The following is a 60,948-nucleotide window of genomic DNA, read 5'->3' as shown; positions in this document are numbered from 1 at the left end:
ATAAAGACAAACTCCAGCACCTCCCTTCTTGAAGTAATTACTGTCCATTTAGATGATTACCTATAATTACTTGTTAGCTGTCAGCATTAGACAGAAACCCTGCTTCTGAGAAATGAGGAGGAGGCCCCAAAGTTGGAGGAAAGTAGAACTGGAGGAAAAGTTGGAAGGGGGCAGAGGTGGTAGGAGTGAAGATGACAGAAGTAGGAGGACAAAGAGGAGTGAGTGATGGAAAAGGAGGAGTATTGTGGTGGGGGATGGATGTGAGGTGATCGAGGAGAAGCAGAGGAGGTGCTTGAGAAGGAGTTGAGGACAGAGATCAAAGTGTTGACATGTGTTTCTGTCAGTCAGGGTCAAACGGTTTGTGTCTCTCCTTTCAGCTGCTGTCCATCAGAGAGTGCAAGTGAATTAATCTCCCATTCATTTGTAGAGATGAAGCAGACCTCTGACAGCAGCAGTAATTGCAGGGCTACTGATCTGCTCTCTGATGTGGCACACTGTCAGGTCCTGTTCTTTTTACTCTTTTCTGTTACTACACACTCTCATTGCTGTGATGTCCTTGATGCCTGTTGAGCATCTAAAATTCTGAATTAGTATCAGTAATTCTTAGATGAACGCCTGCATTCAAATGATGATGCCTAAAATAATAAGTGGGAGGTCTGACTAGTGTGGGAGGTGTGACTACCCTGAACAAATACCAGCCTGCTCCTAAAACACCTAGTAAAAACAATGAAGCTAAATAGAATCATGTCTAGATTTAGGATTTCCACATTATTAATTCCATTGCTCAAGAACTGTCATGTTGGTAGAGTTGCTATTTTTAGCAGAAATTCTGCCTGTTTAATTAATTTTACTTACATCTATTCTGCCTTTAGTTATGTTCAATCTGCTGTCAATGGATGTTAACACTTCCTGAGTATATTTAAAATTAAAACCTTCAAATGCAAGTCATATAATATACTAAAACTTGAAATTAAAATTGTCAATGTAATAATTGTCATAGATGTTTTGTGTTTAATGATTTTTGTGTTGAGTTTTGATTTCATGTATTACCTCCAATATTGTAATGACAGTACAATAGTAGAGACTAGTAATAAAAGGGTGATATGGTCAGTGTTCCTACTGGGCTGTGTGGATCTTAGTGTCATATTGTCAATTCTCTGCAAACAAACAAATGTGCAAACTTGTAACATTTTTGTTGACTGTCACAAATTCAGGCAGTTTCTGTGGTGGGGGATTTGTTAAGTAATGACAAAGTCCCAGTATTATTAATATTTTATTAATAAAAATACAGAAATATGATTGCCTGGCTCTTCATAACTCAAAGTTGTAGAGAATATGAAGTTTAGTTTTTCTCAGTCTGTATTACAATGAAAATTCTTCTCTATTTTCTCTTCATTCTTCTCTATTTTTATTAAATGCTGCTTGTACTTTCTAAATAGACTTTAGTACTTTACACTATTTACCCATTCACCCATTCATGCACACATACTCATGCACCAATGGAACAGCCATTGGGTTGGAACAGACTTGGGTTGCACTGACCTGTGGAGTAAAGAAGCTGGGGATCAAAGCATCAAGCCGTTGGTTCATGGACAACCTGCTGTACCTCCTAGCCACAGCTGATAATTCCAAACTACATATGTGACCTTGTGACAGCACTTAGTTATTAAACTAAACCTAGTGACCTTACTCTACCACTGGAGTCTAACTGAATTGACATTGTTTCAATCTTCTTTTCCTTTATCCTCTCAGTCAGTCGCCTACATCCAGTTCAGTTTTCAGATGCATAGCGTTAGCAAATTATCATCAGCTATCCCTATGTGATGTAAAACAATATACATTTGCAAGAAAACATAAGGTTTTCTTTATGAATAGGTCGTGAAATGTGGGTCACAAACGTCACAAATAAACAATATTTCTAAATGGATAAAACAGTAATGATCTTTTGTGTGTTTATTCGATATACCCAATAAACATACAACACAAGGATTCTGATGTCAGTAAATTTCAGCAACCTTGGAGTCCAATCAATAAAACAAAAATGCAGGTGTCGTCTAGAGCTACCTTGACTTATAAAAACACTCAAACAGTGTCAGTGTGTTATTCACAAACATGATCAGCTGATGTGAGCAAAGAGTTGGTCATTTGCATGTAGCTGGAAAGGGTATAGAGTAATCACAAAGACTTTAGGTATTAATCAGATCACAGTTGTCTCTAAATGTAGATGATCTGGTAGCAAGACACACTAGAGGAAGCTATTGGGACTAAGCTGGCAGCCTCTCTGTTTTGGAGGATGGCTCCTTAGGCAAACAGTAATGAGGACAGCCCCTCAGATGACCAGGAACCCAAGGCCATTCAGGAGGGTGGCTTTTCAGGTAAACAGGAATCAGGGGCTGTTCCAGAGAATTGCCCCCTCATGCGGGCAGGATCGTACATGGCGTCTTGGTCAGTGATGGCGGCCGAACCACTGGGGAGACCAGGAACAGGAGGTGGTAGAGGTGGCCAAACCATGGGCAGGAACAGCAGTAGTCTTAAGTGGGGCAATCAAATCACTGACCTGGACTGGGTCAGACAGGGCAGTGGCATCGGCTGGGGGGTTGACCCACTTGGTGAATCAGGAACATGCGGGATGGCGTTGGCAATGTCAGCCAATTGACTAGAAGGACCAGGAACAGATGGAGAGGTGTTGGCAAAGTTGGCCAACACGCTGTGAAGACCAGGATCATGAAATGCTGTGGCGTCGGTGGTGTCAGTCAACCCATAATCGAGCCCATGAAGAGGAGATGCCATGACGGTAGTGGTGGCTGACCCACTGGGTAAACCAGAAGCAGGAGATGCAGTGGCGTCCGTGGTGGCAGCCGACCCACTGGGGGGACCAGGAACAGGAGGTGGTAGAGGTGGCCAAACCATGGGCAGGAACAGCAGTAGTCTTAAGTGGGGCAATCAAATCACTGACCTGGACTGGGTCAGACAGGGCAGTGGCATCGGCTGGGGGGTTGACCCACTTGGTGAATCAGGAACATGCGGGATGGCGTTGGCAATGTCAGCCAATTGACTAGAAGGACCAGGAACAGATGGAGAGGTGTTGGCAAAGTTGGCCAACACGCTGTGAAGACCAGGATCATGAAATGCTGTGGCGTCGGTGGTGTCAGTCAACCCATAATCGAGCCCATGAAGAGGAGATGCCATGACGGTAGTGGTGGCTGACCCACTGGGTAAACCAGAAGCAGGAGATGCAGTGGCGTCCGTGGTGGCAGCCGACCCACTGGGGGGACCAGGAACAGGAAGTGGAGTGGCACCAGGGTTGTCAATAGGGCTGACAGGAAAGGAGACTCAGGCGGGACTGAGAGGGATGGAGACTGGTGGGACTGACAGGAACGGATAATCGGGCAGACACTCTGGGAGACTTTGGCAGGCGCTCTTGAGAGTTGCACTGGGGAACTGGAGACTCAGAGTGAGGAGCTGAAGACTCAGGCAGGGGAACTGGAAGATGAACAGGGATGATTAACCAGGAACTCTTCCTGGAGAGCAGGAGAACTTTGTTGAGATGTGGCTGATTACTCCCTATGGTGTTCTCAAGCCACAGCAGAGCTGGTTTTGATACTGGCAGTGTCCCACGGGGAGAAAGGCAAAGGCAAAGGCAAAGGTAAAGGCAAATTTATTTGTATAGCACCTTTCATACACTACGCAATTCAAAGTGCTTTACAAGGCATACAATTACATTAAAAGCATTAAAAGCATTGAAAAGAGCATTTAAAAATAAAGACATTTAACATAAAATAAATTTAAATCAAGTAAAGTAAATTAAAATAAAACATAAAAGCACATTAAGAAAACAAAGATAACAATTATTCGAAGGCAGCAGTAAACAACAGTGTTTTCAGTCCTGATTTGAATGAGCTGACAGTTGGAGCAGACCTCAGGTGTTCAGGAAGTTTGTTCCACAACTGAGAAGCGTAGTGACTAAATGCTGCTTCACTTTGTTTGGTTCTGGTTCTGGGAACACACAATAGACCTGTCCCAGATGACCCCTCAGGTCATCTGGGACAGGTCATAAGGAACCAATATATCTTGGATATATCTTGGAAACCTCATAGGGAACCAATATATCTTGGCTATATTTTGGTCCACAACCATTTAGTGCTTTATAAACTAGCAATAAAATTTTAAAATCTATCCTTTGACTAACGGGAAGCCAGTGTAGTGATCTGAGAACTGGTGTGATATGGTCCAGTTTCTTGGTGTTTGTAAGGACTCTGGCAGCAGCATTCTGGATTAGCTGCAGCTGCCTGATTGACTTTTTGCTAAGACCTGTGAACAAGCCATTACAATAATCTAACCTACTGAAGATAAATGCGTGAACAAGTTTTTCTGCATCTTGTGTAGACAGAAAACCTTTTATTCTAGCAATGTTTTTCAGGTGGTAATAGGAAGATTTAGTGATGGATTTTACTAGTACTAGTGGTATTGAATCTTTAGTTCTTGCCAAATGGCACGAGCCTCTGTTGGCATCAGTGACTGAGCTAATTGGACGGCAGACTGGAGTGTCTGGAAGGCAGGTTTCGGAATCTGGGAGACAGGCTGCCTGAATTAGTGAACCTGGCTGAATTGACTGAACCAAGGCACCAGGCTGTGGCATGAATGCTGTCATGTTGTCATCCTGTTTTTCCAGTGGGGCGGGGGGAGAAACACAAAGAGGGATCAAGGATAATGAGAACATAAACCCAAAGGAAACAAACTCCGGGGAACACAGGAAATATTATAAAATAAGAATCCCCAAACCAGCACAGTGGCTTAGTGGTTAACAGTGTTGCCTCACAGCAAGAAGGACCTGGCTTTGCAATGCGTCAGGGACCTTTCTGTGTGGAGTTGCATGTTCTCCTCATGCTTGCGTGGGTTTACTCTGTGGGTACTCTGGTTTCCTCCCACAGTCCATAAACATGTATGTCAGGTTGATTGGTGACTCTAAATTGCCCATAGAAGTGAGTGTGAGTCTGTGTGGTTGTTTGCCTTTGTGTGGCCCTGTGATGGACTGGTGACCTGTCCAGGGTGTACCCCTGCCTTTAACCCAAAAGAGAACTGGGATAGGCTCCATCAGATCCCTGTGACTCTGGTTAGGAATAAGCAGATATAGATAATTAATGGATGGATGGATGATCTCTTATACCGAACTTTTGTGTGGAAGGTTCATCACAAACATGAAAAAAACTTAGAATCTGCCTGATAAAGGAGATTTAAATTAATTTTGTGCTGTTCTTTTAATCCCAATCCAGTCTCTCTCTCTCTCTCTTTCTGGTGACTATCTGGTATCTATGCTGGTGAATTTTAATGGTGCTGCTTCTGTAGTGTGATGTGGTCCAAATCCTGATTAAAGATCTTTAAATACTTCATTCCTGTGTAAGTGGTCACATAGCTGCTTTTAGAAATAATAATGTGATAATAAAGAGTAGGTTGGATATCGGTCTACAATTACCCAGGAGTGATCAAGACTCAAGTCCACTAAAGACGAGTTGATTAATGGCAAGATTTTTTTTGAGATGTCTAGTTGGGATGCAGTCTAAAAGGCATGTTGATGGTTTAGATGAAAGCTTTTGACATTAGTTCAGAAAGATTTATGGGAAATAAGAATGCTAAGCATAACAGGTCTTACAGATGATTCAAGAACTACGATAGTAGTAGCTTCATCTGTGGCAGCTGCAGGAAGGATCAGACAAATTTTATCTCTAATAGTTATGATTTTATTTGTGAAGAAACTCATAATGTCATCACTACTGAGCACTAAGAATAATGGGCTCAACAGAGCTGTGACTTTTTGTCATCAGGGCTATAGTGCTGAAAAGAAACCTGGGATTGTTCTTATTTTCTTCTATTAGTGATAAATAATTTGCAGCTCTGGCTTCTGTCACTGCCAGCTCGTTCCTGACCGTAACATAAAGAGGATCAAAGCAAATATATTAAAGCAAATATATGTCATGAGGCGGCAGTACGGGCTCCTCTGTACCTCTTGTTTCTCTCCCTTTTTCCCCAGTGTGTGTTGTCTTGTCCTGTTGATTGTCTGCAGGTGCGTCACCTGAGGCCATGAGGCGCTGATGAGCTCCACCTGTCACTCACCTTCACCTGCTTCCATAAAAGCCCTGGATCTTCACAACCTCGGCGCCAGTTCGTCCGTTTACCCACGCGGTAGTGGAAGAGCCGTCTGTTTTGAGATATCCGCCTTGGTCACTAATTACTTACCTGGTCTTTTGTTCTCCCTCTTCCAGATCCCATGCCTTCCGTGATCTACGGCTGGAATTCGGTACAAGCTGAATCCCTGCTTGTTCCTGGAGGTCCTTCGCTCTCCTAAGTTCTCCAGTGATCTTGTGTTGAATAAACCTTCGTTTTTTGAATCCGCACTTGGGTCCCGCCTTGATTCCTGACAGAACAAACTGGCCAAAAGCATGGACCCAGCGGATTCGCGAGCCGGAGGAGGCTTCTCGGTTCAGGAAGCTCTGTCCCGACAGGGAGCTCTGCTCGGAGAACACGAGCAGGCTCTTAGAGCCTTGATGAAAATGAACCAGGATCTCATGACCCAGGTAAACCAGATGCAGGAGCAACTAATTACCATGACTCACCAAATCTCTTCGCTCTCCTAAGTTCTCCAGTGATCTTGTGTTGAATAAACCTTCGTTTTTTGAATCCGCACTTGGGTCCCGCCTTGATTCCTGACAATATATTAAAAATATAGTAATTTAATGGGGTAGAGAATGTTGACAAAGGAAATACGACAAAAAGAGCTGGAGCAAAAGACTTCGCTGTAGAAACACATTCCACTAGATGAAGTTTTGGTAAACAGACCAGAAACACCTTTTATACTCTCCACCCATAACGTCTTTAATTAGACGTGATAACACGCGTTGATGTTACACTGCCACCAACAAGCAGAAAAGGGAGACAGTCATCACACCTCCCTCCTCAAAAAGATTCTTCAAAGAATCAAAATAAAACGAGAGGGAGGGGGACATGAGAAACGTATTAGACACGTATTATTACACAGACATCATGAATTTACATCCTGGACAGAATGTCAGCGATGACATTATCTTTTCCCCACACATGTTTAATTTCCAAATGGAAGGGCTGTAAAATTAAACTCCACTGTATGAGTCGCTGATTTCAATTTCTCATCCGATTTAGGAAAACTAAAGGGTTGTGATGATTGGAGCAGCAATCAATCCTAAATACAAATGTTGTACAACCAACACAAGGGTGAGGGCTTCTTTTTCAACAGTTGAATGAACTTGATGCCAATTGAACTTGTGAAGTAACTAACGGAATGTTAAATTCTGTTCAGATCTTCTTGCAAGAGAACAGCACCTGCACTACAAGCACAAGCATCAATTACAGGCTTAAAAGACAAAGTGGGAGCACTAGCCAACAAAGCTTTACAATTCTCAAAGGGCTGTTGACAAACCTCAGACCAGTGAAACGCAATTTTCTGACTTAATAAATCAGTCAGAGGCAAAACCACACTAGCAAAGTTCTGACAAAAACTTTGGTAATGTCCTTTCATTCCCCAAAATCCACACAAATCACGTCGATTAGTGGGGGCAGGGAAACTGGATATGGCTTTGATTTTAGCACTAATAGGTTTTACACACCTATTTCCTACTACCTTACCTAAATAGGTGACAGTCACTTTTCCAAATTCAGATTTAGCGAGGTTAATAATTAAATTGGCCTCAGCTAAACGGGAAAATAGATCTTTTATCTGGTTAAGATGTTTGGATCAGGAAGAACTGTATAAAACGACATCATCAAGGTAGGCCTTGCATCTCGGCATTCCCAACATTAGATTCACCAAACACTGGAATGTAGCAGGGGTGTTGTGAACTGTATACTGTAGGAAGGAGTCAGGGGAAACAAAGGCAGATAATTTTTGCCCGAGCACCTGCCAATACCCCTTTAGAAGATCAAACTTACATGTGGGCAGAGATAACATTACCAACACAGTCATCAACACGAGGCAAAGGAAAGCAATCAGGTTTTGTCAGAGAATTAAACTTTCGAAAGTCAGTGCAGAATCGATATGAGCCATTGGGTTTGTTTACCAACAAACAGGGAGAGCTCCATGAACTGAAACTAGGTTCAGCCAAACTGTGAGTAAGCAGATTATTTACTTCCTGTTTAAACAATTCTTGTTTTACTTGTCACGATTCCCCTTTGGGACTTCCTTATTTTGTAAAGACTTTCTTTTTCCCCTGCACTGGTCCCCTGGCAACTTCACACACTAATTAACCTTAACCAATTTCACCTGGGTGCAATTACCTTTTTGTTCTTTCCCCATATATGTACCATACATCCCGTTATGTGGTGTGGAAACATTGCCAAATGTTTAGTGTGTGCCTTGTGTTGTGCTAAGATACTGTTACATTCAGTTACACTTTGTTTACCATTACATTCAGTTACTATCTGTATTGTTCCTGAGCCCTGCTTATTCCAGGAGAATTAAAAACCTTGTTTTCTTGTCCTGCATTTGGGCCCAACGCCCCTCCTTCTCTCCAACACACCACCAACACATAACAGTACTTGACTAAGAGAAGCTTTTTTGTTCAAGTTGGAGACTATATCCTCTTCAGCACCTGTGGAGTGCCTCAAGGGTCAGTCCTTGGGCCTCTTCTTTTTTCTTTATATCTGCTCCCCCTTGGATCAGTTCTTAGGAATTAAACGTCTCTTTTCACCTCTATGCAGATGACTCTCAGACGTATGTGCCTCTCAATCGCTGTCCGTTATTATTTGAGTGCTTACATGAAGTGAAGGCATAGATGGCGCTGAACTTTTCGCACTTTGATGACGAATAAACTGAAGTCGTGTTGTTCACACAAAGTGACATTACTACCAAGGCCCCTATTAACCTGGACTTCTAAACCCATTCTCAAAGGTCTATGGTCACAAACCTGGAAGTAAAAATGGATTGCGATTTTAAATTTGATGCACAGGTCAATTCAGTGGTGAAGACTAGCTTCTTCAAACTGAGGCAATTAGCCAAAATTAAACCTATTTTATCTCAGAAGGACTTCAGAATTTTAAGCCATGCTTTTATTACTACTCGTTTGGACTATTGCAATTCACTCTGTGCTGGGCTTAGTCAGACATCTATTGCTCGGCTGCAATTAGTCCAAAATGCTGCAGCCCGTCTCTTAACTGGTACACGTAAATATGATCGGATCTCCCCAGTTCTCTGTCTTTACATTGGCTTCTGGTGCGCTTCTGTATTGATTTTAAACTTCTTTTACTGGTTTTCAAATGTATCCACGGTCTCGCCCCACAGTACCTGTCTGACCTCATTCGGCATTATTCTCCTTCACGTTCTCTCAGGTCAGCCGATCAGTCTCTCCTTGTTATCCCAAAGACTTAGGGGTCCCTAAACTTTGGAATGTGCTGCCACTTCATATTAAACAGATTGTCACTTCCTGTTTTTAAATTTACTCCTAAAACCCATCTCTTCTATTTGGCATTTAACTCAGCTTGAGATGTTGACTTTTATTTTATTCATTTTTTTATTTATTTATAAATGAATTTTACCATATATTTTGTGTTTGTTCTTTTGTGATGTGTTTTTCTTTGGGTATACATTGTGTTTCTATGTGTAATGTAGTTGTACAGCATTTTGGGCAACTGTGTTGCGTTTTAAAGCGCTTTATAAAAATTAGATTGCATTGGTTTGGATCATACACCAGGAAACGCTGTGCGGTAAAGTTCTAAAAATGGAACATGTAATAAGCACTGTAATGCAAACTGGAAACTTCATCAGAGCCAAAGGTTTAAATCACCGCCAATTTCAGTCTTCTATGCAGGAAATAGATTCAGACTTTAGCAACATGCCTTCGCACTGAGTTCGCACAACTTTGAAGACTTTGAAGCACAGAAAAGTCATTTCGAGCTGCTTTGCAATCCATTTGCTGTTGATGTGGAATCTGCACCTGTACAGATTCAGATGGAGCTGATAGAGCTGCAGTGTAATGGGACACTAAAGGCAAAGTGCAACATTATGTGGCCCGCACAGTTCACTCACTTCATTCCTGAAGCAATGCCCCAGCTCCGTCTACATGTCGCTCGAACCTTGTGTATGTTTGGTTGCACATATCTCTGTGAGAAGCTGTTCTCTGTGATGAAGATCAACAAAATATCTCACAGGAGTCGTCTCACTGATGAACACCTGCAGTATGAGAATCTCCACAACAAAGACCCTTACCCCAAACATAAACGAACTTGTTGCCAAGAGAAGATGCCAAGAAACCAGCTGTGATAAAATGGCATAAGAGCAAAGAAAATGGAATGTTTTGATTTGCTATTATTTTAACTTACTTAAAGGCACAATTTTTATTTATATTTTCTTTTTTTTTTTTTGCAGTATGTTAATATTTTGAATTTGTATAATTTTGACAGGAGATATTTTTATGGAAAGCAAATATTTTAAGTTTGGAGACTTGGAGCTATGCCATTTACCAGCTGAGACGGCAGCAGGTCCTCGTACTGCATGCCCAAACACTGATTCATTTGGACTAAAACCCAGGCTTTCTTGGGTCACCTCACATATAGCCAGTAGCATCCATGGCAGACCCTCTTCCCAATTTACATCAAGTTCCACGCAATATGACCTTAAAAGAGACTTCAAGGTTTGATATGACCAGCTCCAGACCATGGCAGAGGACCAACACAGAATAGGCTGTAATGGAGAAGCTGGCACTTTCTGATTTGGCTTACTAGTAATCTGACATGTATGACAAGACTGTATATATTTGGCCATATCCTGTTTTACTTTAGGCCAATAAAACTAATGTGGTCATAAGTTTTCCGGACTCCGGTATGGCCAGCGAGTCCTTGGTGAGCCAATTTTAATATAGAATCTCTAAACGTCAGAGGGACTACAATTTGAGCTTTAGGTTCCAACTCATCTTTATGCATGATCCCCTTCCTACCAATGCCATCCTCAAAAAAAATATGATGAAGGCAGATCATCAGAACCCTTTTCAAACCCTGCTGCAGAATATAAAGGTTAAAGTGTATCATCACTCTGTTGTGCTCTTATCAGCTCCCCTCAAGAGATCTGTAAAAGAGAAGTCAAAGAGCAATCACCAACATCATTAAAATCAGTACTACTTGCTTCAGGAGTGGACAACACAGATGGATCAGCAGTTTCAGTTTGAAGGTTTGTAGATTCTTCCTGATCAGAAAGAAATGAAGAACAGACCTTTTAAGTCTTTTTGTTCAAGACATTGGGAGATGTCAGATTCTGGATCACCTGCATTAATGGCAGAAAAGAAGGTGTCATTAAGTGAAAGCTCTCTAGTTTGGTTTTCCGGCAGTTGCTTAGTCATCGATCAAGTAACTGCACAAGCGGAGAACAAATCAGAGAATTTTGTGTTACGTTTTTCAATGTCAGATTTTCTGGGTAAAGAGGGCCAGATTACTCTGTCCCCAAATATTCCCCCCAGCTAAATTTCCCAGGATGAACATAATTTCAGGAACAGGAAGTGCAGAACGGACACCAACCACAACCTCACCAGATGCTATGGCAGAGGAAAGATGGATTCTGTGCAAAGGCACTTCAACAAATCCCATCTCAAAGCCTCTCACCAATACATGGGTTCCAGTAATTGTTTCAGAGGATAAAGGCAAAAATCCTTCCAAATGAAATGACTGTGCAGCTCCTGTGCCGCAGAGAATATGCACTGGAATCTTTTCCTCTGAACCTGGCAAAGACACAGCTCCTTCAGTGATAAAGGGCGTATAATCAAACAAAGCCACTTGGATCAACAGATTTACCGTAGAGATGAGACAAAGGACTATCTCTTTCTTCAAGAGTGTCACCTACAAATGTTGAAGTAGCCACTAAAGCAACAGGTTTTGAAAACCTTTCTTTCTTCTAAAGAACCGGGCAGTCAGAGATTTTATGGCCAGACTTTTTACAAAAAAAACTAACCAGGTCTCTTGAAAGTGCTGTCTTACTAGGACTACTAACAACAGCTGTCTTAGCACTTAGTCCCAATACTGCAGACTTTGTCTTAACTTGAGAGACAAACTTAGACTTACTCATGTCACTTTTGAAGCTGACTGAACTGAATAACCCCCGATGGAAGGAATAAGGTATAGATAATGGATGGATGTTACCACCTGGCCCAGGTCAGCAACAAAAAAGAGCAGTCCCACACCAAACAAGTCAGTTTAGCCAATTCATTTATTTAGTTATTCTTTAAGTTTTAATGAGATATGGAGTGTAGGTCATCAGTAGTGTAGAGAGTATATGTAGGAATGTAACTGTATGGCCCACCGTTGACTCAGCAAGCCCATTTGAAGTTACAGCCAGATGGTAGGGTCGTCACAGATGGATAATATGAATGATAACCAAAGAGCCCAGAACAACTTCCAGAGAGATTAGAGATGAACTCTAACGTCAAGGTACATCAGTGTCAGATCGCACCACCCGTCTCTGTTCTGAGGACTCCACTGTTGAAAGCAAATCATAAAAAAGCAAGACTGGAATTTGCAAAATACATACTGTCAAGCCACAAAGCTTCTGGGAGAATGTCCTTTGGACAGATAAGACAAAAGTGGAGCTTTTTGGTGAGTCACATCAGCTCTATGTTCACAGATACAAAAATGAAGCATATAAAGCACTGCACCTACAGTGAAACATAGGGGAGGATCAGTTATGTTCTGGGGTAGGCAAAAGGTGTCTTGAATCTGTACAGGGTATAATTACATCTCAAGATTATCAAGGCATTCTGGAGTGCTCCATTAAATGTGCTCCTCAGTGTCAGAAAGCTTGGTCTCAGTTGCAGGTCATGGGTCCTCCAACTGGATAATGAGCCAAAACACACAGCTACAAACACCCAAAAATGGCAAAAGAACAAAACATTGGACATTTCTGAAGTGGCCTTCAATGGGCCCTGAATTCAGTTGAATCTCATAGTGAATTAAATGCAGTGTTGAGACTATTATTTAGTTGTATTTTTATTTAATTAATTTATGCGGACATATTTACCCTGTTGCAGCCAAGTTTCAGTAAGACAGAGTAAGCCAATTTGCTGATCACTTATCAAATATTTTACTAACAGAGATTTAGAAGAAAGAGACCTGATGTTTAATAATCCACTGTTTAACTGTTCTGTTCTTCTGTTTAGTAAGAGGAGTAATCTTAATTTTTGTTAGGTTTTTATGAATAGCCCCCGTATATGTTAACTTCTGATTTATATAATTTATATCGAGGAGCAGACAGGCATTTAAGACTGAAACCTGATACATACTCTATGAGAACAGAGTAATTTGTTCGTTTTCTCAAGGTGGCGAGAACAAGGACAAAGTTAGTTCTTGCCTGCATATTTCATACTCCACAAAAAACTCAAATGCAGAACTCCTGGGAAGTCCCTCCCACTGCAGCACATGTCACATGGGAATATGCCAGAAACTACAATACAGTGGATAAGATATCCAAAATCGCCATTTTTACAACAGACACTCTCCTCTGTACACAACGTTTGGGCTACCTCTTTCCACGAATTATTAGCCATTTGTGTGTCTTTATATGTGTTATAAAGATTTTCATATTTCTTCACCGTGTCTGCAAGCTGTTCCTCAAATCTAGCAGAAAAATCAGGAATGACAACATTTCTGCTTTCCACATTAGCCACGCCCACTTCAAATTTCTGACCAATCACACAATGGTTGGCGGACACCACACAAGAAAAAGGTTCTGCCCAGATGATGTGTCGAGAACAAGTTGTGAGAACTCCCAAACCAGGGCTGTGAGAAAAAATGACATTCTTTTCTCGCAGCCCTGAGAGAGAACAAATTTCTAGGCCACATTTCTAGAAACAAGAGCTGTTGAAAGTAGGATGGATGGCGTCCCTCGCTATCAGACCAGGGTTTTCCCCAGAAAGTTGCCCAATTGTCTGTGAAGCCCACATCATTTGCTGGACACCACGTAGACAGCCAGCGAAGGAACGACAACATGTGGCTAGACATGTGATCCCTAGCCAGATAGGGGAGGAGTCCAGAGAAAACTACAGAGTATGACATTGTTTTGGCAAAGTTACACACCAACTCAAGATTGATTTTAGTGACATCCAATTGGTGTCATTGCTGCCTAAGTGAATAACAGTCTTACCATGTTTACGATTATCCTTAGCCAGTAGCTTCAAATAGTATTGTGTTACTTGCTCTGTCCCCAGGAATACGTGACTATGGTGTTGCAAAAAAAAAACAAAAAAAAAAACAGTACTTGTCTAGTACAGGAATATGCAACTATTTAAGAGTTAAGTTATTGTGTTCTTGTACAGAAAATCTAGTTAATGAGTTGAGTTAGACTAGAGCTAATCTGTAAACAATAGCACAACACAGTAGGAACAAAATATTGTTAAAGTGCTTACAGCAGTTGTCACTAGCAGACATGCCAGAGATTGAATCTTTTATACAGGAGTACTGAATCCAGGGGTTCAAAATCTGCTCAGGCCACAGTTAGAAATACTCCCAGACCTCTCCCAGACTTCTAAATGCATCACTTCATTTGCATAGAAGACAAAATGTACTTACAAATAAAAACACACTCAAAACTATCAGTTACAGTAGTGCTGCTGTTGTAATTGACTTAATCACAGGACCAAGAAGAATGACAATCAATTGTTTCAATAAGTGCCCTAAAATGGCAATGTTTATGTTCAAGTGACAAAGTCCTCTAGCAACTATAGTAATTATGATGGAAACAAGAAAATGAGTCAGATGACATTATTAGAGCGCAACAAAATCTGGATATAGACAAAGTTGGAGAAAGATAAAACACTAGACATAAGAGTTCCCACAAATCCACACCTTAAAACCAGCATCACAAAAGTTGTAAAAAAAAGTGTTCCACAAATTTAGAAATATTTTACCTAATCTTTACATCTTAACAGTTTAATAACATGTAAAAAAAAACCTTAGTAATGCCAGAGCTACACACTATTCATCGTTAATAGAGGAAACAAGACCAGGTTTCTGTTCAGCACTATAGCCAGGCTAACATCAACATGGAGTGGACAACACAGATGGATCAGCAGTTTCAGTCACAGCTCTGTTGAGCCTAGTTTTTTCTTAGCTCTCCATAGTAATGACTTCATGAATTTACTGGCTGTATCAAGCCATGGGCTGGACAAGCAAGGGATCAAACCACCTACCCTACCTTCAGTTAGTGGATGACCTGCTCTAAAGCCACCCATATATGACAGGGGCTTTTTAACTTTTTATGACTGGGTGGCTTTTTAACTTTTAACTAATCTGGGGAAATACTTGTACATGATGAAGTCCATTCCACAAAGGAATTACATCCATACTGGATGGCTGTGCACAATTTATGTTCATTGTACATAATACCGTCCAATAAAATCTAGTTATTTTAAAGCGACAAGGGGTCTCATGGTATTTGGCCAAAATATGAAAATAGTACAATATGTATGTTTGTTTGTGTGTTGTAATAATTGGATATTTGCACTGTATCAATACTTCCTTATATTTCATGCCAGTAATGCACAGTAAACTGAACTGTAGGACAGAGGAATGAAGTTTAGGAAACACAGGAGTTACACATGTGCATTCAACAATAATCATAACCTAAACCTCACTTTAAACTTAAACCAAGTTGTCACTATAGAATTTAATGATTTACATTTTGCTGAGCTGAATTTTCTTCCTTTTGTCCTCAAGAGGAAATGAAGTCCCTTCAGTGTGTGGAAATAGATTTACTGTATGACCCTCCAACATGAGTAATACTGGCCCATCTTCCATCTTACACACACTAATGAACAAACCCAGCTCTCGCAGTTCAACCTTCTATCCTTCCCCTCCACTCTTTCGCTGTCCCCGTCCTTTCTCTCTTGCTCCATTTCCCCTCCCACTCGCTCTCCTTCCCTCCCTCTCTCCTCCCTCTCTCCTCCCTCCTCCTACCTCCTCCTCAGCGGACCTGCTCTGTCTCTCTGCACTTGTCTCTTCAGTCAAGGAGAAACTAATTGGACGAAAGAATAGAAGAAAGGAACTGTTGGAAAACTAAACAAACCAAAACTTTAATTTTCTACAGCATGCCACAGAAAGGTAAGCTCGCTCCCTCTTTCACTCTCTCTCTCTCCTCGCTCTCATCTCTCTCTTCTCTCGCTTCATCACTCACTCAGAATGGAGCTAACAAGTTACAGTTTATTTAGCAAATAAGGACGAAGTGGACACTAGCTGGTAATGTGGACCCGGGTTGGAAAAATTATATAAAAAACATATAGTTTAAGGTTTAGAAAGGGAAAGAAAGAAAAGGTGAAGAACTAAAAAAAAAAGAACCGTTTGCAAATTAAAAATCAGTAGCAATAATTAAACAGCAGTTTGAGAACAGAGAAACAAAAGAGGAATGAACGAGGGATGAACTGACGAAAAGGGAAACGATGAGGGAGAGTTCAAAAACTCAGAAAGTAAAAAAAAAACTTCTGATTTTTTAAAAATGTATTTAAATGTACTTTCAATAAATCACTCCAGTATAACCAACTAATGTCTAATATATGTGTCATTTTCCCAGTCATCTTAAATCCGGCAGGATTTCATATCAATATGCAAAATCAACAGGTGCGTATGTTTAGTTTCAGAAGTTAGCCTGAGAGGCCCACACTAAGAAAAAAGTAATAATAAAAGAATATGCCCATATTCATGCAAGATAACCTAAATAAACTGCTGAAAAATGTCGCAAACATTTCATTATTGACAGCCAAACATAGAAAACTGGAAATCTGTGTAGCCTGTGTCATTGTTACAGCAATTGTACTGAATTGGACCCAAAACATGTAGGCCTATAGTTGTACAGTCTAAAAATGTATTTTCTAAGAACAGCTTTATTGTAACAACTCAACGATGGAAAGAATTATTTGTTGAAGGGCAACACTTTCGCATTTCTCCTTACTCGAAGCCGGATTACAGAGCTGGATTTTCATTTGGAGAGTGTGTTGATTACCAAACACCGCAAATTAAAAACAAATCAGTTCAAAAATAGAATAAGATAAATAACAATAAAATAATTAACTAGCGCTGCCGGCAGCTTTAACTCTAGTGTTGACAGCGTGTTGTGACGCCGCGCTTTCATTAGTTAATGTGTGGATGAATCATGAACTCAGCTCATTTTTCCTGCTGGAATAAAACGACTGGGAGGGAAGAAAGGGACAGTGTTTTATCAAGATTTCTGAGATTCCACGGCGTTTCCAATATGCGGAGCGAAAGACGGAAAAAACCTATGCTATTGCGAGAGTCCAAATCTATTGTAAGTTTTCACATATCGTAAATATCAAAATACAGGTCTAATTTTTCTCGCTTCAAGTTTTTTTTTTTTGACTCCAAAAATTATTTTGAGCAATCTGCAGTCAAAGTTGTTGGATTATTTCAGGTTTTTATTTAATCCAAACGCTCTCAGACTACCCCACGTAGTCGCCGGATGTGATTATTTTGTCTTTCGTTTCTAGCCTATTCTCTACATCTTGTCTTTATCATTTACACGAGAGTGTTTCTCATCAGAGCCCATTTGTTGTATTAGAGAACACATTTACAATAGGAAATCGAGATTTTATAATGTTCTACAAGTACAGAACGAGCCCTATTGATGACAAACTTATGTGATCAATAGGTGACCTTTTTTTTTTTCAAATGTTCTGCACCAGTCAGTATTTTGCCCGGTAAAGTAAAATGTGCCAAAGTAAAATGTAGCCAAAGTCAGTATTTGTAGTCTTCATATTTTCAATATTTTAGGCAGCAATACGTTTTTTAGTTGACATGAAAGTCCTCGCCCTAGGCTAAATCTAGTCAATTAACCTCATCAGTTCATTAACCCTATGAATGATCTGAACTGTCTAGGTGGGACTAATGAATATTTATTTGAGATGTGTTCTATGGAGACTTAAAACAAGTGAGCGCTTGAAAGGCCTAAAATGTGTTGAAATATCAGTGAAAGGAAAGAAAAGCCAGACAATGTGTCATTTTAATATTCCGCTTGTGTAGGAATCACATTAAAATCCGTCATCACAGACGATATGATTATGCATAAAATACATCTCTCCTCTCAGTGTAATATAACACATATTGTTTGGAGTAGGGTGCTTTTTATAAGCCAAAGGCAGCACATACAAAATGATAAAGTTCGTCTTAATTGATTATCTAATTAACCCAGCTGTTAATTAACGTCTTAATTAAATCGGAGCCAATTAACCGCATGATTAATCAGGCTGGAATGAATTAATTCAACATGCGAATTTGGAACATTTTATTATTTGTGTGTCAGAGTCAAGGGAACGGACTGAAGCGGGCTACCCCCAAATGTTTTGATGGAGACTCGAGATTATCCGTGCACAAATGGCGCGCACCTGAGCCATACAGTTTTTGTTGCTGACGGTAGCGTAAAGCAGAAATAGTTGGGTAGCCTATGAAAGCATTTTAGTAGGACATGTAAGGTACTATTATTTTCCAGAAACTAGAAGGGTATGACTTTCTTAGGTTTAAATTTTTGTTTTATAGTGTCATTAGTAGAAGAAGAAGAAGAAGAAGAAGAAGAAGAAGAGTACTTTATTAATCCCCAAGGGGAAATTCAATAATATATAATTATAGTCTACAGTTACTAAATACCTCCTGATTTTCGTCTTTCTTATATAACATTTCTTTGTAATAAAACCTAAGAACAGTATAGGCCCTATGCAACATCAATATCACTTTGCGTCACATCGATACTTACGTCCATTAAAAAGCTTAAAACAACCTCTTCATCTCGAGAAATCTGGTGAATAACGAGCTGAGGAGAGTAAGCAGCATTTACAGCGTAACTTCCCGTCGCTGATTGCAGCTTGTCTTATTTTGTGTGTTTTTTTTGTTTTTTTTGCTATTGCAAATCAAAAGTTGTTTGCTTTGGTGAGGCCAGTGCTTACAGTGCCGCAGGTGAACCTTTCAAGAGCCAAACACCCTGAGGGAATGTCATCTGCTTCTTTAGAAGCTTTAGAATGATTCAAAAACTGTGATCTGCACTCTGTTATATTTATATGTTATATTTCTGTTTGCTGTTAAATGTTGACTCTGAATCTCAAACATCCTGTTGGCTCCTGATCTCAGCAGGAAATCTATTGCTTTCAACTGCAACAGTGACCTCAGTTAAGATTATCACAAATTGTCATGTTATATTAATTATTGCAATGTCTCAATACATCATCATTATTATTACTATCACTGCTACTACTACTATTACTACTGCTACTACTACCATGCAGTGGGACAACCTCAGTGCTTTGAAAGTAGGCTAAATCAGCAGCAGTGTTCAGTAGCGGCTCTGTGTCCGTCACAGGTCTTTTCTTCTCATATCAGCACGCTGAATGCGGTTGAATGAAACTTTTATATTGTCATCACTGTGTTCAAGAGAACTCCTTTATGTCACTTGCACTGGTCAAATTGGGCTCCCCGCCGCGGTTTTGTGTCACGGGATTTTTAACGAGCCGCAACTAACGAGGCAACGACACCAAAATCTTGTCGCCACACAAAAGCCTGCCACGTATTTACCGAGCAGAGCTGCGGCTCCACTCCTCCAGCTCTTTGTCTGCGTTCACAAGGACAAGGGCGCTGAGTTATAGGAAGAAGGTGTCTATAGCCGGCCTGTATGTGTTTATTCCTCTGTAGAGCTGCTTCATGTTCATTATGCAGGTTGTTATTGACAAGAGCTTCAGAGAAGGAGCTGCTTTGAAGGCTTTATTAGTTAGCTTTTTTTTTAATGTCGCCAAAAGGGTTTTGATTGTGAAAAGTGTGATGAAGTGTACTGTCATTCAATTTCTACATGCATTGATGACGACAGAGTTAAACCTTCCTTTCATAACAGTGCACCTTTTGGACTATAGTTATATAGATAGAATATGTAGGCTATGTTTTATCAATAATTATCTAATGTGTAATATTTTAGCAAAATAGTCTTTATAAGGGAATTAAAAACAAGAAACAAGCATCCTGGCAGGAAGTGAGCCTAGGACTTTTGCACCACACCACAAGACACCAACAGTTGCTTAATTATTAGCAGGCTAAATGTAAAAGTATTTGAAAAATATTTACAAAGAAAGCTCTAGCAGTTCTTCATCCTTAGGATTTTTTGTACAATACTAGTTTATGTCTGATAATTTAGATGAAAGCAAAGGCTAATCACAGGACTAGCTCTGCTCTGTCTAAATGATAGAAACTTTGTGTTCAGTGGGATTATTGTTAGGGTACAGCCAGAAATTAATACAGACTTTACAACAGCAATATTATGAAATAAAATAATTGTCTGCATTTGTCCATATGTTTAGGTAGCCTGTTTAACATTGTCTTATTTTCATTCATTCCATGATTTCTGAGGGTTCATGGGCAAGTGTGAGCGAATCTTCCTGTCGCTGGATCTGAAGCACTTAGAGTTTGGTATGGCATGGCTGTGTTCTATATGACTCAGTAGGTTGTCATGTCTGAAGACCAATATGAAATGTTTTATACAGTGTTGAAAATACAGTATTATCAGCAGCTGTGCAAAAGCTGTTCAGTTATATGTGTATAAAGAAAATCCAACCAGCAGTGAAACACATAAAATGCCTGAGAGTGGATTTTATCTTAAGGCACATCTCTTTGGTTTTGACATATAAACAAAATTGTGTGGTTTATTGTGTAATATATTCCAGAGAAACTAGAGAAAATATCTGTTTTCAGTTTAATTTATTTGAATTTACCATTAGAAAATGCAAAGACAAATCTCTGTTTATCAAGCACTTGGCAACAGTGGCAGGGAAAAATTGCCTTTAATAGAAGAAACTTTTGATTGAACAAGGATCAGGGTGGGCAGCTATCTGCCCTAAAACTAAATACATTTTAAAAAATCACATCTGAAATAGCTGTATGTAAAATAAATCCTAATGTTTTGGATATGAAGTTGCTGTGCATGAGTGAGAGCTGAAGTTCAAGTCTGTGTGCATATCTTTTTGGATATCAGTATGCATAAGCATATGAACCAATCAAACCATGACAAGCCATTCATTCTGACCAGGCAGTATAAAGGTTTCTTCACGTCACTGTTTTCTGCAAAGACCTGCAAACACAATTTAAAAAATACAAGAAATTTTATTTACCTCACTTTCTTCTCTCTGATTCAGTGTCCAGGGACACACAAAGATGCGTGCTGTGTTGTCCATGCTGTGTTGTCTATACTGTACATTAAAACACAGTAAAAGATACATTTTCTGTTTGTACAGATTACAGAAGTCAAACAAGCTGGGAGAGTGGCGTGGCCTCCATGATGCAAAACAGTGAGTTGCATTTCAAAATTGTTGTTAATATGAGTTATGCATTTGATGTGTATGAATAATTACTAATCAAAAATTTGGTAAAGAAACAGATGAGTGAGGACATGAGTTGAAGTCATTTTGGACATTCTAACTGAAGGATTGTGCTATGGGCCCATGTCAAATAAAATCAACCCACAACAAAAGCTACTTCCTTAAGCTGATACACAAGGACAAAAATAAACACAAACAATAACATTGTTTCACTAATAACAAGATAAAAAAGGAGCTACTGTACTTTCATTCGCCAGGTGAATGCATCATTCAAAATGAACTATGAGTTGCTCTGTAACTGCAGGATTTCTAAAAAGGGAACTGTTTATTAACAAATTTTCAAAAAAATAACAAATAAAAAAAGTTTGTCATTGACCATGCCTTATTTTATGAATTATTGGAATCGTAAGCACTGGCTGAAGTCACTGTAACAGTAAAAGCTCTCAAGTAAATGCAAATGAAAGAGTCTCTTTTCACTCCTATAAAACACAGGGTACTTTTACACCTACAAGCTCTAGTCTATTTAAATTGAACTGTAAATGATTTTCCTCTTGATGCAAATGTTTTTTGGTGTGAACACAATAATCAGATCATCTGGTGGAGGTATGGTCCTCCTGGTGAATAAGTGTAACAAACCAAAACCGGTCCATAAGCTATGTATCATGTGATTTGAGGGCTTTGAAGAAACAGCCAACCCACATAGGTCATTGTGAAATTGTCTCTTCTATGTCACAGAAACATGAAGTAGTCCAGCACACAGGATTTTCTACCTGTATTTACTTTTTTGTTCCGATGGCAGACACATCTGACCAATGAGTGGAGAGAATGCTCTTGCATGGTTTGAATTCAATTCAATTATTCATTTCAGTTTATTTGTATGGTGCCAAATCACAATAAAAATCATCCCAAGACATTTTACATAGAAACTCAACAAATCCCTTATGAGCAAGCACTTGGTGACTGAGGGAATCAAAAACTCCCTTTAACGGAAGAAACCTCCAGCAGTCCTGGGCTCAGTTTGGGCGGCCATCTGCCTCAACCGGTTCGGGTGAGTGGATAGAGGAGAGAGAAAAGAACAGCAACAATAAACAAGAAATAAATACTGTGCAGGTTGGTGGGGCCAGTAACTGCACCTCATCTCCAGGACCAGGGATACCTGCAGAGGGTACAGAGAAAGAGAGGACAGAGAGAGGGAGAGCACAAACAACAGGAGATGCATATTGGTACCCGTGAATTTTTCTCTGTGGAAAATACAAATTTACAAAGTCTTCAAAGCACCGATAGAGTGGCTATGCAAAGAAATATAACAACCCAAATTTTCTGCATTTTCAAATCAAATTCTGGGTTTTGTAACACGTGCAATGCATGATAGTTTTAGTCTTGTCTTTTATTCACTGACATCAAAATAATAATAATTGACCTCTGTGAAAGCAGTACATCACTAAAAAAAGGTCTGATAAGGAAATATCTTAGATTTTGTCACTGTCATGTCAATTTTGCAGCAAGCCATTGGTGAACAATGTGGCATATCACAATAATGGAGATCAAGTTGTAATATAATGGAATTATTATTTTGTGCAAACAGACTTATAGGGTACTTTTAATTCTGATCTCTTGATACAAATATAAAATGCAGATCTTCCTTCAAAAACCCAACTTTAGCTTTAGTAACTCTTCTATTATGTATTTAAATTTACATGAAATGAATCAGTCATTAAAGTTGTGGATTGGACTTAAATATCACAACAAATTATATTTAGTATAAAGTGAAAATGCTTAGATGTATAAATTTTTTGGTTGGGACTGACTAACCTAATTTCTTCAATTTCACTGCGGGACAAGAGGCCTGCTGTCTCCAATTACTTCTCTGTCTGTATGTTTTTTTTCTGTCTTGCATCTCTCCTTTGAACAGTATCGATCCTACATTACACTACTAATGTGCCTTGTGCCTTGCATTCATCTCTGGATTAGTTAAACAATGATGTTGTGCAACACACAATTTTAGGCAGGTTTTTATCTGGCAGTCAATGTCAGACTGGGTGCTATTATCATATCACTTCCAGTTTAATCAGTTCCCCATGGTGAAAATGGAGCAGCTTGAGGTTGTTGAGGAAAAACTAAATGTGAATACCAATATTTATTTGCTAAAACCATTATTTAGGTTATTAATTATTTGTTATTTACAGTTAATATATATTAATAATAAAATATAAGTTACTAATAAGTTAAGGTTAGGAATTAACTGTAATGAAAGTGGGTGCAGACAGTCTGAAGTGCACTGAGAGCTAACCTGTTTGTGTGTGTATGTGTGCTAAGCTTAGCTGTTATGAATATAAAATAGTTGTATAATAGTTGTGTAACAAGATCAGCAGAGTGGTATATGTTTTGCATAAACAAGAAATTCGACATCATGTTGCTGCTGTAGAGTCTTTAGGGTGTATCAGTACAGACATCAAACAGTTGCTGACATATTTATAAAGTGGTTCATTTTATAGTGTATTTGTTCTGTTATCTGACATCAGATACAAAAAATGGCACTGAGAAAACATGGAGTATGTGTGTATTTAAACACACTATGTGGTGACGGAGCAGAAGCACATATTACGGTGTGGGTGAGACTCATCTCATTGTGACAGGTTGTAGGTTCTAGAAAGTTACAGCAAGTATAATAATTATCACCATCATTATTATTATTCATTATCTATAGCTGCTTATTCTTAATAAGGGTCACGGCGCTCTCCCAGCTCTCTTTGGGCAAAAGGCAGTTCATCGCCAGCTCATCGCCGAATACACATTGTATGACTGAAATAGTAAAACACAATGGGCTAAAATATGTTCTGTTAATGAGGCTGCACCCCCAAGACAACTACTTGTTTCAGCAAATGCCTAAAACAACATATATTTACACTGAAGTGTATGTGTATATTCAAGTCCTCTAGCAGTTGTGTAATTGTGACAGAAGTAAGAAGTGGAATTCAGGATATTAGAGTGAGAAAACATAGGAAGAAACAAAACAGTTAACTTTAACACAGACTACAGGTGAATCAAAGTTTTTTTTATTACTTTTACAAATGGCCGTTGACCTGAACCAAGTTTAGTTATGTAACCATGATAATAACATTTCATTAACCTTTACTCATTTTAACGCAAACCATTATGTTTAGCCTAACTTAAAAAAGACATTATTGTGCTTAAACCTAACCAAATGTTAACTAAAGTATTGTCATATAAAAAAACATGAAAAACATGGAGCTGGTCTCAGGGTGTGTGTGTGTGTGTGTGTGTGTGTGTGTGTGTGTGCGTGTGCGTGCATGCGTGCGTGCGTGCCTTTGTGTGTGTGTGTGTGTGTGTTCGTGCGTTTGCATGTGTGTGTCTGTGTGTGTGTGTGTGTGTGTGTGAGAAAAAGAGAGAGAGAGAGAGAGACAGAGGGATCACAGCCAAATTGACTCCATATGTCCGTCGATTAATTGTGTGTCAGCAGAGGAAAGCTGGCTCCATTCCTCTGGGAAATGACGCTGTGATTAACATCTCTATGGCAAAACGATCAACCCCAAAACAAAAAGTGGATATGATGTGAGGCAGCATAAGGGAGACTTCGAGGTTGAAATAAGTCACCCTCACACCGACTGATGACAGCAGCTTCTACAGGGGCCATGACTCTTGCAATAATTTAATTAAGCAGAAGAGGAGCTCAAAGCCATGACACTGTGAGGTGCATTAGAAGGTAAACCCTTCTTTAGCAGGTTATTCATCTGTTTTTTTAGATGGAGTAGTTCAGTCTACTTCAGGAGGGTGGGGGTGGGGTTGGCGGGGTCTCTGTCCTCTATATGCATTTAAATGAATAAACAAGCAGACCCAGAGTAGGTTCATTTTCTTATTTAAATGAGCCAATCATTGCATCAATCACTAATTAAAAATGGTTAGCAATTATAAAGACATACATGAAATAAATGAACTTTTATATCCTATATCCACATCACATTTGATTTCACCAAACATAAACATAGGTCATATTTAATTACCTGAACAAATTATTGATGCTGTCAATTGTTTTGCAAGGACAGTCTAAAAACATGTGGGAATACAAAAGTAATGATCATGCTCAAACAAAATGAGTTAACCATGTTTCTTCTAGTTTTGAGATGACTATTAAAATATGATTAAAGTGTCATCTTTAATTATTTTTTAGTGTCAGGCAGTAAATTTCTGTTGTGTTGCAAGTAAGCTCTATTTTTAGACTAGTGAAGGTGGCTTTTAATATGCTTGCTTTTAATATGTTTTATTTTTTATTTATTTTTTTAAATTGCTGCTTATGTCGTAAAAGGTGTTTGTTGTGAAGTACACTGAGAGCTAACCTTCTGTTCTGCATCTAACTCTTCTGATACTGAGAAGATAGTATTTGTTGGCCTCAATTTTCAGTTTTCTTAAGTTGAACTGGGAGTAAAGTTGACGGAGGCTATATAACTGACTACATTGTGAGTGTTTCATAGCTTTGAAGCTTTTTTTAAGCTTAATGTCGGTGGCTGTGAGGGAACACGCCAGTCAAATTGCATGCTTTAACAATAAAAATACACATTTTCCTCTGTCATGTATCAGAATTATTGTCTGAGCGTTTGGACAGACCTTTTCTGACTCTTCATTCAAGTAGAGTGGGTTACCTTGAAGTTACTGAAAACTGTTTAAATAAAGTGAGGACATAAACTATTAAATGTAACATAAACTTTAAAAATAAACTATTGTTCAACTTTATGTTCAGTAACATAATTACCAGAAATGGCTTGATAAAATGTGAATTCTTGCAGTGTGTTTTCCAACATGCTAATATTATTATACACTTGTAGTCTGCAAAACCCACATCATTATATTCTGTGTGTGCAATTGTTGGCTGGCTGTATGATTTATTAATGTCACTTTGAGAGGTTTATAAATCTGCAATATGCTTTCCCCCTAGAGCCATCAATAGACAATATACAATTGATTCGGTGTTAATCCCTACTTAACCTGCACAGTGTCACAGCACAGACTATGGTCTGCTGCTGCATAGAGAAACAGGCCCAACCTGTTGATCAGCATGCAGAGCAATTCAATTCAATTCATTCAATTTAATTCAATTCAATTCAATCCAATTTTATGTGTACAGCACCAAGTCAAAATAAAAATCATCAAGACTCTTTACATAGAAGTCCAACAAATCCCTTATGAGGAGGTGGTGATTGTAAAGATCAAAAACTCCCTTTAACAGAATAAACCTCCAGGAGAACTGGGCTCAGTTTGGATCGTCTGCCTCGACCTGATTAAGAGAAAAGAATAGCAACAGTAAACAACAAACAATGTGCAGGTTGGTGGGACCAGTGTACCTGCGGAAGGTACAGAGGGAGGGAGGACATGAGACAGGGGATCCAACCAAAAAAACAAAGAGATGCCTAACTGCAGCGCTGATCATTTCCACACCTAGTGTTTAATCTTGCTCCCTCCTTAAACTGGAATTTGGCAGAAATGCTTAAATTGAACAGTTTGTTTTCAATGCCTAGTGTAAATGATAGTGTAGACATGATCCGTTCTTAAAATGGCATTGGCCCATCAGTAATCATTTTGTTATCCAGTCAAATTCATGTATTTGCAAATTTTTACATCTAAAGAAGCCAGATCATGACATTGATGTTAAAATCTACCAAGCACTATAAAGAAAGAAAGATTTTCCATATACTTCTATGTAAAAAACGACATGCTTTTGACCTAAGATAGTGTTTAATATACTTATCTCTAATCCTGTGTACTCTGTGTCCCTGCTCATTGAAACAGGCACATGCATATATGTGCCTGTTTCAATGTGGCTATCTCAAAAGCTGTTTTTACTTTTTTCTTTTTATTGTGTATGTTTGGCGTTTGTGTGCAGGCCACAGTGGAGTAAATCAGCTAGGAGGGGTCTTTGTCAATGGGAGACCGTTGCCTGATTCCACCAGGCAGAAAATAGTAGAGCTGGCACACAGTGGCGCTCGACCGTGTGACATATCCAGAATATTACAGGTAAACTTTTTTTTTTTTTTTAAAGTGGTTAATGTAAAAATGAATGGGTCACACGGAAAAATGCACAGGCAAAATGTTATGATGTATTATGTCCATATGATAGGATTAGCTTTGGGGGTTAAAACTGTACTGGTTATGTCTTTATTTATATTTAACTGTAGTGGCTCTGTGAATAAAATGACACTTCTAATCAGACATTGAGAAGTTAATTTGGTTGAGAACCTTTTAACCATTGCCACAATTACTCCCTCATCATCTAGCAAACAATTTTGGAAGTTTATATTGTTTTGCCCCAGGTATAATAATGTGTGTTATGTGCGCTGTTTTTCGTTCCAGGTGTCTAACGGCTGCGTAAGTAAGATCTTGGGTCGATATTATGAGACAGGTTCAATCCGTCCACGGGCCATAGGAGGGAGTAAACCCAGGGTGGCCACTCCAGAGGTGGTAGGAAAGATTGCTCAGTACAAGAGAGAGTGTCCATCCATTTTTGCTTGGGAGATCAGAGACCGGCTGCTGGCAGAAGGAGTCTGCACCAATGACAATATACCTAGTGTAAGACCTTAAAGATTTGTAAATACAATACAATCATTTGTGCAATGGAAGCTAGCCAAAAGCCTAGATTCATCATGAAAACGTTGCATATAATAGCTGATTTTGTTAGGCAGATGCAATGTTAACACATTGAACTTTAACATTTAGCTTGTTTTAACTGCACATGTATCAAACAGCCATTACACTTATATTAATCCTCTGGAGCATATGGACCTTGTTGTGGCCTATTTTAATTTTATATTTTTAAAATATTATCAAAAATGTGCCCCTGGTTTGGGCTGATTTTACACTAAACTATGAATTAACTTTTACATCACAAATGGCATATGACAAACACATGAATAGTAGTCTATGGTAGGCTCAGAAAGGTCTGCACACATTTCTCTATGGGGAATAGTAAGACTAAATTTGTATAGCTCAATTCATGAATGGATATAGAGCAATGCACTATTTGTTTCCAAATACTAATGGCTGGCACAAACGTACAGATTGTAATTTACATATTTATAATGTCAACAAGATGCTTTCACTTTTACATAATTATATCACTTTTACATGTACCAGAATCAACAGGCTAGAGCCTCTTTTTCCCTCTTCACAGTTGCAAGTGCTTGTTCATTGGACGTTGTTGAGAATATTTTTGGGTTTATATGTAAAGTGCCTTGAGATGATTTGGATGTTTCTCCAGTTAATATTATTCTGATGTAGTGACCTGTCATTTCAGAGACAACTCATTTGCATTCACCAATGTCTAGCTGGCTAAATATTAACAGATACACTGAAACAGTAAACAGCTGCTTCCCAACATTATGTATTATATTTGTAAGGGTACCTAATGGTACACTAGCTACAGTGGGTCATAAAAGCTTTGCTTTGGTTTTGACAGTGTTTGCGTTCTTAGATTGTATCCACCTACCTACACCTACTTTCCCTACAAATGAATTGCTGTTATATAATTATGTTGTTGTGTTTATCACCAGGTTTCATCAATAAATCGAGTGCTCAGGAACCTTGCCAGTGATAAGCAGCAGACAGGCACAGTAGGAGCTGAAGGGATGTTTGACAAACTCAAGATGCTCAATGGACAAACCACATGGGGAGGACGCTCAGGGTGGTACACTGGAACTACACTAACTACCAACGGTAAGACATTAACTCATATTACTACTACCACATTATTTCTTTAATTCTAATAATCAGTTATCAATGCTGAGACTATCCAGGACTTATCTTTCCAAAACCAAACATGCAAACACTAGTACTGTTTCCATGCTGAGTACATGTGGGTGAGAAAGACTAATTGTTGTAATTTGGGTGACAGTAATGCAAATAAACACAGACCAGTATAGATAAACACACACCTCTGTAAAGTCCGACAAATATATAGCATATATAACACCATAAATCTTTAGATACTACATCACACTAAATACTTGTAACTTTTATGAGTTGTGAGGTGAATTGTCATTTTATTTTTTTTATGAGTTTTATAATTTTTTAAAAATAATCCAGCGCTTGTGTAAATTATAAAACTTTCTCAAAATCCATGTTATACAGGACAGAGAATTCTGAATTGACAAAACCTTTTCTTTACCGTTTTTTGTTTTCAATGTGTTCCTCCCTGGGATTACAATAGTGAAGCAAAGTCTTGCTATACTACCACAGTTGCTGCCTCCCCATCGGTCTATAACGTGTGTGTGTGTGTGTGTGTGTGTGTGTGTGTGTGTGTGTGTAGAGATGGGAGAGGGGGCATCTGCTCCCATTTGTGTTTCTTTCTGCCTGACTGACTGTGACACTGAGCAATGGCTTCATTCTGTTTTGCAGTCACTGTCTGCTGGGGATAATGAATAATTAGGCTAGCACCACAAATAACATGAGTTCCACAGGGAGCTGGAGTCAAGCTCCTGTCTGCTCAAAGATCACGTGTTGAAGATCTCTACTTTGCAGCACCTTGTACCTTCACTTAATATTTAAGTACTGCATAATGCAGCCATTCTTTTTATTATCGTTAATGTGCCTGAGACAAAGCTTCTCCAAATATGCAAAAACTACTAATTTGATGAAATAAAGTATGATGTATTAAAAAGAAAAATAATAGTGTAACCGCATAGTCAAGATAAAAAATGCAGTAAAAAAGATATTAAACGAATTAATGGGTGTGTAACACTGTGACTAAAACATAAGTAGATATATGATGTTAAAATTGTAAAACCTCAAATCAATCTCATAATATAAATCCAAAATTTAGTCTAAAACCAAAGCAGCAACATACGTTACTTATATTAATTTAACAATGGTAACTGACCAATAATGCTGCCCAGCTGTATGGCATTTGAGGCAATAACATCTGAACAGAAATGAGGACACTGAAAGTAAATAGGTATTTTTTCAGTTTCAATTTAAAATTTTTCAGTTTTATTTATGTATTTTTCAGTTTCAGTTCTGGCACAAAAGTCTCATGGGGGCGGGTGTTACAGCAACGGCTAAACTATGGACAAGTTTTACATGAATAATGTGGTTAAACATTTGGCTTGTGAAACATGTAGCTACAGTAGAAAGAAATCAACATGTCACAGACAAATATTGCAGATAATCACAGACTGCTTGTGACCCCCATCCAGGAACTGTGACTGAAGAATGCACAACGTGAACGTTACCTTTCCTACCTTCATTTCCTCAAAATGCAAGTTTTACAAACCTACCTTTCTAAAACTACAGGCACTAATTCAGTGTCTATTTTCTTTAACTGTAACTGAAAAATGAGAACTGAAAAAAAAACAGAAAATTGAAACAGAAAAATGTAAAATTGTAAAAATGTATAATTGAAATAGAGAAATAGAAAATTGAAACAGAAAATTTTTAAATTGAAACTGAAAAAAATGAGACTTGAAACTGAAAAAATACTTTTTTTTTTCAGTGTCCTCATTTCATGTTTGTTTTTAATATTTTCAAATCTCATTCCATACAGTTGGTCCATGCATAAAGTAAAGAATAGGGCCCAGAATGCTTCCATTAGAAACACAATGAATATCAAGTGTCTGACATAAAATCACCTAATCACCTAAAAAGTATGAAGAAAACCAGTCCAGTAGAGAGGTATCCATTTGCCAAATGTAAATTAATTTACATGCATTATTGTTACTGTAGACTCTTTAGTTGTCATGGGGTGAGTCTTGATTTCCGGTTTTGTGTGTTTAGCGCCGCGTGGCAGAGTTGTTGTTGCCTGTCCTGCCGCCAAGAGACGGAGTTTTGTGTTCGCCTGCCCGCTGTGTAGCGGAGTTGTTGTTGCCTGTAGCTGAGCCTGGTGTGTCCAGGATAATAATAAAGAACTGTGTCCTGCACTGGGGTCCTCTCCTCTCCTCCTTCATCACACACCATCCACCATAACAGAATGCTCCAACCATACATGGTTCCAACAGACACTGAGGGGAGGACCCTGAAGGGGAGACTTATTGTGGGGCTCCTCCGACTGTTTGCCGCTCGCCTGCACACCCCTGAGGATTATGAGGAGGCAATTGACCTGTGCTCCTGGTTGGTGCAGGAGTTTCGGCACCCTCCTCAGTACGTGTTGGAGGGAAGAGCAGCCATGTTTTCTTCTCCACCCTTCACGCCACATTGAGGATGTGCCTGACAGCGTGTCTCCCCATCCACGAGGCTAGGCAGTGGTGCCTGGCCTCACTTCAACCCCTGGCTAGCCTGCTACCAGAGGCCCTGGCTAGCTCTCCAGGCCAGCAGTCTCGGCAATGACACCGCCGCCCAAAGAAACACCCTGAGCCGCAAGTCTCGCTGCCTGATCTGCCAGTCTCTCTGCCGGATTCCCTCAGCGCTGCCCAGCCAGAGTCAGCGCAGGCCTGGTGACTCTCCGCTGCCTGAAGAGGCAACATCTAGAACCTCAGTGCGCCAATGACAGCATCCCCGTTGAAGTTCCTCCCCAGCTGCATGAGCCTCAGTGTGCCGACGACAGTGTCCCCGCTGAGGTTCCTCTCCAGCATCGAGAACTTCGGTGTGCCAATGACAGCGTCCCTGCTGAGGTTCCTGCGCTGTTGAGCCAGAGTCCAGCACTGTCGAGCCAGAGTCCAACGCTGTGCCTAGCGCTGCTCCACCAGAAAGACCCTAGATCTTAACTTGCCTGGAGGGTCGTCCGCCAGAGAGACGCCAAACCTATGCCTGCCTGAAGGGTCGTCCACCAGAGAGACCCCAGACCTATGCCTGCCTGAAGGGTCGTCCACCAGAGAGACCCCAGACCTATGCCTGCCTGAGGGGTCGTCCGCCAGAGAGACCCCAGACCTATGCCTGCTGGAGGGGTCGCCCACCGGACCGATCCTGGACTCTTGCCTGCCCAAGGGGTCATCCTTCAGAATCGCCCCCCCACCTACATTTGCTTTAGGGGTTGACCTCCAGAGTGACCCTGGACTCTGCCATGACAGTGACTCATTTTGCCTGGTGGGGTGTCCTGGCAGAGGACTCTCGAAATTGAACTTGCTCCCCGTCCACCCACCCTTGTCTCTGTTATTTGGTTTTGATGTTTATTTTGGTATTTGAGTTCCAGTCGGTTGCCTATGGTAGGTAGCTTTATGTTTGTTAGTATCACCTGTGTTCTAGTGGTCCTTTGTTGCTTGTCTGTTTATACACCTTGAGTTTCTTTGTTCATTGTTGGAACATTGGTTGATGTTACTGATGTTTAACGCTAACGTTAGTTCATTCGTTTGGATAGGAGAGTTTTATGTATTTATTGCAGAGTGGCAGAGTTGTTGTTGCCTGTCCTGCCACCAAGAGACGGAGTTTTGTGTTCGCCTGCCCGCTGTGTACCAGAGTTGTTGTTGCTTGTAACTGAGCCTGGTGTGTCCAGGCTAATAATAAAGAACTGTGTCCTGCACTTGCGTCCTCTCCTCTCCTCCTTCATCACACACCATCCGCCATAATATCAGTACATTTTGCTAGGCTATAATATAGTAAAAATATGTTTAATGAAATGATAATGAAGTATTTTTTCTTAATGTCATTATTTATTATATTGTTAGTGACATGTATTTTTACATGATTATGTAATGTTTTGTATTCTAATGTATTTTCTTCACTATGCAGTAAAATGCAAAAAACGTCAGAAGACTATATCTGAGCAAAGCTGCTCTAACACCACCAATATTTGACTTGTTTGTTGCTTTGTTCCTTTTTTATACCTCTATTTTTTCTTGATGCCTTCTGCTCTTCCATCCCTGGTACAGAGTGTCCACAGGCAGAGCAAGGGGAGAACATCATATCAGTTAGTTCCAATGGTGAAGATTCAGAGGAGACTCAGATAAGACTTCAGCTAAAGAGGAAACTGCAGAGAAACAGAACATCTTTCACACAGGACCAGATAGAAGCACTAGAGAAAGGTAAGTGTTGTTAAACAGCAAATCAAATCAGCTGCGTAGATATCATGACATTAGAATATACACCCACATAGTAGTTGTAGAAAATGTTAAACAGTGAACTATGCAGTGTTTTCTTCATAAACTGTATAGTTTATGATGTTTTCTGTAGTTGAAATGTGACTAAAGTGTGGAAAACATCAGATTCACATTGTACTAATGAGGCAACTATAGGGAATGTTTGGTCTTCAACCTTCTAACCTTGTCAACAATGATTTCAACTATAAGTAAAATGTCTCCCATCATAGCATAGCATAATGCATAGGCTTCCACATTAAGACCTATGACAGTTTAGCCAGTTTTGAATTGATCCAATTGAAAATGCTTCACTTTCCAATCAAATTTAATTCAATTCAATTCAGTTCAAATCAATTCAATTCGATTCAATGTCAAACATGTCTACTGTTTCCTAGGACATTTGTATTGTAACTTTTATCTTATGTTATAGTGTGTTACTGTGTTCATGTTTAGACTGTTGTCATATTTATTTTGTACTGAAATGCATTTACTGGAAAACAAGCGTGTTTTTTTACTAAATCATCTGTTAGCAGTGGTTTCAAATTAGGAGAGCAGTGTGTCACATGATGCATACATGCTGACTGATCTGGGCTGACAGACTGAATTGATGCGCAGCAGATGTTTTTTCAGACTTCAACCTTGTCAATAAAGGACTAATAACACGATTGAGAGTGAAGATGTTTATCTAATTCTTTCTATAAAAGTGAATAAGTGGATCCCAATCTATTATTCTAAATTCTATTATTCTAAATACTAATACCCATAAACATCTAACGCCTTCTCTTCTCTTAAACAGTTATTTTCCAAAATCTCTGTAATTATGGGTAATGTTTTGACCTCTTAAATTCTGCTAGCATTAGATCCACCAACACTCCCTTTATTGTCTTGTTATATCACAGTCATGTGGACATATAGTATTTCTGTTATGGCTGTTATAGATAAATCCTATAGTACATATAGTATTTCTGTTGATTTGGTTCATGATTTGGTTTTTTAATGGCTTTGTTATGGTCAATTAGGATGTCCCTGTCAATGCAGCAATAGCAGAAGAACTAAGAACCCTCCTTCACATCAGGCAACATGGGTTCAATTTGGCGAATTATCACTCAATTTTGGCATATGCCTCCCCCAAAAATCTAATTTTGAAAATACAGACTGCACACATTAGTGAAACAATCTTAATACGATCTGTACACTCAGTAGTAAATAGTACAGTTCTAAATACAGCTATAAAAACTACAGAATGTTTTATTGGTGCTTCAGATTCATAATTGTCAGCCTATATAAAGGAATAGCGTGGATAGTTTACTCCATTGTAAGGCTTGTAGAATCACTACAGAGCCTCCAGGCAACTCATCTTCATTTCAAGGGCATTTATTCATCCATTATCCATACCCACTTATTCCTATTTAGGGTCACAGGGATCTGCTGGAGCCTATCCCAGCTCTCTTTGGATGAAAGACACCCTGGACAGGTCACCAGTCCATCACAGGGCCACACATAGAGACACACAACCACACACACTCACTCCTATGGGCAATTTGGAATCAACAATCAACCTAACGTACATATGTCCGACTATGGGAGGAAACCTGACATGGCACTTTATCATGTTTGCTCTAATGTGAGGGCATCTTTGTGTTCATGTATTTTTGCTCTACTTTACAATCTCTTTCTCATCTCATAAGGGATCATTTGGAGTGTTTTTTTTTTTTTTTAAAGGATCTCGTTCCGATGCCTCGTTCCTTAAACGTATCTCTTTTTTACGTGGCAACAAATTACAATTTGGAGGTTAAAAGCTTGGCAATTGAGTGGTTGGTGAAGATACATCTGGTAAAGTCCATATCAAAGCCCCTCACACCATTTCAAGCTGCATCATTATTATCATTACTTTATTTTTACAGATGGGATGTATATCAGTTAGATGCAGCACAATTATTTTTACTATTACAACATAACACAGTATGTTTTTGTTCCAGAATTTGAAAGGACTCACTATCCAGATGTGTTTGCCCGAGAACGTCTTGCCAACAAAATAGACCTTCCAGAGGCAAGAATACAGGTAGGTTCCAATATTTGTTATCTTAGGCTTAATAAGTCATTGTCTGTCTGTATAATTGTGTGTTATAATGTAGGTTTTTGTGAAATAACATCTTTATTAAAACATTGTTAGTAATGATCAGTTAATATAACTTGGTTGAAGTTATACCATAAAACACTTCAGTTATTATAAGTCTATGTTAAAGCAATACCTGACCTGTCAACATGTTACTTACTGCTGTGATTGTTCCTTCTGCAAAAAATACAAAGGTTTCAGCAGTCTGATTTAGAAATACAATTAGGAATCATCATTTTAAGTTGTGTTGTTAATGTGTTGTACTGTTATAGAGAACAAAGACTTAAAATGAACTCTCTTTCAGCCAGTTTGGATAGGAAGAAGAATTACACCAAGCAATAAGCCTCTCGGGTTTTAAAATGGACATGTCAATATTTTTTAAGCTAAATATGAACCTGTCCTTTAACCTTAAAAAACAATATTTTCTTTCTTTCCTATTCTTGGATGTGTAGGTTTGGTTTTCCAACAGACGAGCAAAGTGGAGAAGAGAGGAGAAGATGAGAAACCAACGGCGTCATGTGTCTAGTTCCTCCAACCATATTCCGATCAGCAGCAGCTTCAACACCAGTGTTTACCAGCCTCTACCACAGCCTACTACACCAGGTACCATTCAGGACATTAATTTATTAGTATACATACTACACATTTTACTGGCCCTTGTAAGTATAACTTATCAATATGGTTTTACTATGGAAGCCTAGTATGGCTGTGTTTGCAGTTATTTTTAAAGCCTTTACACCCAGTTATTTTGTTATCTCAAAAGAACTGGAGAATAATCAAGGGATAGTTTTTTGCTGCATTTATATATCATTAGAGCAGACAGTATCATTTTAGACTAATTAAAGATGAGAGGCTGACCAATTCCCATTTGTCTGCTTCAGCCTCAAATAGTCTGTAAAATAGCCGAGAGAGAGACATGACAGAAATCAGGTGTGATCACATGAATCAGCCACTCATTTCCAAGTTCTTTGTAATTATTCTGTGATCCTGAGAAAACAAAGCATGACAAATTACAAAAAGAAGCTGTGTGTTAGCAGTATAAAAAATAATTAGGCTACAAGAAGATTGTTCTCAGCTTCCACAGTTTAATAGTGCACCAAAGCATTATACTTTTAGGACGTGTCAGGCACATTTATCACAGTAGAAAAAGCACAGGTAGTACCGATAACACAATGGCAAGCTCGGTTTTAGTCAAGTGTCCCAGTAAAATTTAAAAGACAAAAGTTTAAGCCAGTACATGCAACACTAGGAACCTGAAAATTAAGCAGCTATGAATAAATCTAATTTCTTACTGTGACATGTCAAAATGGCTTTTATTAAAATGCCAGTTTACATTGTCTATAGTCACAGCATTCATATAATGACCCTGATTAGTATCTGGATATCAAACATTTTGTTTCATAATATTTTATACTTTTATATTATATATATACCTGTACTATTAGTAGTACCAACAAAAACATGTCTATAGAGAATATATAAATTTGTAGAAGCTGTGAGCTACCAAAAGTGGGTATTAAGATACATTTGTACTCATGCTCTGCTTAGATGTTAAATGGTTTTTGAGTAGAATCTTAAAATGATAAATAGAAAGAATTTTTGTTTTTGCATGGGTATTTAAACAACATGTACAATATAATTTTGTTATTGGGTCTTGCACTGTAGTAGAAATTGTATCAAAATAGTTAGATATAGTTTCACAGGGGAAAACATCAAAAGCAAAATTCTATAGAAAGTCTTCAGACTACTCGTGTGCACCTCGGACACTGGACAAATCTCTGTTTCCTCAATTTCCTTTTCTCTGTTTTTCTGTTGTCCTTCTCAATAGGAGCAATGTTGGGAAGGTCAGATCCAGTTATGTCCAACAGTTACAGTCTCCCAGCCATGCCAAGCTTCAGTATGGCTGCCAGCCTGCCTATGCAAGTAAGATTGTTTTACAAGATAGAAAAACAGAACCTAGCCAGTGTACAAGCACTGGAACACTGAGAATAAGACATTGCATCTTCATGTGTGCTATTATCTGGCTTCAGGCTGGGCTGGATGATTTAAATATGAACACCTTTGTGGGAATGAGTGATCTTGACTAACTAACTCTGGAAGTATTAGTTACTGGTCCCTTAAACTACGCAGAGTCTTGAACCACTCCCCCTCATATTATGGATGAATCAGGTGGACCTGGCACAAAGGCTTCACAACAACTACAACAATGACAACAAAAGAAGCAAACGAACAAACAGAGGCTTGTCCACCGAAGGAACTGAGCCTGCCTCCAACACTATTGGAACAAGAATTGCTTTTTGTGGGAATGCTCTGCGTCAGTAAAATTAATCAAATACGCCCAACATACAACACAAGAACTGCAAATTCAAGCTCTTGTGCACTGACTGCACTAAGTCATGGTGATTGCCCCTTGATTAAATTGTTACAAAATGTTAGGCAGTCTCTTGACCCTAATATGGCTCATTGACCATAACCTTTGCTGTATGAAAATAAGGCTATTAAATAAATTAAAATTCTGCTATATTAATGTCAATTTATGTTTCCAGGCACCGAGCCAAACCTCTTATTCCTGCATGCTGCCCACAAGCTCCACTGTAAATGGAAGAAATTATGAGACATATACCTCAACACACATGCAGCCACACATCAACAGCCAGTCAATGACGCCCTGTGCAACATCATCAACAGGTAGGAAGTTACTCATTGGCTACTGTTTGATACGCTACATTCCCTCCACCTTACCTTTTCCTGTATATATATATTTAGATGAGACAGGGCAGAAATTCATACTGATTTTTCAATTTTGTGTCAAATTTCTTACACACAAACAAAATTATGATTAATGATGTATTGTACCAGTAAAACATGGCGTCTTGTATTGTGTGAATATTTCCCTGAAAAATTCTCAGAACAAGCATATAAAAGAGTTATAATATTAATATATTATAGAATATTATAATGTAATGTATGCACATTTTACAAACATTTTGTTTTTTTCATGGTTGCTGTCCATTTACAAAATTAATAGGTATCCAACATAAAGCTAAGTAAGTAAGATATAAAGAGAAAATCTGAGAATATTAAACTTTGATAGGTTACACTACTTGAACACTTACACCCTCCTAAAACCCCTAATCCCTGAAAAGCTGTTAATTCTGATTTGTCACATTTATTGAGAACAAATCTTCACTTGGTGATCAAATCCAAAGGCTCAATAATAATTCTTTACTGACTCATGGTGCAGACCTATTTTACATCCTCACGAACCTGTCCTGTACTTTGTTTAAGGTGTTTTAAAGACGTTGAGTTTCGTTAATTCACAATGTCCCATGGAGACTTTCTTCAGTTCTAAAGACTTGCACCTGCTTCTATGCCAGTTAAAAAATTTGGCCACACTTCCTCATTCAATTAAGAAAGTCTGTCCAAACCTTTACTGGTAGTACATATTTGGAGCTGGGCTGCCTCTAAAATTTGTTTTGCATTCAGTGAAAAAATACCTTCAAAACTTCTACAGTTATATATGTCTTATAAATGTCCTCCTTTTACCAGGCCTGATTTCCCCTGGTGTCTCAGTTCCAGTCCAAGTTCCAGGAAATGAAGCGGACATGTCACAGTACTGGCCACGTCTGCAGTGATGTCCTTTCTCACAGAAACTGTTCATGCCTGCAGCATTTAAAAGAAGTGATGCAGCAACAGGATTCTTTGGGACATCGAAGCATGTTTGTCCCTGCTTGAATGTCAAGACAATGACTGAAACAGACTACACAGCAGTTAAATAATATTAAGATATGGCTCTCATCAATGCTTGTCAGAAAAAGATGAGCAGGAGTCTAAGTACTCTTCCTACTATGGATTTAATATTAAAGTAAACCAGGACAATTTCAGCAACAAATGAATGAAAGGTCTTAAGGAGTCCCGTCTGCACATTATTTCTATCTACTTCCATTAACTTTGGCTGGTGAGGATACTGTGGCAGCAGCCCAGAATGAAAATCTATAGCCTGAGGTGTAGTCCAGAAGCTCAGAAGGGTGAGCCATATTTAGAACAATAACCTTCACTTTCCGTTTCTATTGATGTATTTGTGGCGAGAACAAAGATGGTGACTGAAATATAAAGGGACAAACTTCATGAAACTTGAAATTAGCTGAATTTATTTCAGCAGCAGATTACAAAAGCTCTGACTAGAATGGTTGTAGAATTTCTGAACGTGGATTCTGGTGATATGTGTTTTTAAGTGCAAAACTATATTTGTGAGAAAAAAAACTCATCTTGCTGTGGAAATTCAACAGTTAAACAACTATTAAAAGACTGGAATCAACACTTTTGCTAGCTTATCAAAAAGGAAAAGATTGTCTGGGATGTAAATCTGTTTCTGATTTCCAAGTATAAAGTATTCTTCCTAGATTACTCAAGGAGTGATCTGGAAGTGTTTCCATAATAAAGTTATTGTATATTACTTGTTATAATCTATGTCGTTATGAATTTATTAATTGCATATATTTGATTTACTGAAGCATCTTCACCCACACCAGATGGTTTGTTAACATGTGGCAGAGCACTGTTTGCAAAGGGAAGGTGCTTTTAAATGATTTCTTGACAGGTGAATGGGTAAACTTAAATTACTGGCTAACACGAAGTAATTTCAACCAATCAGAGCAATGAGTCAAATAACGTAGTAACTGAGGAAGGGCAGCATGGTGGCTTGGTGGGTAGCACTTTCTCACAGCAAGAAGGTTTCTGGTTCGAAACCCGGCAGGGGCCTTTCTTTGTGGAGTTTGCATGTTCTCCCTGTGCTTGCATGGGTTTTCTCCAGATATTCCGGTTTCTTTCCTCAGTCCAAAAACATGTATGTCAGGTTGATTGGTGACTCTAAATTGCCCATAGGAGTGAGTGTGAGCGTGTGTGGTTGTTTGTCTACATGTGGCCCTGTGATGGACTGGTGACCTGTGTTAATTTCGTTGACGAAATATTTTCATTACAATTTTCTTCAACGACAAGTTTTCACTAACGAAAACGAGACGATAGCTAAATAAAAGTGATAATGACGAAAACTATAATTTAAATATACTGACCTTTTCGTTAACTAATAACGAGATGAAAATGTGAGTGAGGGACATTTTTGGAAAAGATTAAAAGATCTTGCACATTTGAAAAGTAACTGATCCACCTGGCGACGTGGGATGCGTGAGTACACGGCATCATCTTGCATAGCCTGCAATGAGTTTCTGTTTGACTTCAACTATAATGAAATGGCAACAGCTGAGAGAAAACAAAGAATATATATATATGGGTCAGTTTCACGTTTGATGCTGTGGCATTTCTGCCAAATACAGTTTTTCTTTGACATATTTTGGAGTTGCAATTTTGCTTTATAGAATGAAGAATGTCATATGCAAGTTAGAAACGATGCATATCTAACTATTGGTCTTTTATGGAAAGGCCATATTCCATATATTTAATGAAACTTGTTTTTATTTCATTTTAATTTAGAATATTTTGTATATTACAATAGTTTAACTAAATTACACTTAAATTAAACCCAATATATTTTAGTCGACTAAAACCAGACTAAAACAAAGCAGATGACTAAAATATGACTAGAACTGCAATTGCCTTTCAGTCAAAAGACTATGACTAAAACTAAATTAAAATCTGCTGTCAAACTTAACACTGCTGGTGAAGCAGACTGTAACACTTGCCTTTCACCTGAAGAGACTGGGATAAGCTCCATCAGATTCCCATAACGCAAAATAGGAATAAGTGGGTATAGATAATAGATGGATGGACATGTCGGTTTAGACATCATTTTTGTAAATCAAATATGTGCATAAAAGGCACATTACAAGACACCGCTGTTGCCACCATTGCTGTTTGAAACTGTTGCTTCTCACTGTTGTCAACCTGGGCTGTCGTCATGATTCTGTGTCCCCACAGTACGCTGATTCGTCCGGATCACTGGTGGTTTAGTGAAATTATATACTGCTGTGTCTTGCAAGATGGATTCTCGGGAGTGAACTAGAATAAAATACCCTAACAGTACTATACATCAAAGAATAGTAAAACAAATACAACATAACAAAAAAAAACTAAATTGCATAATAAAAAATCAACAACAACAAAAAAAAAAAGAAACAGTTGGCAATAGCAGGTTTGTAAATAATGCTGCTTGGTAATGGCAGTCAAATGGGCATCTGATTCATGCTGTTAGAAAATAAAGACAAATATTTAAAAAATATTTAAAACGAAAAAGATAAATTAGGAACCTCTGATCTCAGGTCCACTATGTCTCTCTGCATCGCACTACAAAACAATGTAGAATTACACTGTTACCCCGAATTAGGTGACTTTACTAGAAATTTGTGTGGAAACCTGTTTCCTTTAACCACTTAACTTTTTACACATGCTGAAACTAAACAGCCGACGTTGCATTGACATACATTATCATTAGTTCACTCAACTAATTTTCTTTGCACCCCCAAGTTGTTTGAAATAACTACCTTAAGAAAAACATACATAAACATATTTATCACTACTTAAATTCATTTGTTAATATAAATAATGTGGTTTCTTTAAATGTAATGACACCATTTTGTTTTTGTAATAAGTACATTAAAGAAAATTGCATTGAAGGGAAGAAATTAAACACATTTAAATGTTTAGAAAAACATTTATTTAAAAAAAAATAGTGCAAGATAATATTCTGCAGTCTTGCAGTATTGCACAAACCCTGTCAATCAAAAGACAGGTAAAAATCATTCCTTAAATTTGCATGGCAACAAACAAGCCTCTCATACTTGTATGCAGGTCACATGAATGTTCACAAGAACCTGTAAAACAGAAAGTGAGGAAAGTTTTAGCTCAAGAGCTCAGCTGCAGTAACGTTAACCTGACTGACATACCTCTGCTAATGAAAGGGTCTAAAATAACACAAAACAACAGCAGACAAGTAATGTAGTCGGCGAATTGCGAATTATCGTGTAATACTAATATTACTAATATTAGTAGTCCTGCTGACAGTATTGATATAAATGGAGGAGCCACCTCTGTTTCATATTGAACATGGGTTAACCACATTAGCCCACTAGCTTGTGGTTAGCATTAGCCCCAAGCACATGCAAACAAAAGCGTTATTTTAAACACTGAACTGACAGATAACCTTCTTCTTAACTCATACTTGGCGTTAGCGTTTCGCTAAGTCATTATCTGGACTAGTGTTATAGGTCAGTCCAGTAAGATATCAACTTGTGTCATCCATGTACTGTGACTGATGGTTGCTCCATTTCATAGTTGGTATCTGAAGCTCCTTGGTAGATGCTGCACTTGATGGAGACTTGTGCAATCAGCTTGAGATTGGCGACTAGGGTTGTTTTCCACAGTCCCAATAAGTTCCTTATGAAGGTTCTTAGAGTCCTGTTGATGTTGTATAGCCCGAAGCATTCCAGGATCCATCTGTGAGGCATTGAGCCATAGGCTTTCTCGTAGTCAATCCAGGTAATGCTCAGGTTGGTCTCTGGTGACTGCTTTATCTACGAGTAGTTGATGTTTTTCTCCCCTGGTGCACTTACCCATTCCTTTCTGGGCCCCGCTCATGTATTGAGCCATGTGCTTACTCATCTTAGCCGCTATGATGCCTGACAGGAGCTTCCATGCTGTGCAGAGGCAGGTTATCGGGCGTTAGTTGGATTGGATTGCACCCTTTTGAGGGTCCTTCAGTATCAGGATTGTCCTGCCTTCAGTCAGCCATTCAGGGTGAGTCACAAGACAAGACATCTTGTTATCATGGTAGTGAGAACAGATGTCTGTGCTCATTACAGAAACACAGCAACATCACTTAGTTTAGTTGTTTATCCTCATGGAATCTGCTGAAGTGAGTGGGCAAAAATGGTGGACAGCAAAGTTTGGCTAAAGTTTTTTTTTGGGCAGTGTTTCGTAAGAACCAGAGGGATTATGTAAATGATTCTGTTGTGTTTTGCTTTTTGCGTTGGACGCGGTTGGACATAGCACTCATGACTCATTCAGTGACATACTATCCCCTAATGAAAAACCAAAAAAACCAAGTTGAGTCGAGTGAAGTAGAGCAGAGTTGTGCTCGCGGAAAAGCCCCAGTTTTGAGAGAAACCAATTGAATCTAATAGTGAATTAAATGCAGTGCTGAGATTATTATTTTCAATATCTACATGAATGTTTAAATTTACTCACTATAATGACTTTATCTGAACACCGACACTGAGCAAAGGAAAATGGGAGGTATATATAGACATCAAACAAAGGATAACTAAACACAGGTGAAAGTAATCTTACTAATGAACATAAAGCTACCTATGATCAACATAGGCGACAGGAAATCAAACAGCAAACAGGAAGTCAGGGATCCTCAGTCAGCAGTAGGATCAGGCTACACCGCTGTGTTACACAATGCTAACAGCTGATTCCTAGTGTAAATAATAGGGATCTGTGCATGATCTCCCAACACAGTCATAAAAAGAGAAAGATGTAATCCAAAGACCAGCGCAAACTCGACAAGTTTAGTGTCCATAGTGCAAGCAGAAGAAAACAAGGCATTGCAGTAGTCCAATCTAGATGATGGAAAAGCATGGATTAAGTGCTCAGGATCATCTCTTCACAGAAGTGATAATATTTTTGATGTTACATAGGCAAAAAAACAAAACAACTCCCCCCCAAAAAAACAGTTGTATGAGTTGTATCGTTCATAACTGCCTCAGATGCCCCATCAAACATAAGACCAAGATTCCTGGCAGTCTTCAAGCGATCACACAATTATCAACATCATCTGTTAGCTGACTAAATTGATGTCTCAATCTTGTTACACATGTGACCAGTTTGATCTCAATGTCAAAGGAGGAAATTATGTGACATAGGCAGAAAGTTACAGCTTACTGATTTCAGCATGTCATCTTACATACATTATAAGAATGTATAACTGCAACTGCTACTGCTGTACAGCATAAATGTAATGTCTATAAACAATGGAAACTAATTCCATGATTGCATTACCTTGAACTATAGCAGAGATGTATAAATAATAGTAAAGAGCACCAAGCACAGAGCCCTGGGGAACCCAATGTTTCAAATATAAAGTGAAAAAAGTAGTAAAAAACACCATGTGCTCTGTCAGGTATAATTTTATCCAATTAAGGACCATCCCAAAAAGTCCAAATTAAGCAGGAAAGGCTGACTTGAAAGGCAACAGACTAGAAAGTCTCCAGTAAATTACTTTTAGATACATACATAGGCCATTGTGTAGAGATTAGAAATGGGCAGGTAAGTTTTTTGGATCTAGGTGTGTCTTTGTTTTAGTAGTTTTACTACGGTTGATTTATGGGAAATAGGTAAGTGTAGCTCAAAAATACATGTAGTCATTTTAATCGAAATCACAAACTTTATTTAGGGTTACAGTATCAAACTGTCTTTAACACTGAGATACTTTAATTTCCAACATAATGACCAAACTCACTAGTAGAAGTGAATAGCTAGGAAAAAATGTTGTATATGTCATTGTTCTTATCACAAAAGAATTTTTGAAAATCTTGAAATGTGGAGCATTGGAGGAACAAGGAAAGGATTCTGTCTACTAATCAGACAAAGTAAGATGCTTATGGATCGTGCTCTCGTCCTATGGAGTGCTTTGTGCTCTCTTTCCCCTAGTTTGTGCTCTCTCCCTCTCTCTCCTGGAGCTGTATATTGCTGATGTGCAGTTACTGGCCCCACCAACCTGCAGTGTCTATTTGTTGTTTATTGTTGCTGTTCTTTTCTCTCTCCTCTATCCACTCACCCCAACAGGTCGAGGCAGATGGCTGCCCAAACTGAGCCTGGTTCTGCTGGAGGTTTTTTACGTTAAAGGGAGTTTTTCCTCTCCACAGTCGCGAAGTGCTTGCTCATAAGGGATTTGTTGTTTTTTTTTTCTTTTCTGTAAAATGCCTTGAGATGATTGAATTGTAATTTGACACTATACAAATAAAACTGAATTGAATTGACTTGAATCATGGATTGTGCCACTTAAGGTAAAGTCACTTTTTGATTTCTGAAAAATCCTAAATAACCATGATCAGAGATCACTTAAACACTTGGTGAAGGTCGATAATAGGAAATTCACAGTAGAAATCACATGTTTAATAGTTAATGGTTAAAATATGCCTATATATATTTGCCTCTTTCTTGCTCTTTGGGGAGATGAAATGAGAGCTTAGATGAGATAAACTTTATTTATCCCTGAAGAGAAATTCAGGTAGTGAAAGTAATAAGTAGTCAGTAATAAGTGTCCAGTTCATGTTAGTTATCCATTGGCTACGATGTTGTATAGTTTCATGGTAGCGGGGGATGAAGGATCTCCAGTATTATTCAGTCCTGCAGCACAGTGAGGTGATTCATCCACTGCAGCTGCTTCTCTGCTCCATCAGGATGTTGTGAAGGGGACGGTCAGTGTATTCCAGGATGACCTTTACCTTTTTCTGATTGCATCTCTCCACCAGTTCATTTACGTAGCACCAAGTCACAATAAAATAATCTCAAGGCACTTTGCATAGAAACCTAACAAATCCCTAGGAGCAAGCACTTCGCGACTGTGGAAAGGTAAAACAGTCATTTCCTACACTATGTATAGACAGTGACATTTACTTCAACTACACCAGAAAATACCTGATTTCTAAAATTACATTTTCTTCATTAATTTTCAGTTTTTCATTTTTTAGTTCAATGTTTCATGATGATGCACTGATTACAACAATAATATTGTAAAGGAAATGATGTGGAGGTCATAATAATACTTGTGTTGTTGATTTGTATTGTTGACTCCTGGGAAAATAATTGGTGTGACATGCACACAATTGATAGGAGAGAAAACCAAAATAAAGTGTCTTAGTAAGGTGTTGAGGTACCATATGCAACAAGAACAGTTTGAATATGCTTTTACTTTGATTCTAAAAGTGTGTCTAACTCTACTGGAAGGATAAACATTATTTTTTCTGAAGGGTATTCCCCCATTTGGTGTTTTGATTATGCTAATGTAATTCCCTTATGAGCAAGCACTTGGCGACAGTGGAGAGAAAAAACTCCCTTTAACGGAAGAAAAAAACCTCCAGCAGAAGCTTCTCCAGTACAATTGCAATAAGAAGAGACCACAGTGTGTTGTGTGTCTGAAAATACTAACATTAGCTTCTGAGAGTTTGAAACATGGTGGCTGCTGGACAGATATATGAAGAGCCAAGGCACATTCAAACTGTTCTTGTTGCATATGTGTGAAGTTAGGTTTGATCTCTATGAAGCCAGCAATGAAAACTAGCAACATACACACACACACACACGCGCGCACACACACATTACCCTCAAATCCCATACACTGTAACTGCAAATTCAAAATTGAGGCATTGGTGAAAAGGAGAAAAATCTATGCATTGACTCTCACTCCATTTCATTCATTCATTCAATATGTCATCTTTCTCTGTCTCCCATCGGCCAGCGGGTGGCTGCAAATTGAGAATGGGGTCAACCTCTCCTCATTTCCCTAACAAAAGACTGGAAAAAAGAGAGTGAGAAAGAGGAGGCCTGTCAAAGAAACAGAGAGGGGATTCAAGACAGATGACCTGCAAAGTTTAATTCCTTTATATCTCACACAATTCACATCATGTCAGCACCTATCAATTACTGTCTATATCAAACAGCATTATAGAAACTCTAATCATCAAAGAGCATTTGGAGAGTGATCAGTGATGATTCCTTACCTGCCATCACTGAAACAAGAGTGATGACAAGATCATTAGGTTATTCTGGCCATAACAGAATAACTTAATGAATAATCTGTGTGTGTGTGTGTGTGTGTGTGTGTGTGTGTGTGTGTGTGTGTGTGTGTGTGAGGGTGTGTGTGCGCGTGTGTGTGTGTGTGTATGTATTCAGCTTCAGATTCTTCCAGTACATCCACATCTTCTCTTCCACTGATCTTAACTTTCATTGCAGCCTTCTACGTGACACATTGTGCCTACATGCTTTACCAAAACAAACTTTGAGGAACTGTAATCTGTATTTTAAGGATAAGGCTGGTGACTTTCTCTTTTTGACCTGTTTCCTACAATACCCTCTTACAATACCCTCTAAAAAAAATTCTTTGTCACCAGTGTGTACTAACTACAATGCCCAGAGAACCTGGTTTATCTTAATCTCTGCCACGTTCCATAATTGTTGTCTGAAATCACTGAATTACTCCCTCATTCACTACTTTCTAAATCATAAGTTCACTAGTGAGCAGTAAATTGAGATTTTGAACTTTTATGAATTATCATTACTTTGCATCATCACTAATAGCTGTACAGCCACTCAATGGTAATTTTCTCAGTGATACAGTATTGCGTATTGCATTGTTGTATTGTTAACAGAATGTAACAATTATAGCCTTATGCTGCGCAATTTCCATCCATCCATCCATTATTTATACCCACTGATTTCTAACCAGAGTCACAGGGTCTGCTGGAGCTTATCCCAGCTCTCTGTGGGTGAAAGGCAGGAGTACACCCTGGACAGGTCACCAGTCCATCACAGGGCCCCTTGGATCACTCAGCCACACTACCACACGCTGTGCAATTTTTAAATGCAATACTGTAACCCATAGGTGAAGGGATGGGTGTTAGGTAGCACTTTCACATGATTGAAAACACAACAGCTTTCTGTCTTCTGCAAAATTGCATCATAAAATCCATAATAAAACTAATAAACAATCAAGCAATTAAAAAATACACACTTTGACCCTTGTGTGCTGTTCATATTTTTGTTATTCAGCCAGTGTTTGTGGGTCTGGTGGACCTGCAGGATTTTGGGGTTTTTAATTCAACACAAAGAATTTTATGTTAAAATACAGCTGTTTACTTCAGCCCAATTACAAACAATATAAACAGTATATATGGTTAATATTTGTTCTTTACCTTTGTTAGATTTTTTGTTTTTTAATAAAAATGTAATATAAAAAGAAAATCGACTCATGATATAAGTGGACAAAAGCTATCCATCCATCATCTATACCTGCTTATTCCTAACGAGGGTCGCTGGAGCCTATCCCAGCTCTCTTCAGGTGAAAGGCAGGGGTACACCCTGGACAGGTCACCAGTCCATCACAGGGCCACATAGAGACAAACAGCTACACACACTCACATTCACTTTTATGGACAATTTAAAGTCACCAATCAACCTGACATACATGTTTTTGGACTGTGGGAGGAAACCAGAGTACCTGGAGAAAACCCAAGCAAGCACAGAGAGAACATGCAAACTCCACACAGAAATGCCCCAGTTGTGAACCCGGGCCCTTCATGCTGTGAGGCAACAGTGCTAACCACTAAGCCACTGTGCTGCCCAGAAAAAAAGCTATTGACATTTTATTTATTTGAATGTCATTAGAAATGTAGCGCATTCAGGTCAGATTACACCACACAAGCTGAACACATACAGTAACCATATCAGTCTAGATAACACATCAGCCTCATTGAACACATTGCCTTTTCATACCAGCCTATATACCACATGAGGGGCATAGTTTTATTGTCTGTGTTGCATATGTAGTAAAAAATGAAAACAGGTCCCACAGACCCAAACAAAACACAAGGGTTACAAGAATTGTAAATTCAGTTTGACTGATATAACGAATGATAGATTGTGTTTTAACTGTGTTTACACAATGTATTTCTCTATTTTGGTGGAATTCTGTGGAATACTGTGTGCATTTATGCTGAAACCTGTGTATATCCAGTTTTCAGAAAACTGATGAGGAAACAATAAGGAAATCGATAAAGCAAGAGGAGAAAGCAGATAATGGTATCAGTAAAATCTTATCAATTCCCATCCCCAGTTATGACTGTAAGTGTAACGGATGTCGTATTATGTCATAAGCCATTGTAATTATCAAACTATCATAAATTTTATATTTCAGGCACACTAACAACTTGGTTAGGTTGTGAAAAAAACCTACTTGGTTAGGTTTAGAACAAAAAACTACTTGATGGATTTTAGCGCAGAAATTACATGATTAGGTTTAGGCACAATAACTAATTGGTTACGTGTAGGAGCAAAAACGTCTTAGTTTATTTTAGACAAATATTGTGGTTTGGGTGAAAATTTCCTACCTCATCACAGTCACAATGGCAAACAGGGTTGTGTGTCCTTGAGAAAAAAACATGTTTCTCACTAGTCTCACTTTTCTGACTCAAATATGCAACCCAACCTCCTTTATATTTATATATGCTAAATTACTATTGCAATGACTGTCTTGTTTGTGCCATAATTAATGCAGTTACTAGAGATGACCTAAGTATAACATTCAATTCAATTCAATTCAATTCAATTTATTTGTGTAGCGCCAAATCACAACACAATCATCTCAAGGCACTTTATAAAAAACAAAAAAGCCCAACAAATCCCTTATGAGCAAGCACTTGGTGACAGTGGAGAGGAAAAACTCCCTTTAACAGAAGGGATATTGACAGTTATATTTGCATATTTGACAGTTCACCTTTTTTCTCTTTAGTTGGAAACTGGAATGTTGGAATGTGAACAAACGCAATATAGTCCATACCAAACATTCTTAACGTTGAAGGACTGTTTTAGTTAAGTGTAAGAAATGTTTTATCCACATTCTGCAAATTGACATTCAGTAAATAAAATGTATGTGCATGTGTGCTCTCTCAAACTCATTAGTAGCAATAACAGAGAAACATAAAGAGGAATGAAAAAAGAGGGAAGAACAGAACAGAATGAAAGCAGCCATCCATCTATCTATAGCCAGTCAGTTAGAGACAACAGCTTGCTGTCACAGTCCTATCCCATAGCTGCTGATATCTTCATACAAATAATCATCATTTACATTCTAATTAAAAATCATCATTATGTTGATCATTTACATCCTAATGAAATACATTTGCATGGTAATCACAGCAGGATGGTATTATGAGAGTGAAGCATTCTCCGTTTTCATGGACAAATGAAGAGACAGCTGTACAGAGTGGACAGAGTGATAGATAAAGACAAACTGAAATGAAATCACACAGAGCAGATGGGAATCAGCTCAATCTGATTCACTTTGACATCTTTATTTAAGCCAGTGGGAATTCTTTTCCTTTTGTTCACACAGGTAACAATAAATAAACACCTTTTCTGATGAGAACTGCTGGCCTGCTGCCTCTTACAGCAACTAAATAAAAGACCTGGAGATTGTGACCATAATGGAAGCTTGTCGACTGTCAAAAGAGAATTATATTATCAGTGAAGCAATCCTTATAATTATTTACCCCCCCCCACGACATTATAATGAATTACATAAAATAATTTAACTTAGCTAATACTGTTCAAGTAGTCTCACAGCTCCATGTTTACTGAGTACAGATTTTTACTCATACATTTAACAAAACTGACATAAAGACCTGGATGACCAGTAAATTTCTACTTTTAAATTCAGAGAAAAAGACGTTTGGCAGTAAAAACCTCAGAAATAGCTGTTCTAAAATTATAGCTACTTTAGATGGCATAGCCCTGGCCTCCAGCACTACTGTGAAAAATGCCAAATCACAATACCTGAACCAGCCCTAACTATAAGCTTTGTCAAAAAGGAAGGTTTTAAGTCTAGCCTTAAAAGTTCAGAGAGTGTCTGTCTCCTGAACCCAGACTGGGAGCTGGTTCCATAGGAGAGGAGCTTGATAGCTAAAGGCTCTGCCTCCCATTCTACTTTTGGAAACTCTGGGAACCACAAGTAGACCTGCACTCTGAGAGCGAAGTGCAGTATTGGGATAATATGGTACTATGAGATCTTTAAGGTATGAAGGAGCTGTGAGAACCAATGAGTCTGTCAGTGTATCTAAAAGCCTTCAGGAAGTGGCAATGTGTGGTAGATGACTGGATCTCCATCCTTTGGCATAGCAGTAGTGTCTGCAAAAGTGCTTTGATGCAGGGCCTCCACAGAGGTGGCAGCCTGCCCAAGCCTAATGCCACCTAGCTTCCATGTTTACAACGTGTAGACAGGGAAACCAAACTGCAGCACAATGCTAACATTGGGATAAGACAAACACTTACTAGGTTTTTTAAATTGCAAGCTATCTCTTACTATACATTGGCTCATTCAGCTGCAGCTGCCTTCACTCTTTAAATATCTAGGCGTGCACCTGGACAATAAGTTGAACTGGTCACTGAAAACAGATGTTCTATATAAAAAAAGGCAAACACAACCTTTCTTTCAAAGGCGGCTTAGGTCCTTAGACGTCTGAAGTAAGATGCTGCACATGTTTTACCAAACTATGTTGTGCTGTGTCTGCTGGGGAGGCAGCATGAGGCACAAGAATGTGGCTGGACAAGTTGGTGCAAAAAGCTGGTTCAGTTACTGGAATGAGGCAGGACTCACTGGAGGATGTAGTGGAGAGATGCACACAGAAAACTGTAGAGGCCATCACTGACCCTCCCCTTCAAAACATCCTGATGGTCCAGAAAAGCAGCTACAGTAGACGACTCACCTCACTGTGCTGCAGGACTGAATGATACAGGATCATCCCTATAGCCATCAGGCTTTACAACACCTTAGCCAATGGCAGATGACAACTCACTAGTTAACTACAAAACTACCTGAATATCCCTTTGGGATTAATGATCTTATCTTAACTTATTAAAACCCAATAAATCTCTGGTCCTGAATTGAATTGTTTTTTTTTAATGTAAATTTTACATAGCCCAACTGTTTATGGACTGAGAAAACATACCATTTTAGTATAGCTTTATTTTCCACATATGGAAAGCACCATCAATGCTGAAAGCTATATCCAGGTTTTAGAGCAGCATATGCTCCCATTCTCACAATGTCTTTTTCAGGGAAGGCCTTGCATATTTCAGCAGGACAATGCTAAATCACATTCTGCATCTATGACAACAGCATGGCTTCGTAGTAGAAGAGTCCAGGTTCTGAACTGGAATAACTGTAGTCCACACCTTTCATCAACTGAAATAACTGGTGAATCTTCAAATGAAAAATACACAAACGAAGAGCTAGGACACCATTCCTCTCCCCAAACTCCAGCAGCTGGTCTCTTTAATACCCAGATGTTTACAGACAGTTGTTAAAAGAAGAGGGGATGCTACAAACGTGGTAAACATTGTTTTGGAATTAGGGTTGGAATGGTAGCTGGAGGAGAATCAAATGTTCCTCCATGGCAATTTGGTGTGAACAATAAGCAGAGTTTTGATGTGAGCCTTGTAAAGGTCTTGGCTCTCAGTATTAGAAGCTTTTCTTCAGGACAAAGGAAGGGTCAGGCTGCTCTGCACATCAGATATGGAGGTCAAACTGATTCACGTATCAAATAGAAAGGCTGGCCTAGGCCACACATCACACAGCAAAGCGGCCACACACTGGACACATTTAATCTGAGCCCTGCTTTTCTATTGGGACAGAGAGCTCAGACAGACAACACACAGCCAAGCAGACTTAAATAACCTCTGGCAGCTTGAGTACTCCTTCTCTTCATGGCTTTTCTCCTTTTCTTACTTTCTGCTGTGAACAATCTCCTTACACCACAATAGCATGAAGGCTCCCTTCAGACCACAATGTCGTACTGGTGCAGCCTGGACAATCCCGTCCAGCTACAAAGCACAACATTCTCTACTGCTCAGCTTCAATTAGCTGTGCTCTGATACATCTCAATACAGCTTCAATACAGCTTCAGTTCAATTTAAATATAGCTCAAAACATCTCAATTCAACCTCAGTGCTTCACAATGCAGCTTCAATACTCTATCGCTACATCTTAATACGGCTCACTACATCTCAATACAGCTGCAGCAGATCTAAATACAGCCACAGAACAGCAGCTCAGATTCACTACCTGAAGCTCAGTTTGTTTCTTCTGTGGATGAATGAGAATTCCTGTTGGGATGCTCAGTCAAGAGTTCAGCTTGACTCATAACGTCAGGAGCTTAACGCTGACTTAACAAACTGAATGGTTGTCAGCACTGCTAACTGAAGTATGTTGGCTAGCTCTGGACATTCTAAGAATGACTAACATTTGGCCCAAATAACCTATGCCAATGTTTACTGTTCTCTCTTGAGCTCTGAATAGAAAAATACACATTTTAACTCAGCTTTATTTTTAATTACCAGGTAACACTCACTTGACTTTAATTTTGTATTCCATATAGTTTGCTTACATACCATTAGTATTACAATCACAATTATGTAAATGTGTTGTGTTCATTCATCATTTACTTCCTGGGATGAAGTATCTCAAAACTTTGAATATGAAAGTCATTCAGCATGAGAGATTTTTAATGTGTAAAATATTTAAATATTTTAATGTAAAAATAAATAAAATGTAATATTATATGATATAACATAATCTATGTGGATGTTTTCATCCCGAACTTAACAAAAGGGTAGTGAATTTGCCCACAGTGTATTATTGACCTATGGAAAATTTCAAAATCATATTTCCAAAATTTATGTCAAATTAAGGTTTGTCACCAGAAAACATTCCATTTGGTGAAATACAGTGAAAGTTATGGCCCAATTAAGAGTGAAAAGTAATAACATCTCAGTAATAAAATCTGAAACTAAAATGAGTGTGATTGTCTTTTTTGACCAGTTCCAACCAAATCATATGTGTGAAAATGGGCTCCTCTGTTTGTACAGTTTTAAAAGTAGGCATACATGGGTTACTCATAGTTTATTAAACTACTACTAGCACATAAATGTAGAACTCACAAGAGCTAAACAATGTGAATAATAATTATTTACTAGGTTATTTATTTGCACAAATAAGCAGTCAGAGACTTCTTCACTTTGCCAAATTAATTCTTACCTGGATAGACACAAACCTGCATGCCATCAAAACACACACAAACACACAGTCAGATGTGCCACAATTACACCTAATGCTTCATTACTGTGATAGGGGACTTCATTAACAAAATGGACAGGATTTACTCAGGAGAAGAGGAGGCGCAAGAAAGATTAAAAATCAACAAATCCTATATTTGGAACTGCAGGGTCTACATGTTGCATATGCAGGAAGAGAAAAAGACAGGCAGAAGTAGATTAACAAAAATCCCTGGTGTTAAACATGGAATGTTTAGTGAGGATGCTTTCAGCAAAAAATGGGCCAAGGTCAATCAGCATATTTATCTTTTTTGGGTGTAGATATACTGTTTTGTACAAAAACTTTTTATATTATGCTTTTGGGAGTCATGTGTTTGTAAAGGACCTTTTAAAAAGTTATTGGAATAAAAAATTTTGATGATAAACTAGAAAGTTAATATAGAGGGATATACTGTCGACACACACCACCAGGCACACAAAGCATTGAGCTCTACATGAGAATATTAAATGTTGCTCAAAATTGCCTGCAAAATGAGCTACCTATTTTGGATCAGTTCCAAAAGAAAACTGTGAGATAACGATGGACTGGTGAGCAGCTTCCTAAGCTCCTCCTCCTCCTCCTCTTCTATAACAACTATAATATTTAATTTAGCTAAACAACTACAACAACACTTATTGTCTTTTTCCATGCTCTGTTTTGCTTTCCAAGCCTTATTTTGCTATTTTTGTGATTTATTTTTTTAGTTGCTGCTGTGGCACCTGAATTTCCCTGCCAGGCTATTAATAAAAAGGTAGCCTGTATCACTCCATCCTGTAGCAGGATGTTGTGCAGGATGGAATACATAATATCTTTTTCTGCTTGTATCTCTTGTGTTAGACTCACCCATGGATGCTTTTTTCTCTAAACTCCTTTTTCTATAATTCAGAATGCATATCTTTGTCATGTGGTGGCAGCGCTGCCTTGTTTCCCCTTGTTCCCCCTTGTCTCCTTTTGCCTTTTTTCCTTCTGTTTGTCGTCCTCGTCTTATCTAACCATCCGAAGGTGTGTGAGGCGAGATGGCACGCCTTCCAGCAACCACTTTGTTGACTATAAAAGCCCTGGTCTTCCTCAGCCACATTGCCAGTTTGTCATGCAGACTGCCTGCCTACCTGGTCGTTCTTTACCTTGGCTAGTTTTTCTCTCATAAGAGAATATTTATTTACCGAGGGTTTTTCCTTCTCGCAGGTCGTCATTTTGACTCACCTTCCCGGACAGAGACGCCACTTGCCTCAGTCCGAGATCCTCACTTTGCTGGACCACTCGCCTCAGTTTAAACTTTTCTCCTTCCTGGACCGAGATGCCTTTCACCTCAGTCTGAGTTACTCTTCTTCCCGGACTGAGACGCCCTTTGCCTCAGTCCGAGCTACTCTTCTTCCCATTCCAAGACGCCCTTCGCCTCAATCCGAGCTCCTTTTCTTCCCAGACAGAGACGGCACTTGCCTCAGTCCAAGATCCTGACCTTGCAGGACTGAGACGCCACTCACCTCAGTTCGAACTCTTCTCCTTCCCGGACCGAGACGCCACTTGCCTCAGCCCTAGCTCCACACCTTCCGGACAGAGACGCCACCTGTCTTGTCCCACCAAACACTAATAAAGTCACTCTTACCACTGTATCTGCGTGTGGGTCCTCCTCCCTCAAACACACAACAACACATGTAACAATTTTTTATGTAATAAAAGTAATTTAAGGATAGACCCCTGCGATGACTCAGCATAACACATAGCACTCTGTATAACTCAAAAACATGCAGTCTCAATAGGCAGGTATTCATGGAAAAACTATGGTTTATAAGATACAGTAAACAGTGTGTGCTTTGTGAAAACACAAGGCATTCCCATAGGAGGGACACAGGCCATTGAGAACTATGCGTCATTGGTTATTGTTACTGATATTATCCCAGTATTTTTATGCTCTGGGCATGTGTGCGTCTTGAGAGTGAAGGAAAAATTTGACCACAAAATGAAAGTAATTTATAGATACTGTATTTACCAGACATACTTTTTTTACTCCTCTGGCTTGTCATGCAACTTATACAGCGAAGAGACTTATATTTGTATATTTACAGTCATTTTGTTGAGTAGTCACTAGCGTTAGAAGGCACTCTTGGCACTCTTGACTCAATTGAAGATAATATTGTACTGCCAAAAAAGTAAAAACATTTAAGTTCACACTAAACTCTAAATCCTGGTGTAACACAAGTGAAAATGCTGACCAAAAGAAAGAACTAGACTGCAGACTTCAAAGTTTGGACTGAGTGTTGGCATACAGACAATTTGAGAGATGAGAAAACGCTGCTTCACCTTCCCCCACCCCAATGTTGGCGCAGTTCGTTAATGTTACTTGACATGGATGAATAAATTTGGTAATGCACTGCTACTTGTTGTTACGCCCGGCCTATGTTCTTCATGCGACTTATACACTGAAGCGACTATTATGTGTTTTTGAACTGAAAAAAACAAGGGCCCTAAACTGTATTATTACCAAATGTACCTGTGTTACTAACACACAGTGTTACTAGTAACACACAAATTTTAGAATTTAAAGTCTTTTATTATTTTAGTTACACCTAAATAAAGTTGCCTATAATAAAATGACTAATTAAAAATCCAAACTGACCATGAATAAATAATGACTAGCGAGCTTGCACTTTTGAAATTATTGTTATGCGATGTACGAAAACACACTTTATGTTGAGAACTGTTCTTGTCAAAGTAATTTTTTCTACTTGGGAACAATTTAAATTATTTGTATTTTGTTTTAGTTGTTTTTTGACAGTTTTATTGTATTTTCATGGTAAAATTGAGTCAAGTGAGAAGCAATGAGTTTTCTTGACCACTTTCTAAACTGCTCTCAGTCCTGCAGTTTTAACATTATAAGTGCAAAAAGCACCCTATGAACATGTAAACCTCAGAAATTACTTTAATGTCCCCGTCTTCAACTTACACATTATCCCTTTGTTTGTTAACGTTAAGTGTATTAAATATTTTTTCTTGCTGAGTTGATCTTGGTACAGCTGGTACAGATTTCCTGTAATTTAATTAGTCTAAATCTTGTGCTTAAGTGCCTCAGCTTAAAACTAATTGCGTAACTGTATGGACAATGAAACTCCTAAAATTTAGACTGGCTTTCCTGTTCATTGCAGTATGTCATTATTGAACTGTTTTGCTGCTGGTTGTTGTATCTCAGTCAGGACAGTATAGGTCCACCCCCTATACAGTGTGATATCGCCCATAGCGTAACACACCGCAAGAATGAAGCCAATTCATTCGCAATTTTCAGCCGTTAGGGACATCGCCATGTTGCTTTTGTGGAGCCAGAAGTACCATATTTGGACAATAAGGCAGTGTCTAGAGAACATTCCCATGGCGATCACTTAGCCAATCAGCAGTAAGCTTGATGATTGTACATGCCCCCCTGGAGAGAGCAGCAAAATCTCCAACCACAATCCAATCTGGCCTTAGCTGTGACATTTAGCCTAAGGCTAAATATCATTATCTGTTGTGCACAATTAATTCTATGTATAAAATGGTGGGCATGAGCGATATTTCTACATTGTTCTTAAATATCCAAGGAGCAGCAAATCCATTCCTACCATGGAGGGGTGGGTAGCCTAAAGCCATAATGTGTATGGGTAAAGCAACCTGTCAATCATCCCCATGTAGGGGTGGAACGAGGCGACATTGAAGAAGGCACCTGATTTTTCAGTTATTCACCTTAATATCTTGTGTTATGGAGCAAATATCGACATATAAAAATTAGGAGTAATTAGGGCGGGTTCAACCAAGGACGACGAAGCAACAATGATTACTGTGGCAACGATATTTACTTAGTAAGTTAGTAATTGGCACTGAGTTTTCAATGATGGGGCAGTCGTGGCCTAATGGATAGGGAGTCGGTCCGGCGGGGAAATTGTCGGTGACACGTAGTGAACAGCCAGCGCCCCGTCCACCTTCAATACCATGACTGAGGTGAGACCCTTGAGCAAGGACCCCCAACTGCTCCCCGGGCGCCGCAGCATTGGCTGCCCACTGCCCTGGGTGTGTGTGCACGGTGTGTGTGTTCACTTGCTGTGTGTGTGCACTTGGGATTGGGTTAAAAAGCAGAACACAAATTCTGAGTATGGGTCACCATACTTGGCCAGTTAAGTCACTTTCACTTTTCAATGAAAGTCAACGGGAGCCAGGGCTTGTTGGAGCCAATGGCTACTTCCTATATGTAATCAAACCTGGAAGTGAGCTTGCTATTTCCACCCCTTCTAAATTCATTGATCTCAGTAGTTGATGCTCCAGTCTCTGGATTAGAAGGTGCTGCTGAAATACTGTATGTGTGTCACCAGCATTTAAACACACACACACATGCATGCACGCATGCACACACTCACACACGCACACACACACACACACACACACACACACACAAGATCACAATCAGGCTCCCAGATAGTGTTTGTCATCATTTAGCTGGTGAGTACAGTTGTTTTTCTGCAGGTCCCTGGGGATGCACACAGAGAACCCTACAGAATATTTCTGTCCACCAAATGCAAGCGCACAAACACACACACACACACACACAAAACTCTCTGTATGTGTGTGTGGGTGTGTATGCTCCCCAGGGAATAGAAACAGTTCCTGACAGATGCTCCCACCCTGGCGTTTCTATAGCAACAGGCATGTCATAACAGTTCTCTACAGTGGTGTCACCAATGCCTCTCTCTCACACAGACACACACACACACACACATGCACACATGCACACTATTAATTATCTTGTCCATGGCAATGGTTATTTTGTGATGGTCCTGAATCTAAACTGCATACATTCTGCAGGTATCCCTGGTCCTGGAGCTGTTAGCCTGTTAGCCATTAGCCTGTTACCTAATCTCTATACAGGGATTAGATAGTAGGGTATCTACAGGTATAAACAAGTTAAATTTAAGGCTTTTTAAAACACCACTTGAAATGAAAATTAACAATAAAGTCTTAATTGAAAAATTTTGCCCAAATTTGTTTAATATGAAACAAAAACACAAAATTATTATTGCTGTCCTAAATAATATTATTATAGAAATATCATACATACAGTTCTTTTAAGTGTTGTATTTTTTCATGTGTTTTACCATTGGTTTTATGATCTGGTTCTGCATAAGACAGAACAATATTGTAGATTTGTCAGAGTTTTTCTGTAAATGCCCTTGTGCTCTTTGTAAACAAAGTGCTATAGATAGTACTACACAAGAGATAACCTCCTTTTACTAAAATTGAGCAAATCTGGAGTATATCACCCTACTCCAGCTGAGCTAGGGCCTGTTTCAGAGAGCGGGGTTAGTGAAAACCCAGTTTGTTAACCCTGAGATGAGGAATGCGCAGGGATTTTGGTTTCACAAAGTGGGTTCAGATTTACTCTGAATCAGTTACCACGGTAACTTACTCCATGAACCAAACCTGCTCGGTAGGTTTTATAAACCCTAAGTTGTTTCTGAGCCCTAGCATTCAGAACTAATTCTTTCAGTACCTCTTCGCATTTTTGCAAGTGGACATTTCCTTTATAACATTTCAAAGGCATGTCACACAGTCAAAAATGTGACCCTTGCGCTCAAACGTTTGTGATCTTCCCCAATCATAGACCCACGTGTCTTATCATAGAGGAATTCTACAAAATTGCAGGTATCACTATAAGCAACAATTGGCATATTCAGCCTGTAGCTTTGACACTTTATACAGAATTTGTTTGAATAATTTTGCATAATAAAACAAAGAGTACCAAGTACCAAGTCTTCTATAATATGTTTAAAAGCAACTGGAAAAAGCACAAATGTCAAAACTTGTGCAGAGCCCCAAAACATCCTTAGACCCCAGAGGGCTAATATGTTTGAGCATGTGTCCCAATATCTCCTCTCTGAGGTGATCCAGCAGTGTCCCCAAATAACTGCCCTATGGACGTTATTCCATCCAGGGTGCTTAAACAGGTTTTTAATACGGTGTCTCCTCTTATTCATTAACAATGGTCTTAGCTCAGGGTCTGCCCCAGATGTATTTAAGCATGCTGTGGTCAGGACTCTTCTTGAGAAATCCAATTCTGATCCTGCACTTCTGTCAAACTTTAGACCAGTATTCTATTTACCGTTCCTGTCCAAGGTTTTGGAAAAAGTTGTTTTCATGCAGCTACATTCTTTTTTGGAAATTAATCATATCTTTTAAAAATTTCAGTCTGACTTTAGAACTTGTTGCAGTACTGAATCTGCTCTCCTGAAGGTTCAGAATGATATCCTCCTGTCCCTGGATTCTAATAAACTGGTGCTGCTAGTAATGCTGGACCTGACCGCAGTATTTGATACTCTGGACCACTCCATCCTCCTGACATGTTTATCATAGCTAGTTGGCCTTCAGGGACCTGCACTACAGTGGTTCAGGTCCTATTTAACAAATAGAACCTTTTCTGCCATGATTGGCGACCTTTCCTCCTCTCCAGCTCCCCTGACCTATTGTGTGCCACAGGGCTTCATTCTGGGCCCTGTTTTAGTTCCTTTGTTGTTACCATTAGGATTGATTATCACAAAATATGATGGTTTCTTTCATCTGTAT

General features: G+C 38.9%; 1 protein-coding gene across 1 annotated transcript; it reads left to right on the top strand.

Annotated features, from left to right (window-relative positions):
- Window positions 1-21,316: 21,316 nt before the first annotated feature.
- On the top strand, window positions 21,317-39,118 carry LOC113132822 (paired box protein Pax-6-like). The gene is made up of 14 exons (XM_026311181.1): window positions 21,317-21,326; window positions 27,253-27,383; window positions 27,720-27,935; window positions 28,916-29,078; window positions 31,134-31,226; window positions 31,355-31,496; window positions 31,590-31,830; window positions 32,028-32,361; window positions 33,161-33,313; window positions 35,347-35,429; window positions 35,936-36,086; window positions 37,294-37,406; window positions 38,030-38,171; window positions 39,033-39,118. Exons 1-14 carry the CDS (start codon window positions 21,317-21,319, stop codon window positions 39,116-39,118), a joined length of 2,058 nt encoding a protein of 685 aa, XP_026166966.1.
- The last annotated feature ends 21,830 nt before the right edge of the window (window positions 39,119-60,948 follow it).

The sequence above is a fragment of the Mastacembelus armatus genome, chromosome 6 (assembly GCF_900324485.2).
Source record: "Mastacembelus armatus chromosome 6, fMasArm1.2, whole genome shotgun sequence".
Classification (NCBI taxonomy): domain Eukaryota; kingdom Metazoa; phylum Chordata; class Actinopteri; order Synbranchiformes; family Mastacembelidae; genus Mastacembelus; species Mastacembelus armatus.
This window is presented reverse-complemented; position numbering and strand designations above follow the sequence as displayed.

Excerpts from the sequence above, each read along its gene's own strand:
- LOC113132822 (XM_026311181.1), top strand. Across the intron at positions 31,497-31,589 it reads GAGTTTCGGCACCCTCCTCA|GCTAGGCAGTGGTGCCTGGC; the intron begins GTACGTGTTGGA and ends CCCATCCACGAG. Across the intron at positions 37,407-38,029 it reads CTGCCAGCCTGCCTATGCAA|GCACCGAGCCAAACCTCTTA; the intron begins GTAAGATTGTTT and ends TTATGTTTCCAG.